Source organism: Plecotus auritus (assembly GCF_963455305.1).
Source record: "Plecotus auritus genome assembly, chromosome: 2".
In the NCBI taxonomy this organism is placed as follows: Eukaryota; Metazoa; Chordata; class Mammalia; order Chiroptera; family Vespertilionidae; genus Plecotus; species Plecotus auritus.
This window is the reverse complement of record NC_137771.1, coordinates 23,006,035-23,068,365: the sequence shown is the minus strand read 5'-3', so window position 1 is coordinate 23,068,365 and position 62,331 is coordinate 23,006,035. Positions and strand designations below refer to the sequence as shown.

Genomic DNA, 62,331 nt, shown 5'->3' with positions numbered 1-62,331 from the left:
CAGGACATGATCCCTTCACACATGTCCCCATGCTTCCTTCCAAGAGCAAAAAAGTGAAAAATATTTGGGAGTACTATTAACAGAACTAAATCCTGGTTAAAAATATTTTCTTCCTAAAACTCAAACTGACATTAAAGGAATAAAAGGGATACATACAAAAGGCAAAAAGAATGGAAAAGGAGATAATTAAAGAACTGAAGAGTTCACCACATTTTAGAAGACTGGAAACTTATGGAAGAGTGGTAACTTACATAAGGAGGAAAGTACTGTGTACCTGCAGAGGTGAAGTATCCCTAGAATGAAGTCAACCCACTCCATAGAACTCCAGAAAGGCTCAGGATGCAGAAGCATCAGGTATCTCAGATGGTATGTGGGGCATACAAATTGGTAGAAACTCTTAACTTATAACAGTTAGATTCCCCAGAACCTTCCCCAGCATCCATTGCAGCCAGCCAACTACCACCATGTTTCCCCTGCTCATAGTAATTCACTACCTGGGCACCTGTTGTTAGATTCTCAAACTCTAAAGACAGGGATGTTCTTTGCTTTGTTCTGTGGGAATGATTTAATAATCCATTTAAATTTTTAAAAATTTATTGATTTTAGAAAGAGAGAGGTAGGGGGAGGGAGAGAAAGATAGATTTGTTTTTCCACTTATTTATGCATTCGTTGGTTGATTCTTGTCTGTGCACTGACTACGGATTGAAGCCACAACCTTGGCATGTCGGGATGACACTCTAACCAACTGAGCTACCAGCCGGGGACAAATGTCACATTTTAAGTCTTTGTTATGGCAGTACTCCACTTCTAGATAACAATTCTATAAGTTATATATTGCTAAGTAACAAAGCACTCCAGAATTACTGGCTTAAAACAAGAACCATTTATTTATTCATTCTTCTACAATTTGGGCTTAGTTGGGCAATTCATGGACTCACTCATGAGGCTGGAGTCATCTAACAACCTGGAGGGTCTAAGATGGTTCCATTTGTATGAATGGGGCCTTGGTGCTGGACGTGGGGGCTACTCTCCGTATGTAATTTTTCATCACTCAGCAGTTTAACCCATTTAACCTTGACATGGTGGTGGGAATGTTTCACAAAAGTAAAAACAGAAGCTGCAAGGACTATTAAGCCTGTGCTTGGGAATTCACATGATATCACATCTGTCACATTCTAGTAGTTAAAATAATTAAAAGGCATCCGCATCGGGGGAAGTCAGAGAGAGGGCGGGGGGAGAGAAAAAAAAATAATTAAAAGGCCAACCCAGAAACAATGGGTAGAGGAATAGAACTTCTCATTGGATGGGTGGAGTTACAAAGAAATGACCATGTGTAATCCTCCACAGGTAATTGCAAAAATTCTAAAGCAAATAAAGGGGTGGGGCAAGAGCAGGTTTAGTGTGAGTACCTGAAATACTAGTAGAGTTTATTCTTGTATCATTATTTATTTATTTATCATTTTATTATCATTAACCTACTTTTGCCTACCCCAGTATAATATTTAATGATTTTATGTTGAAAACAATATAGCCTAAAAAAGATATAGGTGCAAATATCACCATTTCCATTTAACACATTACTAGAAGTTTAAACCAATGCAATAAGTTAAGAACATAAAAGTTACATTCTTGGAAAGGAAGGGATAAATTTGTTATTATTCTCTATATAGTTGGAAACTTTAAAAATTATAAAATATATGGATAAAAGTAATTATATATATGTGTGTGTATATATACATACTAGAGGCCTGGTGCACGAGTTCATACACGGGTGGGGTCCCTTGGCCTGGCCGGCGACTGCGGCGAATTGGGGTGGCCGGCCAGGGGGAGGGACAGCAGGAGGTTGGCTGGCCGTGGGAGGTTGGCTGTAGGAGTGCACTGACCACCAGGGGGATGCTCCTGCATTGAGCATCTGCCCCCTGGTGGTCAGTGGACATCATAGAGACTGGTTGTTTGGTTGACCGGTCTTATGGTCACTTAGGCTTTTATATATATACACTAGAGGCCGGGTGCACGAAATTCGTGCATGGGGGTGTGTGTCCCTCAGCCCAGCCTGCACCATCTCCAATCTGGGACTCCTCGAGGGATGTCCGACTGCCCGTTTAGGCCCGACCCCGGTGGGATCAGGCCTAAACGGGCAGTCAGACATCCCTCTCACAATCCAGGACTGCTGGCTCCCAACTGCTCGCCTGCCTGCCTTCCTGATTGCCCCTAACCGCTTCTGCCTGCCAGCCTGATCACCCCTAACCACTCCCCTGCCAGCCTGATTGATGCCTAACTGCTCCCCTGCCAGCCTGTTTTCCCCTAACTGCCCTCCCCTGCAGGCCTGGTCACCCCTAACTGCCCTCCCCTGCAGGCCTGGTCCTCCCCAACTGCCCTCCGCTGCAGACCTGGTCCCCCACAACTGCTCTCCCCTGCAGGCCTGGGTCCCCACCAACTGCCCTCCCCTGCAGGCCTGGTCACCCCTAACTGCCCTCCCCTGCAGGCCTGGGTCCCTCCCAACTGCTTTTCCCTGCAGGCCTGGTTGCCCCCAACTTCCCTCCTCTGCCGGCTTGATCGCCCCCAACTGCCCTCCCTTGCAGGCCTGGTCTCTCCCAACTGCCCTCCCTTGCTGGCCATCTTGTGGTGGCCATCTTGTGTCCACATGGGGGCAGGATCTTTGACCACGTGGGGGCAGCCATCTTGTGTGTTGGAGTGATGGTCAATCTGCATATTACTCTTTTATTAGATAGGATAGAGGCCTGGTGCATGGGTGGGGGCCAGCTGGTTTGCCCTGAAGAGTGTCCCAGATCAGGGTGGGGGTTCCCTTGGGGCGTGGGGTGGCCTGGGCGAGGCGCCTGTGGTGGTTTGCAGGCTGGCCACGCCCACTGGTGACCCAAGCGGAGGCCCTGGGATCTGGGGTTTATTTATCTTCTACAATTGAAACTTTGTAGCCTGGAGCAGAGCCAAGCCTTCTGCTTGCTGGATGGCAGCAGCCATTTCTATTGGGATTTATGTATCTTCTATCATTGAAACTTTGTAGCCTTAAGCGGAGGCCTGGGCTGGCCAGGGTGTGCGGAAAGCTTGGCTTCCTCCATCGCCGAGGGTAACCCTAGCCTCCTGCTGTTTCCAGCTCCGTGGCTGCCGCCATTTCTGTTTGGGTTTATGTATCTTCTATCATTGAAACTTTGTAGCCTTGAGTGGAGGCCTAGGCTGGCAAGGGCAGGCAGAAAGCTTGGCTTCCTCCATCGCTGGGGAAACCCAAGCCTCCCTCCTGCTCTCTGTGGCCGTAGCCATCTTGGTTGGGTTTATTTGCATATTCGCTCCTGATTGGCTTGTGGGCGTGGCTTGTGGGTGTAGCGGAGTGATGGTTAATTTGCATATTACTCTTTTATTAGAAAAGTTAGATATCTATAATAATAAAAGGGTAATATGCTAATTAGACCAGACATCATTCCGGATGTCCTTCCTAACGAAGCCAGGGCCAGAGAGAAGCCAGCCCGGGTCCTGGGTGCCTGCCTGCAGCTGGAGGAGGGAAGCAGCTGGGTCCCGGGTGTCTGCCGGCAGCCAGAGGAGGGAAGCAGCCCAGGAGACTGGGATTTTGACCGCTCGCTATGATGTGCGCTGACCACCAGGGGGGCGGCACGGAACATGGCGGGTGTTGGTAACATGTTGTGACCTCTTGCTGGCTCCCTGGTGGCAGGGGTGACGAGGATGGAGGTGCAGTGAGAATGCGGGGTGTCCGCTGAGCTCGCTCTCACTCGCCCTGCTACCCTTCCCCAGGACGCCAGGGCTCATGCACTGGGGAACACCATCCCCCCCACTCCCCTGCGCTCAGGTGCTGGGCACTCATGAGGAGCCCGTCCCACACCTGCCCAGCCTCTTCTGGGTGAGCCGGGCTGTAGCGGCTGGGACTGCAGGGGCTGGTTGGGCTCCTTGTGGGTTTGTGCAGGAGCCAGTTTGTGAGGCTGGCCAGGAGAGAGTGTGCTGCCTGCCAAACGTCCGTGTGGTGCTGCTGGGTGGCCCAGAGGCCCACGCTGTGCCCTGGCCTGCCCGTGGTGTCTGGCTGCGTTCACCGCAACTCTGCGTGGGGACTCTGGCGCTGTGACTCAGGCGTATGGGGGCGCGCGGGGGCCAGGGCACCCAGGTGCTGCCCAGGGGCCATAGGTTAGCTGGGACTTGCCCTTCCACGCCAGATGCTCGTGCTTTGATTGCTGGCCAGGCCTAGGGGCTGCACCCATGCACAAATATTGTGCACCGGGCCTCTAGTTTCCAAATAAAGCCACATTCTCAGGATTAGGACTGCAACATATCTTTTTGGAGGACATGATTCAACACAATGAATAACAAATGCTAATTCTCCAAAACACGTCTACAGCTTTAGTGCATACTAAACAAAATCCAAGCTGCTTCTAAAGTTTATAAGGAAAATTTTGTTGCATTTGGCAAGTTGATGCTAAAATTATATGAATATGCAAAGGACCAAGAAAAGACAAGATAATCTTGAAGGACATAATGGGAAGGAAAACGTTTTCTATCAGATAACAAGATTTAGTATAAAGCTGTCATAGAAATTGAGACAGTGTAATATTTCTGCAAAGAGAGACAAAAGGAATAGATTACACAGCCCTGAAACAAATCCACACCTTTCTAGACAACTAAACTATATGCAAAGGTGACAATACAAAGCAGTAGGGAAAAGACAGACTTTTTAAAAATAGCACTTAATGAGTTTAACATTCACATGGAAAAAATGAAATTTGACTTACCTCACACCATACACAAAACCCAACTTTAGGTTGTAGATCTAAATAAGAAAGACAAAGTAATAACAGTTCCAGAAATTAGTGAGAACCTTTGGTAGGAAAATGTTTTTGAACAGATACAAGAAGCACTGAGCATAAAGGTCTTTTATGTTCATCAAAAGACACCAATAGCCATGGCCTGTGTGCTCAGTGGTTGAAGTGTCAGTCTGAACACCGATACAAGGGCATGTACCTGGGTTGCAGGTTCAATCCCCAGTGGGGGGCATGTGTGGGCAGCAGGCAAGCAATTGATGAGCCTCTCTCACATCGATGTTTATCTCTCTCTCTCTCTCTCTCTCTCCCCCTTCTCCCTCCCTCCTTCCATTCTTTCTAAAAATCAATGGGAAAAAATATCCTCAGGTGAGGATTAACAACAACAACAAAAGATACCAATAATAGGCCCTGGCCAGGTAGTTCAGTTGGTTAGAGCATTGTTCAGATAAGGTTATAGGTTCCATGCCCAGTCAGGGTACAATGAATGCATAAATAAGTGAAACAATAAATTGATGTTTCTTTCTCTCTCCCTCTTTCTCTAAAAGCAATAAATAAAATTTAAAAAGACACAAATAATAAATTGGAAGTCTGTCCACTGAGTGGGAGAAGATAATTGCAATACATACGTATATTCAACAAAGGACTCATATCCAGAATACATATCCATAAGAAATTGGCAGATAATCCAATACAAAAATAGGTCTGGGACTTGAATAGGCACTTTATAAAAGAGGATATCCAGATATTAAAAACCATGAAAATGGCCCTAGCTGGTTTGGCTCAGTGGAGAGAGCGTTGGCCTGCAGACTGAAGGGTCCCAGGTTTGGTTCCAGTCAAGGGCACATACCGGGGTTGTGGGCTGGATCCCCAGTATGGGGCGTGCAGGAGGCAGCCAATCAAGGATTCTCTTTCATCACTGATGTCTTTATCTCTCTCTGAAATCAATAAAGATATATTTAAAAAACAACAACATGAAAATGGACTCAACCTCATTTGTAATCTGGGAAATCCAAATTAAAACCATAATCAAATACCACTATACTCTCACCAGAATGATTAAAATTAAAAAGATGTAATGGTACAGTAATAGTTATTGGCCAGGATGTGGGGCAACTGGAACTCTCATTCATGTTGGTGAAGTGCAAACTGAAACCACTACTTTCTTAAACTGTTTGAGCTCTGGACAGTGCAGCTAGGTTGGGCTTCTAGTGCACCAAAGGGTTGCTAGCAGGCTCGACCCGCTAGGGGGCGTGTGGGAGGCGACCCATCACATAGGTGTTTCTTTATCTCCCGCTCCCTTCCTCTCTCTCTAAAAAAAAAATCAATAAAAGATCTTTTAAGAAAATTGTTTAACATTATCCAGTTAAGTTATACAAATACATAACAAGCAATTTCGCTGCTAGGTATAAAATTACCATATGTGCCACAAAATACAGGAATATTCACGGTAACATTATTCCTTATGTTGGAAACACGTCAAATGTCCATCAATAGTAGGAGGTTAAATTATAGCATATTTCTAAAATGGAATACAACACAGCAGTTCAAATGAATGAACGAGACAGCCTCACAAATCATAGATGTATCTCCAAAAACAATGTTGAATTAAAAAATACCAAATATTGACTTTGTACAACTTAATTTCTTCATTTACATCTCCCAGATAAAAATTTGTACATCTTGGGGTTGTGGTGAGGACTGAGGAATGACGCATGTCAAGTGCTTAGGAAGCTCTTGGCTTAATATATATTAGCTCTTTTTTATTATTATGTTCTCCTAGGAGGCCCTTTCTGGAAATGAGCGTCAGAGAATGGTGCAGAGCACTTATTACGTCGTCTAACGCCCCTAACACTCTCCCCCCAGTACCTTCCTCTACCTTTTCACAATTGGGTCTCGGTCTCTTTAAGAAGACAACCATCCCTGAGGAAAGAGGAATGCTGGGAAGAGCCACTAAACTCAGGACTAGAGCATGATGGGAAAAGGGGGGGGGCCGAGACCAGGAAAGCACACGTCTGCTAGTCCGCCTGTGGGATTGCACTGGGTCACGCGGAAGAATTCCAGTAAGAGAAAATAATTCTCGTCCCGGCACGGGTTTCTTGGGTCCTATTACTGCTTCTCCGGCCGGTGCTCCCCGGCAGTAGAGGGGCGACCAGAAGGTTAGCGCGTCTGGTGGTGGCTGGAGGGACTGCGCGGGGAGGGATCACACCATGTGATGGGGCGGGAACCGAGCGGGGGCGGTGCCGGGCGGACTGTGCAGCTGACGCTGTACGGTTTTCGCCGCAGGGATTGACACGCTTTTGCGGGATGCGTTCGCTCCCACCGATTCAGCGTTTTAGAGTTTGTACTCGGTGACGCGCGTGGGAATTATTGGTGGGGACGAGAGTTTCGGAGCGAATACGATGCTCGAAGGAGAGATGAGCGTTCCTAGATTGGTCATATTGGGGCCAGGAGACCGAAGTTCTCACTTCTTGAGCACTGGCTTTTAAACCAGTTGCCCATTCCAAGCCTGGCTTGACTACCAGGGTAGAGACAACTCTATGGAGGTACCTTTTGCTTCAGGCTTACTACATCCTGTTTAGTACATTTACTACTAGGAGAAGGAAAGTCCGCTGAATGGTTAATAGAATTTTTTGTTTACAGGATGGGGAAGGGGAATCAGAGCTCAGAGAGTCTCATTCCTAGGCATCGCAACCATGGAGACCTTGAAAAGCGCAGGGGGTCCCCTTTAAGTAAGGAGTACCTATTCACTTGTGATAGCATCTTAGTCCAAGGAGTGGGGCCCTTATAGAGGCCTCCAGTAAAGGCTGAGTTAGAGGTGGGGGAGGGGATCTCAATGTGCCCCACTTTCAGAAATAAAAGCTGAGGTGGGTCTCCAAGTACTAATTCTCATGGAGTTAGGAACTATTTGAGTCATTTCCCTTGGTAACTTCTTCCCATGTCTTGGTCTGCAGGTCTAATTCCCTCTGTAACTTTCAAAATATAAAAGACCAGAGTGCTTGTCTTTAAAGATATTAGGGAAGTGGGAGAATAGAGTCAGTCATGACCCCAGAAAAGTTTGCTTTTCAAATGCTCAAATCTAAAGCCTTGTGTTCAACACAAAACTTTTAATATAAACATGAAAAAAAGAAAAAGATTAACCTGAGTACCAATCCTTTATGTTGTGTTTTAGGAGCTCAGCTATCTATTACCCAGAAGAAATATATTAGTTTATACTGGAGAATTCCTTTATATAAATAATTAGAATGAAAGAACCTTTGGATGGTGTATGTGGCAAAGCAATGGCACCACAGCAGGGACTTCCGGACACAATTAAAGAGGAACCTGACAATGTTCAAGTAAGCATTTCATTTCACTTAAATTGTTTTTTAAATTCCTTCTTTTCTATCTGGTGAATTCGAATTTTTAGTTAGGCAATTTCTAGCTTGTACATTAAAATGACACAAACTGATTTTTTCTCCTCATTGGATGAGTAAATCAGTTTTTCTGCTCTTTGAATGAAAAAAGATCTTGGTATCTATATGTTGTTTTGTTTTGTAAAAAGGAAGTAGTATGTGTTACCATTTTTCCATGCTTGGAGTACCTTTTAAAAAAATATATATATTTTATTGATTTCTTACAGAGAGAAAGGGAGAGGGATAGAGAGTTAGAAACATCAGTGAGAGAGAAACATCGATCAGCTGCCTCCTGCACACCCCCTACTGGGGATGTGCCTGCAACCAAGGTACATGCCCTTGACCAGAATCGAACCTGGGACCTTTCAGTCCGAAGGCCAACACTCTATCCACTGAACCAAACCGGTTAGGGCTGCAGTACCTTTTTAAATTTTTTACTTATTTTATTTTAAAATTTTCAGCCATCATCTACTGTTGGCTTGATCATCACTCTTTTTTTTTTTCTTTTAATACATTTTTTTTATTGATATCAGAGAGGAAGGGAGAGGGAAAGAGAAACATCAATGATAAGAGAGAATCATTGATTGGCTGCCTCCTGCACGCCCCGCTTCTGGGGACGGAGCCTGCAATCCAGGCATGTGCCCTTGATTGGAATCAAACCTGGGACCCTTCAGTCCGCAGGCCGATGCTCTATCCACTGAGCCAAACTGGCTAGGGCTGGAGTACCTTTTTAAAAAAAATTCTCTTGTATCTGACAGAAGTTTGCTTTTATTTATTCTCTAAGTATTGTGGTCTATTCTATGCTAGGGGATCCAGGAAGTAATCAAAGTCACCTTAGCCCCTTCCCTCATAGAGCTTATAGGTTAGTAGGGGAGACAGATATTACACAAGTAATTGCTCAAGTAACATATATAATTGTAAACTATGACAAGTGCTCTGGAAGAAAAGCATAAAATAGGGAATCTGACCTAGATTTGGTTGGGGGCAGAGGCTGACTAGGAAAGGCTGCCCAGAGGGAAGGATTTGTGAGCTGAAGTATGAAGAATGAATAGACGATGCAAAAGCATGGAGCGTGTTCCAGACAGAGGGATATAGGAAAACCCGGAGTTGGAAAGATGAATGGTTCTTTTGAAGAACTACAAGATATTCCAGAAATGAGGTTTGACTATAGAGTAAAAAGAATGATCCCTCTCCCTCCCCGCACCGGTGTGGCTCAGTGGTTGAGCAGTGACCCATGAACCAGGAGGTCACAGTTTGATACCTGGTCAGGACACACACCTGGGTTGCGGGCTCAATCCCCAGTAGGCCCAGGGGCCGTGCAGTGCAGTGATGACATTGTACTCTATAGATCTGATGACATTAGTCCCTTTAAAGACCGTCTTGTGTGATAAAGCATACACTTTTTAGTGTGACATCCAAACTATCCATATTTAGGCCTTTGTTTCCCTCTTCAGTATCATCACTCATCCTCATTTTTCTAATCTCTGCTCCTGCAAACTATTTGCATTTCACTCAAAGTATATTTTGTTGAGTTTTGTTTCCTTGACTGCACAGTTCATTTCTTCTGCCTGCGGTATCCTAAACTAGTTAGCTTGGCAAAAATTTTCTCCTCTTTTTTTCTTTTTTTCTCCCTCTTTTAAGATATAGTTTAACCATCACTTAGGGGTGAAATTAATCTTTTTTTTTCTATTGCATAGTGCTTTTTATTTTCTTGTATTTTATTTTTTTGTTAGTTCTCACCAGAAGATAATTTTTCCATTGACTTTTAGAGAGAGTGGAAGGGAGGGGGAGAGAGAGAGAGAAACATCCATGTGAGAGAGACATTTTGTCAATGTGAGAGAGGTATATGCCCTTAACTGGAATCAAACCTGCAACCCTTCAGTCCGTGGGCCAACACTCTAACCACTGAGTGAAACTGGCTAGGGCTATTTTATTTTATTTTTTAAAATCCTCACCTGAGGATATGCTTATTGATTTTAGAGAATGAAGAGAAGTGGGAGAGAGAGAAAGAGAAAGAGAGAAACATCAATGTGAGAGAGAATATGGATTGGTTGCCTTCCGTATGTACCCTGACTGGGGATTAAACCCACAACTTAGGTATGTGCCCTGACCAGGAATCGAACCCTCAACCTTTTGGTGTATGGGACAACACTCAAACCAACAGAGCCTCCTGGCCAGGGCAAGTATTCTTTTTAGTAAATTAAAGGAGGTGTATATAGGTACTTCTAACTTCTCTCTTTGTAAGTGTCAATAAAGAACTGTTGTTATTTAAGTACTAGAGGCCTGGTGCACAAAAATTTGTGCACTTGCGGGGGTCCCTCAGCCCGGCCTGCGCCTTCTCGCAGTCTGGGAGCCCTTGGGGGTTGTCCAACTGATGGCTTAGGCCCGCTCCCTGGGGCGGGGAGGGGACATCCTTAGTGCTGCCAAAAGGTGGGAGAGGCTCCCACCACTGTGCTTGCCAGCTGTCAGTCCAGCTTATGCCTGAGCGGTGCTCCTCCTATGGGAGCGCATTGACCACCAGGGGGCAGCTCTGGCCCCGCCTCCCATTGCCCCACCGGTTGCCGCCCCCGCCTCAATCGCCGTCCCCTTCCTCTACCCTCTGGTACCCACCTTGGCTGGCCTGCTGCTGCCCACTTGCCAGCCCCAACCCCCACTTGCTGGCTCCGACCCCCACTGCCCACTCATTTTGCCATTCAGTCGATTTGCATATTAGACTTTTATTATATAGGATAATAAAGAACATCCACTTAGGATTGAGTGGAGTTGGATTCATTCATTCAACAAATATTTATTAAATGCCATAATTATCCTATATAATACAAGCCTAATATGCTAAGTGTCCGGTTGTCTAGTCAGCTGTTCAGCCAATCTAAGCGTAATATGCTAGCCCTGGCCGGCTTGGCTCAGTGGATAGAGCGTCAGCCTGGGGACTGAAGGGTCATGGGTTTGATTCCAGTCAAGGGTATTTGCCTGGGTTGTGGGCTTGATCCCCAGTGGGGGGCATGCAGAAGGTAGCTGATCAATGATTCTCTCTCATCATTGATGTTTCTATCTCTCTTTCCCTCTTCCTTCCTCTCTGAAATCAATAAAAAATAAAAAAAAATTAAAAAAGCATAATATGCTAATGATATGCTAAGGTTGCTCAATTGCTTGCTATGACCACCAGGGGGCAGATGCTCTGACCAGTAGGTTAGCTTGCTGCTGGGGTCCGGCCGATCGGGATTTAGCAAGATGGGCTGGATATGCCCTGGAGCCCTCCTGTGGTCCCTCCCTGGCTGGCCAACCTCCTGCATCCCTCCCCAGCCCCGATCGTGCACTGGTGGGGTCCCTCGGCCTGGCCTGCGCCCTCTCTCAATCCGGGACCCTTCAATCGGGATGTTGGAGAGCTGGTTTTGGCCTCATCCCACAGGCCAGGCTGAGGGACATCACTGGTGCACGAATTTGTGCACCGGGCCTCTAGTGAAAATAATAATGATAGCTAATATTTTTATCATGCTTAACTTTTGGCTAACTGTAAGGCATCATGCTACATACTTTGTTGGTATTAAATCATTTATCCTCCATAATGGGCCTACGGGTTAGATAATATATTTTATAGATAAGAAAGTTGAAACTAAAGAAGATTAAATAACTTGTCTGAGCCAAGATCTCATCTGCCTACTGTCAGAACTCAGAGTCTCCTCTGTTGTGCTATGTTGACTGTGCTGGCCGTTGAGTGTATAGATGTGGAAAAACAAATATGGTCCCTGTCCATAGTGGACATGATCCTTTCAGTTAAGTGTGTGTGTGTGTATGTGTGCGTGCGTGCGCAGGGGAGAAGGAAGGGTGTTGGTTGGGCATTGTCCAGTGCACTGAAAGGTTGCCGATTCCATTCCTGTTCAGGGCACATGCCCAGGTTGTGGGCTCGATCTCTGGTAGGGGGGTGTGCATGAGGTAGCTGATGGATGTTTCACTCTCCCATTGATCTTTTTCTCCTTCTCTCTCCCTTCCTTTCTTTCTTTCTGAAAAAAAGAAAAAAAAAAGAATAAAGACAGTCTTTTACAAAGATAGGTATATGTATTTTTAAATGTTTGTTTCATGATTATATTTTATTTTTAATCATTTAAAAATATGTTAAGGGTAAATCTGATTTGGACTGTGATGATTTTATGCATAACGAGCAGAAACTCTTGTGTCCTTTCTGCTAATAGATATGACAGCATGTAAATGTCTTGGCTAAAATTACTAATTTTACGAACGCTAAATTATTCAGATTAATTTAATTTATTGTTCCCTTATAAACACAGCCTAAGAGAAGGGTAGTGCTCAGCATGGAAAAGCTGTGTATTACTCCTGTATATGAAGGCTACACTTGAAAAGTAGATATATAACCATTATGAAAGATTTTCCAGTTCTGAAAGATACTTTTTGTAAAGATTAACTCTATTTTAATAATTTGTAAATTTTGACTTTTGAGGTAGTTGTGAAGGTGATTACAATCCTATATAATAAAAGGCTAATATGCAAATCGAACTGTGGAATGACCAGTCGCTATGATGCGCACTGACCACTAGGGGGCAGGCGCTCAGCACAGGAGCTGCCCCTTGGTGGTCAGTGTGCTCCCACAGAGGGAGTGCTGCTCAGCCAGAAGCTGGGCTCATGGCTGGTGAGCAGAGCGGCAGTGGCGGGGAGCGGGCCTAAGCCATCAGACAGATATCCCCTGAGAGCTCCCAGACTGTGAGAGAGCACAGGCTGGCCTGAGGAACCCCTCCCCCGGCCAAATGCACGAATTTCGTGCACCGGGCCTCTAGTTAGAATATAGAAAAGATGAATATGACAGAATTAGGTTTTTCTTGTATTTCTAGTTTACTTAGATACTAAAACTATATTCATTTCTCTCTCTCTCTTTTTTTCTCCTTTAAGGAGTATGGACATGCCCCAAAGCCAAAAACTCAAAGTGAATTGAAAATTAATGCTGTGTTTTCAATCAGTGGAATTCCTCTTGGTAAGCAACAGAACGGCAAAAGTTAATTATAATGAATATTTGTTATATTCTGACTAGTAGAATTTGGGGAAAGCACCTCATATAAGTTTTTTCTTTCTGTAGACAAAGCAATGCTTTCACATTGAGTAGCTGGTCTTGACCAGCATTTTAAAAAATATATATATATTATTGATTTCAGAGAGGAAGGGAGAGGGAGAGAGAGATGGAAACACCGATGATGAGAGATAATTATTGATTGGCTACCCCTTTCATGCCCCACACTGGGGATCGAGCTCAAACCTGGGCATATGCCCTGACCAGGAATCAAACCATGACTTCCTGGTTCATGGGTCAATGTCCAGCCACTGAGCCAAACCAGCCGGGCTTGACCAGCATTTTATTTTATTTTATTTATTTATTTTAAATATATTTTATTGATTTTTTTACAGAGAGGAAGGGACAAGGATAGAGAGTTAGAAACATTGATGAGAGAGAAACATCGATCAGCTGCCTCCTGCACACCCCCCACTGGGGATGTGCCCGCAACCAAGGTACATGCCCCTGACCGCAATCGAACCTGGGACCTTTCAGTCTGCAGGCCGATGCTCTATCCACTGAGCAAAACCAGCTAGGGCTTGACCAGCATTTTAAAAGTGGAATGGAATAAGATTACTAGTATATCAGATAATACATATAGTAAGGAAACATTATTTCATGAAACTACTATGTCAGTTATTAAATTATATTCACACCTGCACATACACATGTATGTACATGTGTGCTGGGTTATAATGTGAAATGTGGTTTTTACTATGGGTCATGGTTTTAGAAAGCTTGAAATCCCCTGGAGTGCTAACTGCCTCATTTATATTGGAATTTAAGACTGAGGGAATTGTCCTAAAAATAGAGAATGTTATGTGTTTGTATTGATACTAAAACTTTTCTTTTTGTTTTTTGTTTTTAATAGCCCAACAATTGACCCCAGGCTTTCAGTTTCCTCTTGCATCAACTGGCCCAAATAGATTGCTTCCTTCAGTTCCAGCGATAGCTTTGCAGGCTGTTTGTTCTGGTTGTAAAAAAATGCTTTATAAGGGGCAAAATGCATATCATAAGACAGGATCTACTCAGCTCTTTTGCTCCACGCGGTGCATCGCCAGATATTCTTCACCTGTCTGCCTACCACCTCCTCCCAAGAAAACCTGCACAAACTGCTCGAAGTATAAAATTTTTAATTACATCTTTGTACCTTTCTAGTGTGTAGGCTCGGTGCATGGATTCGTGCATCGGTGGGGTCCCTCAGCCTGGCCTGTGCCCTCTTGCAATATGGGACCCTTCGGGGGATTTAGCAGTGCGCAAAGTGGCAGGCGGCTGGGGCCGGGTGCCGCGCTACTCCCGCTCATCTGGGCCCTCCTGCGCCTGCTGCTGCTACCACTGCTCCGTAGCACTGCCAGGGAGGTGGGAGAGGCTCCTGCCACCACCGCTGCACTTGCCAGCTGTGAGCCTGGCTTCTTGCTGAGTGGCACTCCCACTGTGGGAGCTCACTGACCATCAGGGGGCAGCTCCTGCATTGAGCATCTGCCCCCTGGTGGTCAGTGTGCGTCATAGCGACTGGTCTTTCAGTCGAGTGGTCATAACAGTTGCCTAAGCTTTTATATGTATAGATAGCTAGTTTATTTCAAACATGCTTTTGCTACTTTTAATCTCTTTAGCTCATTTCTGTGGAAATAACTTTTTAGCTATTGAGAATTAGCAGATTATCAAGTTTTTGTAACATTAAAGAAATGATTTGGTGTTAAAAGTATTGCCTAAACCAGTTTTTTTAATCTCAGTTTAAATTTTACTATGGAAAGAAATAACAATTTGTGGGAATTGTAGGATCATTCATATATCCTGTAATCAGACAACAGCTATTCAAAATTATGTATCTTGAATGTTATTGAAGTATAAGATAAAATAGTATCATTCACATTAAAATAGTATATGAAAATTATTTAATTCATTAAAAGGTTAAAAACTGTCAGTGGCCACAAATATGTGCTTATTTCTAAAAAAAATCCTAGTGAACTTTTGTTGAGGATCATTGTTGCTTCAAATAATGTATAGATTCAGAAAGAGAAAGGAAAGTCACATAAACTTCTTCTACCTTAGTACCTTTGAAGAATTTGGCATGTTTTGCCTATTTCTCTGGTAATATAATTCTAGGAATACAGTGTATTGTCAGTAGTCTCTAAGAGCAAGAAAAGTGAAGAGCTTGATTTTAGATCATGGCTCTATTATTTATTAACTGTACGACCTTGGGCTAGATATTTTCTTTCTTTTTTAAAAAAATTTAAATTCTTTATTGCTTAAGACATGAGTCTCCTTTTCCCCCCATTGATCTCTCCCCAGCCGCTCCCACCCCCCAGCACATGTCCTCACCCCCCTACTGTCTGTGTCCATAGGTTATGCTCATATGCATGCATACAAGTCCTTTGGTTGATCTCTTACCCCTTCACCACCCCCACCTTCCCTCATAGGTTGGACAGTCTATTTGATCTTTTTTTAAAAAAAAATATTTTATTGATTTCAGAGAGGGAGAGAGGGATAGAAACATAAATGATGAGAGAGAATCATTGATCGGCTGCCACCTGCATACCCCCTACTAGGGATTGAGCCTGCAACCTGGGCATGTGCCCTTGACCAAAATTGAACCTGGGACCCTTCAGTCCGCAGGCCGATGCTCTGTCCATGGAGCCAAACTGGTTAGGGCTCACTGTCGTATTTTTAACGGTAGGTGAGTTTTAGAAAATTAATCACACTGTTATTGTTGTTCTTTCTTTTTTTAAAATACATATTTTATTGATTTCAGAGAGGAAAGGAGAGGGAGAGAGATATAGAAACATCAATGATGAGAGAGAATCATCAATTGGCCGCCTCCTGCACACCCCACACTGGAGATCAAGCCTGCAACCTGAGCATGTGCCCTGATCGGGAATCGAACTGTGACCCTCTGGTTCATAGTTTGACGCTCAACCACTGAGCCATGCTGGCTGGGCCATTGTTGTTCTTTCATAATTTACCATGGAACAGTTCTGTATAATAAAGGTGTACAGGATGTATAAGGCAGGATAGTGGAATGATTAATTCCATGTACTGTAGAATCTGATTGCTGGGATTTGTATTCTGGCTTTACTGCTTCCCAGTTATGTGACTTTGACATTTTTGATTTAGTCTCCTCATCTATCAAATGGCAATTATAATAATACTTACATTATAGAGTTTTTGCAACAATTAAATTGGATAATTTGAGTAAAGAATAATGTTGGCACATAGTTATTATTCAATACACATTATTATAGTATATAATATTATTGCCATTATTTTTTCACTTTGTGACTGCACTAGTGTTTCTGATTAATGACTGTTTCCTTCAGTTTAGATGCTTGTCAGAAGAATGGCAATATTTAGCCTCTGTTTTTACTGCCAGTGCTTATTGCAGATGAACTCTTATAATAGAACAATTCAGTTATTTGTGTTCTTTTATCTTATTCTTGGTTCTGTCCTCTGATACCAAGCCTTCGTAATCCTTTTGTCATCTGTTTCTTTGCTCTCTTCAGTTATAGCTAAACTTTATATATCATGCTAATATTTTTTAACATCTTTTTTTTTAGAGAGGAAGGGAGAGGGATAAAGAGATAGAGACATTGATGAGTGAGAAACATCATCGATCGGCTGCCTCCTGCATGCCCCCTACTGGGGATTGAACCCGCAACCTGGGCAAGTGCCCTGACCGGGAATTGAACCAGTGGCCTCTTGGTTTGTGGGTTGATGCTCAACCACAGAGCAACACCGGTTGGGCCCTGGTAATATTATTATATTTATCTTCAGTAGTTCACTGTTTCCAAAATCTTGCATTTAACTTAATTTTTTGTAAATTATTTTTTTTATCTCATTCGTGTTTTTACCCTTGGCAGTTATTGGCTAGTAAGAAGACAAGTGTTTCATAGACTGGAGTTGTTTCATTGGCTCCAGTGGAAGAAACTTAGTTGGAGCTGTAAGCCTCACTATTTTTGTCATGGGAATCTGCCTGGATATATTTTAAATATATTTCTCTTTTACCCATCTATAAATTTGGTATTATGAACTCCATTTTATACAAGAGGAAATTAAGATAGTAATTGTCTTATTCATTGTTACTTAGCTGATAGTAACAGAACTAATCATTAAACCCAGGTTTCCAGATGCCTTATGCAGGGTCAGCCATTTTCTACTATATGATAGCTATCCTTAGTAAATGTAGTTATTTTAGCTCACAAAGAGGAAGAAATTACAATTTTGAAGAACACATTTCATTTTGCCTTTGTTATTTATTTTTAGAGACATTTTAAATCCAAAGAATGTGATCACAGCCCGATTTGGAAATTCCTCTCCTAGCAAAGATTTCTGCAGCCAATCATGCCTTTCTTCTTATGAACTAAAGAAAAAACCTGTTGTTACCATATATAACAATAGCATTTCAACTAAGTGCAGTATGTGTCAGAAGAATGCTGATGTAAGTTACATTTTACCTTTATTGGGATTCTGCTCAAAGATCATAGATTTTTAACTGGCTCTTATTTTGTATGTATATGTGTTTTTTTCTCCTAGATTCGATTTGAAGTTAAATATCAAAATGTGGTACATGGTCTTTGTAGTGATGCCTGTTTTTCAAAATTTCATTCTACCAACAACCTCACTATGAAATGTTGTGAGAACTGTGGGAGCTATTGCTATAGTAGTTCTGGTTCTTCCCAGTCCCAGAAGGTTTTTACTTCAACAAGTGTCACAGCATATAAGCAGGTATGAATATCAGCCTCTTGCATATAGTTGGGCTCTCCCCTCCTGAGATGGCTGTGCAGGGATGAAGTGCACAAGAAAATAGTGAGCTCTTGCTCTGGCCAGTGTGGCACAGTTGGTTGGGCATTGTCTCGTGCATCATGCGGTTGCTGGTTTGATTCTCTGTCATGGCGCATGTCCAGGTTGTAGGCTCAGTCCCCAGTAGGGGGTGTGCAGGAAGCAGTGGATCAATGTAAGGGTCTCACATCAATGTTTCTCTCTTCTCCCTTCCTCTCTAAAAATTAGTAAATTATTCTTTTTAAAAAATATATATTTTTATTGATTTCAGAGAGGGAGAGAGAGAGAAACATCAATGATGAGAGAGAATCATTGATTGGCTACCTCCTGCACACCCCCCATTGGGGATTGAGCCCGCAACACAGGCACGTGCCTGATTGGAATCAAACCCGGGACCCTTTGGTCTGCAGGCTGACGCTCTATCCACTGAGCCAAACCATCTAGGGCTTCTTCTTCTTCTTTTCTTTTTTTTAAAGAATGAAGATTAACAACAAAAAACAAAACAAAAAGAAAATATATTTTTTAATGTGTTTTGGAATGAATTATAATTATTTTGGCAACATTGCCTTATTAGAATACTTTAGCTGATTTTATATTTTTGAATAATGCATTCATTTGGTTACTTAAGTATATCAATTTGTGTCAGTTTAATTCTTGCTGAATAACTTGGGGTCTTTAAAAAGTTCCATTTTTACAAAAGGATGTTAAGTAATAATTGAAACATTTTTTAGTTAGCAAGTTTGATTTCTACTTAATTCCTCTAAGCAGTTGGTAATGGACATTCATCTTGTGAAAAGTATTACTTTTCTAGGAATTGCAGCTTTTGGCAATCTGGTTACTACTGTTACAGGAATAGAATCCATTTTATTTATATACTAGAGGCCTGGTGCATGAAATTTGTGCACTGGAGGGGGGTCCCCTCAGCCCGGCCTGCGCCCTCTCGCAGTTCAGGACCCCTCATTCCTTACTGCCTGCCTGCTTGCTGCTCCTTAGCACTGCCGCAGAGGCAGGAGAGGCTCCCGCCACCACCGCCACTGCACTCGCTAGCCATGAGCCTGGCTTCTGGCTGAGCGGTACTTTCCCTGTGGGAGTGCACTGACCACCAGGGGGCAGCTCCTGCGTTGAGCGTCTGCCCTCTGGTGGTCAGTCTGCATCATAGTGACTGGTTGTTCCACCAGTCATTCCACTGTTCGGTCGATTTGCATATTAGGCTTTTATTATATAGGATATATGATCCCAAAATCAGTTTCATTCTTACTTTTGTTACTGGTATTGTACTCTGTCTACTGCATAAATGATGTTCTTCTTTTAATTTGAAACTTCACAATTTATACATTCTTTCCATTTACTTACCCACATAATTTTTACTGAGAGACCTTATATTGTGTCAGTGACAGTAGTAGTGGTTAGGAGCCTGGGTTTTGGAGTTAGTGAAATAAGTTTAATCTCTTACTTTTCTGTTTACTAAGTTAATCTAATTAAAGATAATTTAAACTTTTTGTTAATTTTTTAAAGTATCTCACTGTGTTGTTTAAAGAATTCTATAATACAGTGTATATAAATTGCTTAGCATGGATTCTGATTCTTCAATAAGTAATACTATTGGTAACTTACATAAATGGTAGCCATTAATACTATTATTGTTTCTTTTTTAAAAATATATTTTATTGATTTTTTTTTTTTTTTTACAGAGAGGAAGGGAGAGGGATAGAGAGTTAGAAACATTGACGAGAGAGAAACATCCATCAGCTGCCTCCTGCACACTCCCTACTGGGGATATGCCCGCAACCAAGGTACATGCCCTTGACAGGAATCGAAACTGGGACCCTCAGTCTGCAGGCCGACACTCTATCCACTGAGCCAAACCAGTTAGGGCTGTTTTCTTTAAACATAGATAAACTTTCGGGCAAAGTTTATTATGAAACTTAGCTTGAAAACAAGCAGTGCTGCAGAATGACCTAATATACATTAAATATCATTTCTGCCCTAGCTGGTTTGGCTCAATGGATACGGCCTGCGGACTGAAGGGTCCCAGGTTCGATTTCAGACAAGGGCACATGCCTGGGTTGTGGGCTTGATCCCCAGTAGGGGTTGTGCAGGAGTCAGCTGATCAATGATTCTCTCTCATCATTGATGTTTCCATCTCTCCCTCTCCTTTCCTCTCTGAAATCAATAAAAATATATTTAAAAAAACCACACACAAAAAAACATTATTTCTATCTCCTCCTCCTAAAGAGTCTTACTAGTTAAGTAACCTTAAAGGTGGTAGATTCTCTCCTAGATTGATGTCTAAGATTGCATTGAAGATGAGCCTTTGGTTCATGCATTACCTGGTCTTCTCTGATCATGTGTGATGAGAAAAGTATGTTATGACTATCTAATTCATTACTTTTAATATGTTTTGTTGTTGCTAACCTATCTGACTAGTTATTAATTTTCTTCAATTTACATTTTATTATTATCTGAAAAAACTTACTTTTCCCACATCCCAACTTTCAGAGAAGTCTATGCTTGGTGTGGCCTCACTGTCACGCTCTAATATTTTAACCAAAGGCAGTGGTTGTAGGCAGCTTTTCTTTTTCTTAAACAGTATGTATATATGTACTGTATACTTAGGTGTGTGAATGTTATTTCTTTTCTTTTTTTTGGAATGTTATTTCTTAACAGAATGTATTTTCTTAACAGAATTCAGCCCAGACACCATATGCCTTGGGGAAATCATTGAGGCCCTCAGCTGAAATGATTGAGACTACCAATGACTCAGGAAAAACAGAGCTTTTCTGCTCTATTAATTGCTTATCTGCTTACAGAGTTAAGACAGTTACTTCTTCAGGTAATGTTTAAATTTGATAAATTTATAGATTTACTAGTAGTAACTATTGAAGAAGAATGTAACCACTTTTCTTTCATTTTGTTGGAAACTAAATTTGCCTGTATGGGTAAATAAAGATGCAATATTGGTTTAGTTTTAAAGAACTGATTTTTAAATGAACATAATTTTTCAACAGATTTCCTTGGTTGAGGTGTTTGTGTGTGTGTGTGTGTGTGTAGTTTCATGTGTGAAAAGAAAAAAAACCCCACATAAGTTCCAAGTTAGTTTTTGTGTAAATGGAACTTAATTGAGGAAGTTGTAGTTAGCTTTCCAGGTTATTATAAAGTTTCTTGATTTTTATTTTGTATATTATTATTTGTGTTTTTATTCTAAAACATTTTTTGGATTATTTGTTCATCTGTGTAACTTATTCATTGGTTTTTATTTTTTGCTACCAAGGTGTCCAGGTTTCGTGTCATAGTTGTAAAACCTCGGCAATCCCTCAGTATCACCTAGCTATGTCCAATGGAAGTATATACAGCTTCTGCAGCTCCAGTTGTGTTGTGGCTTTCCAGGTATGAGCTAAGATAGTATTTTACCCCTGCAATTCTCTTAGGCGTTGATCTATGGCAAAATGTTAACTGCTGAAGGTCCATATTTATAAAAGATTAAATTTTAGTTAGAAAAAAATTCTGTTCAACTATGGAAGCTAGGATATGGTTTTGGATACATGATATGGTGATGTGTTCATGTATTCCTTCCTCTCATCCTGGGCCAGATGCATAATGACTCCTGGCATGAACTTGTGAGCCTTCACTTGTCACATTTTGTCTTCACTCTCAGAGAAAGTAGAGTTTAGAGATCCTGCAGGGTGGGAAGATGCCTGATGCAATGGCCCTGGCACTAGAAAGACGATATCACTGGTAGCCCCTGTGCTTTTCTTTCTTTCTTTCTTTTTTAATGTTTTTATTGATTTCAGAGAGGAAGGGAGAGGAAGAGAGAGAGAAACATCAATGATGATAGAGAATCATTGGTCAGCTGCCTCCTGCACACCCCCTACTGGGGATCAAGCCTGCAACCCAGGCATGTGCCCTGACCAGGAATCGAACTGTGACCTCCTGGTTCATAGGTCAATGCTCAACCATTAAGCCATGCCAATCTGGCATCACTGTGCTCTTAATAGCCATCAGAGGCTGGTTGGTGATGAGAGGCCTGCTTTAATTTATTAGAGTCATATATACTAGAGGTCTTTGTCTGGAAAGCCTGTATTTCTTAGTTCTTCTCTTCTGGAAGTATGCCATTTAAACTCTTTCTGTGTACTACTTTATAAATTTTAAAGAAATTTATTAAAATGAGAATGAAAATTACCAAGTTTTGTTACTTCTTAATTGTTAAAGTCTTTGCCTTATTTGTGTTCATTCAGGATGTATTTGACAAGCCAAAAGGAACAAACTCTTCAGCAGTGCCCCTGTCTCAGGGCCAAATATGCCCGCCTTCTGGGTCAACAGTGTCAGCAAGGGGAGTTAACATCACCTCTGCGGTTTCCCCCAGCACCAACAGTGGCTCTGCTGCAGCCAGTCTCCCTTCTCTTGCTGCACAATTCCAGCAAATTGCTTCAATCCAAGCAGTTGTTAAACTCAAGTGTCAGCACTGTAACCATCTGTTTGCCAAAAAACCAGAACTTCTTTTCTACAAGGTAAAGAGAGATCATAAGAGAGATTGAATTTAAACTTACCCAAGAAGCATTTTTGTCTCTTCATCTGTGAATTCATTTAATTTGCTTTGAAATGAGAAGGAAAAATATTTCTTAAAGATAAAGCAACTGCTTAATTAGGTCTTATTAACTGTTCTTTCTTTACAGGGTAAAATGTTTCTGTTTTGTGGCAAGACTTGCTCTGAGGACTACAAAAAGAAAAATAAAGTTATAGCAATGTGTGACTACTGCAAACTACAGAAAATTATAAAGGAGACTGTACGATTTTCAGGGGTTGATAAGCCATTCTGTAGTGAAGGTAAAGGAAAAAGTTCAGTTTTATCCACAGATCATGTGGTTGTTGTGAAGTATTCATTATGGGCTGGGCTATTCATCCACAATCAATTTTCAAGTAATTTTTGTTTTATCAGGTATAATTTGAAGCTTTTTAATTGAATTTATATTTAACTCATTTAAAAAATCTTTTTATTTTTTCTGTTCTGCTTGTTCATTTTGATTTTTAGATTCAATTGTTGATAGATATGTATTTATTGCCATTTTATTGTTCATATTTTTATCTTTTTTTCCCTTTTTCTTCAAGAAGACCCTTTAACATTTCTTTTTAAAAATATATATATATTTTTTATTGATTTCAGAGAGGAAGGGAGAGGGAGAGATAGAAACATCAATGGTGAGAGAGAATCATTGATCGGCTGCCTCCTGCATGCCCCACACTGGGGACCGAGCCCGCAACCCAGGCATGTGCCCTTGACTGGAATAGAACTTAGGTCCCTTCAGGTCCGCAGGCCGACGCTCTATCTACTGAGCCAAACCAGCTATGGCTAACATTTCATGTAATATTGGTTTGGTGGTGATAAACTCCTTTAGCTTTTTCTTTTTTTCTAAGGTTTATTTATTTTTTTAAATATATTTTTATTGCCAAAACCGGTTTGGCTCAGTGGATAGAGCGTCAGCCTGCGGACTGAAAGGTCCCGGGTTCGATTCTGGTCAAGGGCATGTACCTTGGTTGCGGGCACATCCCCAGTGGGAGGTGTGCAGGAGGCAGCTGATTGATGTTTCTCATCGATGTTTCTAGCTCTCTACCCCTCTCCCTTCCTCTCTGTGAAATATCAATAAAATATATTTAAAAAGTATATATATTTTTATTGATTTCAGAGAGGAAGGGAGAGGGAGAGAGAGATAGAAACATCAATGATGAGAGAGAATCATTGATCAATTGCCTGCTGCACGCCGCACACTGGGGATCGAGCCCACAACCTGGGCATGTGTCCTGACTGGGAAGCAAACCGTGACCTCCTGGTTCATAGGTTGATGCTCAACCACTGAGCTATACCGGCCGTCCAAACTCCTTTAGCTTTTTCTTGTCTGGGAAGCTCTTTATTTGTCCTTTGATTCTAAGTGATAGCTTCGCTGGGTAGAGTATTCTTGGTTATAGGTCCTTGCTTTTCATCACTTTGAATATTTTTTGCCACTCCCTTCTGGCCTGCAAAGTTTCTGTTGAGAAATCAGCTGACAAAAGTTGATCTTTTTATTTATTTATTTATTTATTTATTTATTTATTTATTTATTTATATTTTCTCTGTATTGTTGAAAGTATTACAGATGTCCCCTTTCCTTGTTTCCCCGCCCCCCCAACAACAACCCCCTCTACCTGCCCACAAAAGTCTCTCTTTTAAAATGTTACAATAACCTCGGCAAAGAAAAACTTCTGAAATATTATTAGATCAGTGGTATTAGATCTTTTCATAAGTTTAGGTATGACTTTAGAGATCTTTCCTTGCACCCATTTGTGAAGCAGGTACTTAAGCAATTATGGCTTCTTGGCTTAAACTGTTGTTTCTGAATATAGATGGCCTTATATTTAGAGTATATGTAAAAGGTGATATAAATTTGTTTTATGAATATAGAGATTATCCTTTAACCTAGAGGCAAATAATTGTGTCCAATATTTAGAAATTAACAATGTGGGCATCTAAGGCACTAGAAACTCACTTTACTTCCTTCAAGTTAATGTAAATTTGATGTTTCTTCCTTTCATCCTTTCTGGTTCTCAGTTTGCAAATACCTCTCTGCCCGTGACTTTGGAGAACGATGGGGAAACTACTGTAGGATGTGCAGTTATTGCTCCCAGACATCCCCTAATTTGGTAGAAAACAGATTGGAGGGCAAGTTAGAAGAGTTTTGTTGTGAAGATTGCATGTCAAAATTTACAGTTCTGTTTTATCAGGTAATTATACCTCTTTGGCTTCCTGAAGTTTATAAAAATTATTTTCTGTTTAAATATGTTCAGAATATATGAATAAAGTTTTGTGTTTAGAACTGGATAAAATAAACTATGGGCTCCTAAAGCAAAATTTAATTGATTATAAACTTGAAATCTTTGGGGTAAAGAGTACAGAATTTCTGGAGAATTTGTTGTTATTTGAGGATATGTTCCTTTTAAATTTTGCTTTCTTATAAGGCACATTGACCTTCTTATAACTGAATTAGAACTTTACGTAGGTAAGTTGCCTTATGCCTTTCTCATACAGAAAGTTCCTCTGAGAAATTTGAAGTCAGGCCTTGTTCTCATTTCATAGATCAAATGACTATGACTGACCTCCTTACCCACTTCCTTTTAAAAAAATTACTTTTTTTGTAAGGTTAACAATGAAAGCTGGAATTAATTGAACCACTAATACATGTCCAGTATTTCATAAGTGTTCATTTAATCCTCACCAGAATCCCAAGAGGTAGGTATGTTATTGCCAGTGTATAAATAAGGAAAAGAAGTAAGTAACAAGAATCTGGTAGATGACAATTAGACAGCATCTATACCACTCAAGTGAAATCACCTGTTTACTTGTTTCCCGAGCCCTCAAAATACAATTTTATTGAGGGGAAGTATGTCTTTTTCATAATTATATGCCCAGGACCTATCTCAGTGCTCAAGACAAAGGATACCTCATTAGATATTAAATGAATCAAAGTCTTTATGACTCCAAAGTCCATATTCTTCCTACTGCAATATGTTGCCCCTTAACCTCTTAAAAATAGAATCTATCTTTAGATTTCTCATTGCTAATTTTGAAAACAGATGAACTTCTATATTCTCTCAATTGAGGGTATCTATATGAAATAAGAATATATGTTTTTAACCACAATATATATATTTTATTTATTTTTATAATATTTTTTACTGATTTCAGAAAAGAAGTGACAGGGAGGGAGAGATAGAAACATCAATGATGAGAGAGAATCATTGATCAGCTGCCTCCTGCATGCCCCATACTGAGGATAGAGCCAGCAACTTGGGCATGTGCCCTGACCAGGAATCGAACCATTGCGTCCTGGTTCATAGGTCGATGCTCAACTGCTGAGCCACGCCAGCTGGGCTATTTTTTTTTTAAATAAATTTTTATTGTTGAGATTATTACAGTTGTTCCTCCTTTTTCCCCCCATAGCTCCCCTCCACCCGGTTTCCACCCCACCTTCTGCCCTTACCCTCCCCTCCCCCCACTGTCCTCATCCATAGGTGTACGATTTTTGTCCAGTCTCTTCCTGCACCCTCGACACTCCCTTCCCCCTGAGAATTGTAAGTCCACTCCCTTTATATGCCCCTGATTCGATTATATTCACCAGTTTATTCTGTTCATCAGGTTTTTTATTCACTTGATTTTTAGATTCACTTGTTGATAGATATGTATTTGTTGTTCATAATTTTTAACTTTACCTTTTTCTTCTTCCTCTTCTTAAAGAATACCCTTCAGCATTTCATATAATACTGGTTTGGCAGTGGTGAACTCCTTTAGCTTTTTCTTATCTGTGAAACTCTTTGACCTTCAATTCTTACTGATAGCTTTGCTGGGTAGCGTAATCTTGGTCGTAGGTTCTTGATATTCATCACTTTGAATATTTCTTGCCGCTCCGTCTGGCCTGCATAGTTTCTGTTGAGAAATCAGCTGACAATCGTATGGGTACTCCCTTGTAGGTGACTAACTGTTTTTCTCTTGCTGCTTTTAATATTCTCTCTTTGTCTTTTGCTCTTGGCATTTTAATTATGATGTGTCTTGGTGTGGTCCTCTTTGGATTCCTTTTGTTTGGGGTTCTCTGCGCTTCCTGGACTTGTAAGTCTGTTTCTTTCACCAGGTGGGGGAAGTTTTCAGTCATTATTTCTTCAAATAGGTTTTCAATATCTTGTTCTCTCTTTACTTCTGGCACCCCAATAATTCGGATGTTGGTATGCTTGAAGTTGTCCCAGAGGCTCCTTACACTATCTTCATATTGTTGGATTCTTTTTTCTTTTTGCTTTTCCGGTTGGGTGTTTTTTGCTTCTTTGTATTTCAAATCTTTGACATGATTCTTGCGATCCTCTAGTCTGCTGTTGGATCTCTGTATATTATTTTTTATTTCAGTCAGTGTATGCTTAATTTCTAGTTGGTCCTTTTTCATATCCTTGAGGGTCTCACTAAATTTATTGGCGATTTCTAGAAAATTCTTGAAAAACCTTATAACTGTGGTTTTGAACTCTATATCCAGTAGTTTGTTTTCCTCCATTTCTTTCATTTGTGACCTATTTCTTTGTCTCTGCATTTTGGTTGCTTCCCTGAGTTGATAGAGTGGCATTGTGTGCTAGGTGTCCTATAGGGCTCAGTGGCTCAGCCTCCCCAATCACCTGAGGTGGACACTCTTGGTGCACCCCTTTGTGGGCTGTGTGCACAGTCTTATTGTAGTTAAGCCTTGATTGCTGTTGGTATCACTGGGAGGAATTGGCCTCCAGGCCAACTGGCTGTGAGAATCAGCTGTGTCTACAATGGGAGAACTTCTGTGCTGGAGACACCCTTATGAGGCAAGACTTGCTTCAGTGGGGCTTTGGTGCTCACTGAGTCTGCTCCCTGAGTGTGTCCCTTATGGATCTGAGGAGTTGCAATCTGGATGGTCCCACTCTGACCACTGGGTACACTGGCTCTTGGATCTCTAAGGAGGTGCTAAATTAGCCTCTGCCTGAGGCCACACAGCAGGAGCTACGGAGAGATCTGCAGATTCCTCTTCTTTGTTTGGGGTTTGGAGGTGCCTAGATGAGGCCGAGCTCTGCACTTTACTTTCGCACCTCCTCTGAGTCTCATTGTGCTTTTCTCTTTCCTTCTAGTTGTAGAATTTCCACTCAGCCAGCCTTCCTGTGGTTCTGGATGATGTCCGTTTTGTCTTTTAGTTGTAGTTTTGAAGTGGTTGTGCAAGGCAGCAATTTCAGTTGTTTACCTATGCTGCCATCTTGGTTTCTCCAGCTGGGCTATTTTTAATTTTATTTTTACATTTAATATTATTTTGTATTAGTTTCTGATGTATAGCATAGTGCTTAGACAACCATAAACTTTACAAAAGTGTTCCCTGATATCTCAAGTATCCTCTGGGCACCATACCTAGTTATTATAATATAGAGGCCCATTGCATGATATTCATGCAAGAATAGGCCTTTCTTCCCCTGGCTTCACTCCCAGCCGCCCAGGGCCGCCTGGGAGCTGGCACGTCCCCGCTCCCCGGCCGCCCTGGAGCCGGCAAGTCCCCGCTCCCCAGCCGCCCGGAGCCGGCAAGTCCTCGCTTCTGTCTGGAGCACCACTCCAGTAGCTCCCTCCACCGCTCCCCTTCCCCTCACAGCAGGCTTCACGCAGCTGCATGCCTGCATATGCAAATTAACCTCCATCTTTGTTGGGTTAATTTGCATGCTCACTCTGATTGGCTGTCGGTGTAGTGGAGTGATGGTTAATTTGCATGTTTCTCTTTTATTTTTTATTTATTTTTATTTTTTAAAAATATATTTTATTGATTTTTTACAGAGAGGAAGGGAGAGGAAGAGAGAGTTAGAAACATTGTTGAGAGAGAAACATCGATCAGCTGCCTCCTGCACACCCCCTACTGGGGATGTGCCCACAACCAAGGTACATGCCTTTGACCAGAATCGAACCTGGGACCTTTGAGTCCACAGGCCGATGCTGTATCCAGTGAGCCAAATCAGTTAGGGCTGCATGTTTCTCTTTTATTAGGTAAGACTAGAAGCCCAGAGCGTGAAATCGCGTGGCCCTGCCCACCCGCATGTGCCTCACCATACTTGCAGACCCCCTCACCTGCGCGTGCCCCACCCACCTGCCCGCTGCCCTGTTGTGTTTGCAGCCCCACCCACCCGCTTGTGCCCCGCCCGCCACGCCACTGCCACAGGACCCCAGGCCCACTGTGCTGCTGCCGTGAGACCCCAGAGTCCCTCCTGCTGCTGCCGCGGGACCTCAGACCCGCCGCTCTGACCCCACGAGACCCAGAGTCCCTCCCTCTGCTGCCGCCACGGGACCCATCAATGCACCTCCTGGTGACTGGTTGTTTGGTCATTCCAGTGTTCCGGCGTTCCAGCCACAGGCTTTTTATAATATACATTATTGATTATATTCCCTATGCTGTACTTTACATTCCCATGACTATTTTGTAACTACCATTTTGAACTTCTTAATCCCTTTCCCTTTTTTACTCTTTCCCTCCATTCCCCTCCCCTCTGGCTACCATCAATCTGTTCTATCTATGCATCAGTTTGTTCTATCAATTTTGTTTGTTTATTCTGTTCTCTAAATTCCACATATAAGTGAAATCATATGGTATTTGTCTTTCTCTGAATGACTTATTTCACTTAGCATAATATTCTCTAGGTCCATCCATGCTGTCACAAATGGTAAGATTTTGTTCTTTTTTTTTTTTTTTATATATATTTTATTGATTTTTTTACAGAGAGGAAGGAAGATGGATAGAGAGTTAGAAACATCGACGAGAGAGAAACATCGATCAGCTGCCTCCTGCACACCTCCTACTGGGGATGTGCTCGCAACCAAGCTACATGCCCCTGACCGGAATCGAACCTGGGACCCTTCAGTCCGCAGGCTGACGCTCTATCCACTGAGCCAAACCGGTTTTGGCAGATTTTGTTCTTTTTTATGGCTGAGTAATACTATTCTGTTGTCTATATGTACTACAGCTTTTTTATCCAGTTGTCTATTGATGGGTACTTGGGTTGCTTTCATATCTTGGCTATTGTAAATAATGCTGCAATGAAGATAGGGGTGCACATATTCTTTTGAATTAGTATTTTGGGTTTCTTTGGATAAATGCCCAGAAGTGGAATCTCTGGGTCATAAGGCAGTTCTGTTTTTAATTTTTTGAGGAACCTCTATACTGTTTGCCATAGTGGCTGCACTGGTCTGCATTTCCACCAACAGTGCACAAGGGTTCTCTTTTCTCCACATCCTCACCAATACTTGTTATTTTTTTAATTTATTGATGATAGCCATTCTGACATGTTTAAGGTGATACTTCATTGTGGTTTTTAAAAAATATTTTTTTTATTGATTTTAGAGAGGGAAAGAGAAATGGAAACATCAGTGATGAGAGAGAATCATCAGTTGGCTGCCTCCTGCATGCCCCCTACGGGATCAAGCCCACAACCCCAGCATGTGCCCTGACAGGGAATCGAACTATAACCTCCTGGTTCATAAGTTGACAACCACTGAGCCATGATGACCGGGCCTCATTGTGGTTGTAATTTGCATTTCTTTGATGATTAATAACATTGACATCTTATATGCCTACTAGAGGCCCGGTGCGTGAAATTCGTGCACTTGGGGGGGTCCCTCGGCCCAGATTGCAAGAGGGCACAGGCCAGGCTGAGGGACCCCACCGGTGAACGATCTGGACTGGGAGAGATGTGGGAAGTTGGCCAGCTAGGGAGGGACTGTGGGAGGGCTCCAGGGCATGTCCGGCCTGTCTCACTCAGTCCTGATTGGCCAGATCCCAGCAGCAAGCTAACCTACCAGTCAGAGTGTCTGCTCCCTGGTGGTTAGTGCACGTCATAGTGACTGGTTGACTGGTTGACCGGTTGACTGCCTGCCCCCTGGTTGTCAGTGCACGTCATAGCGAGCGCTTGAGTGGCCTTAGCATATATTACGCTTTGATTGGTTGAATGGCCAGCCAGATGACTAGACATTTAGCATATTAGGCTTTTATTATATAGGACTAGGGGCCCAGTGCACAAATTCATGCACTTTGAAAGGAATGGTGGGCCGTGAGGCTGCAGTGGGCACAGGGACGGGTCTCGGCCCATCCTCTGCGACCCTGCCCAGCCACTCCTGCACGGCTCCCGGTCCCTTGTCAGCTGGCAGCCCCGCTCCCGCTGCCGTTGCTCCCACGTGCTGATGGTGCTGGCTCTGCTTGCACCTGCTGACGGCATGGAGCGAATGGGGCCGGTGCCAGCAGCTGGTGCAAGTGGTGGCTCCGGCACCAGCAGCAGGTGCGAGAGGTAGCTGCCAGCCCCGATTGCTCCTCAGGGGCAGGGGGAGGTGGAGAAGCCCTCAGGGGCGATTGGGGCTGGCAGCCGCTGCTCGCACTTACTGACGGTGCCGAGTGATTGGGGATGGCACTGGGGCCGGCAGTGGGTGCAAGCAAAGGCTCCTGTGCTGGCAGCGGGTGCAAGCACTGGGCGGGACCATGGCGCGCGGGAGGAAAGAATTTTCAGTAACCACCAGAGGCTCACCTGGATGACAGCGACCAGCTTCCCGCCCTGGTCTGGCACCCCCTGCTCACCTGCTCCACCATCCCACTGTGGCCGATGCCCACCATGTTCTGTGCTCTGCTGCCTGTTGCCAATGCGCATGACCATGTTCCACGTGCACTCCCTGGTGGTCAGCGCAAGTCATAGCGACTGGATGTTCAGTTGTTTGGTTGTTCCACCGTTCAGTCGATTTGCATATTAGGGTTTTATATATATAGATAGGCCATCTGTATGTCCTCTTTGGAGAAGTGTCTACTTAGGTCCCCTGCCCATATTTTAATTGGGTTGTTTTTTTGGTGTTGAGTTTGAGGTTGTTTTTTTTATTGATTTCAGAGAGGAAGGGAAAGGAAGAGAGAGATAGAAACATCAATGATGAGAGAGAATCATTGGTTGGTTGCCTCCTGCTCACTCTCTACTGGGGATTGAGCCCGCAACCTGGGCAGGTGCCCTTGACCAGAATCGAACCCTCCAGTCCACAGGCTGACGCTCTATCCACTGAGCCAAACCAGCTAGGGCGACTTGTTTGAGTTCTTTATAAATTGTGGATATTAACTCTGTATTGGATGTATCATTGGAGAATAACCACAACATTTTAAGGTAGAAGTCTCATATTTTGTGATCTTAACTGACTGATATATCATGTTTTCATAATGTCTTCTGATTTTATAATAATTTTATCTTTTCATTATTTTATAGTTTTAAGCATGTCCTGTTTTTTTTTTTTTTTCTCAGATGGCCAAGTGTGATGCTTGTAAACGACAGGGTAAGCTAAGTGAGTCCATAAAATGGCGAGGAAACATCAAACATTTCTGTAATCTATTTTGTGTCTTGGCGTTCTGTCATCATCAAATTACAAATGACCCTGTTTCACAAAGAAAAGGTAAAATTAAACTTGGCTAATGGGATTTTTATGTCAATGCTAGGATAATACTATCAGTATACACAATTGTAAGTAATATAATAAGAACAAAATTTTACTGGATTCAGATAGCCTGAATTTCCTTAAATTTTCCTGTAAGAATCCTTAAGGATTGCCTTTGAGGGAAATTAATCCTGATACTTTTTGCTCTCATAATCAAACACACCAAGAATAATAAATGTAGAAGCACTAATTTTATAGGAAAATTAGATTTGATTGCTTTTTATTGCATTTATCTGTACATAAATAACTTACACTAAGAGATATATGCTATTCAGTTAATAAACTAGAAATAAAAGGAAATTGGGGCAAACAAAGGGAAAGACTATAAATATGTTAATATAGTTGCTGTGTCTGGCCTAAGACTTTATCAAGTGCTTGCTTGTAGCTAAGGAAAAAAGAACAACACATTAATTATATAAAAAAATAAAATAGATCACTTCTTCATGGGTAGCCAAGTTCTTCTTGGCTAAGAATAAAATAATTTTGCAAGTAGGACAGCTAATGTGGTCAAAATATCCAGATGAATAGGTAGTTACATAGCATGTTTTTAAAATAGTTCCCTGAAGTAGGACTTCTCTTAGATTAAAAACATTTGATATTATGTTCTCTGATCAAAGCCTGGAGTGCTGTTGAATTGACAGAATCCATGTGCTTTGACTCCTTACAGTGTGGCTCTTGTCTACCTTTGTAGTCTTATTAGTCATCACCTTAATCCAGATATGCCTTGTGCTAATCTTTTGTGTTATAGCATCCATTCCCTGAGATTAGTCAGGTGGGTGGTAGAATTTTCGTTCTATGATGTGGGTTAACAAAACCAGTGTTTTTATATGGATGGACAGCTACGTCACCAACTTATTTATAAAAATTGTCATGTTAAATTTTTATTTGAAGCAATATAGATGTAGGAGTTTTAATACTCTCTAATAGAGAAGCCCAGCTAACCCTGAAGCAAATACCTATATTTTAAAGTCTCTTGAAAAAGTTCAGTATAGTGTTATTTTATGTATCTTTGAATTATGTCAGGCAGAAAATAGTGCAAAGTAAAAAATATTTAAATTCCCACTGTTAAATATAATTTGAAGCTTATAATTTTAGAGAATCAGCCTTTCTTTAAGTCCTAATGAACACTAATCTGACCAGAATCACCCAACCCAACATTATACAGAGTTAGATATTTGCATTGCATCTTGAAAATTAAGTTGTTAAACAGGGTTTTTGTGTGTGACCCTTTTGTTTATACTATGTCTTACCTTTTTGTTTTAATCAGTAAATATTGCTAAGGCACCAACTGCTTCAATGGCGTTCCCTTCTGCAAGGACAAATACAACACCAGTTATAACCAATGTGGTGTCATTAGCAAAAGTATCTCCTGCCCAGCCCACAGGGAACACTAACAGTGTTTTAAAAGGTATGACTTGGTGTAAAGGCATTTGTTCAAACTGTGGGAATCATTGTTGTCTAGTGTGCATAGCTGTTATTGGTAATATTTACATTTATATGAGGAAACATAACTCCTCTGTCTTGGAGTGAAGAGGGTAGCAAGCAGGGTGGAGTGGATAGGGAAGAAAGTGGGCATGCATAGTTTATTTTTTTAATAACCCAAATTATTATTATTTTATTGATTTCAGAGAAGGGAGAGGGAGAGAGAGAAAGATCAATGATGAGAGAGAATCATTGATTGGCTGCCTCCTGCACGCCCCCCACTGGGGATTGAGCCTGCAACTGGGCATGCGCCCTTGACTGGAATTGAACCTGGGACCCTTCAGTCTGGAGGCTGATGCTCTATCCACTGAACCAAACCGGCTAGGGCAATAACCCAAATTATTTTAATATAGCTGCCTTTACCAAAAGATATTCTAATACAATAGGTGGGATTGTGGCCCAGGAATCCTCACCTTAACCAAGGACCCTAGGTGATACTGAGGCCAAGTTTTCTTGGTCTGTTTTTGAGAAATTCTGATCTAGACTCTAGATCACCTTAGTGAGAGGAAAGTAACTTCTTGGTTTTAGTGTTTACGTTTGTATATTCTGGGAATAATAAAGCATGTTTTCATTTTATAACAGGTGCAGTTACTAAAGAGACAGCAAAGATCATTGAAGATGTAAGTTTTATTGTTAGTATTTGCCTGATAATGCCACTTTATTTTCATTTTGGATATAACCTTCTAATATATTTCTATAGTATATATCTGAGTACATTTCTATTTGCAGGTTAATCTTTAAAAAATTAGAGTAATATATTGTGCATTAACTTTTGTTTTCAAATCTTAAAATTACATTATTAATGAGAATGGATTCCTAATTTATTATTTGTGTCTGGTTCTTTAATTTCTTTAGATACTTGTTAACTTCATCTGGTTGCTTATTTTTCTCTTTTGCTACATTCAAGTAATTTTAGATGAGAAAGTCTCTTGAAAAAGTTGAGTATTATGTCATTTTATGTGTCTTTGAATTATGTCAGGCAGAAAATAGTGCAAAGTAAAAATATTTAAATTCCCACTTTCTCAAATTTGAAATATTGTAAAACTTCCCAAAATTAAAACAGTTTTTGAAGAAATGCATAATTGTAGTTGGCAAGCTGAAAGGATTATAGACTATGTCATTATTGTCCTGTATCAGCATCACTTTAGCAGGAAAAGAAAATTCCCATCATTCTTTATCAATATCACATGAACCTTAGACCTTAGGTTAATGTATTGGTGACTCTTGTGCTACTCTCTTAACATTTGCTCTTGATATAGTAAGAAATAATTTTTTATATCAAATAACAATGTCATTCAGATGCATTATTTGGTGGGGCTACTGCTAAAAATTATGCCCAGAATTTAATAAATTTGGAACAGAAGTTAAATGTGACAAAATTGTGTGAAGAAGGCCAGACTACTGTTGTGATATCTCATTCTAGTAACTTAGGAGAGTGCATCCTGCAGAATATTCGAGATAATGCTCAAGAAAACAAAGCATCATTAAAGCAGGTGCCCCCTTTAGTTCACAAACTAGGCAAGGATAATGGAATAAGTGGATAAATTCCTGGCAACATGACTATAAGATCAAGGCTGACAAAAGCGCTCCGAAGGCCAAGCTATCGTCTGTGCTAATGCATGAAGTATTTTGATGATTTGAAAGGAGGTGACAATGAGACAAAAAGGTTTACTATAAGTCATAACTGGCTTTCCAATTTTAAAGCCCGCCAAGGTATTAAGAATATAAACATGAGCAGGCAAGCTATATCTGCTAACTCCAAAGCTATCAAAACATTTCAGCTTTACTGTAATTTAAAGAGGCTTTAACTTGGAAGACAACATGCTAATAAAGAATCTGTGAAAGTGGAAAAGAAGGTAAATTTGTGCAAGGTTGATGAAGGGGATGTTGAAATTTTGCTTGGGTTGTTCCCCATGAATTAATAGAAAAAGAATTTCTAGAATTAGAAAAATAAAAGTCTCGTGGATTTGGATCTCTGATGGAGCGCAGAGACTGTAGAATTGGGGTGGGCGGCGAGTGAGTGACCATGTTTCAGCAATAGTTGCTATTTTTGAAAAGATGATCCAAATGTGAATTGCTGTTCCAGGGTGGCAAGGCAAAAGATAGACAGCGTGTCTGCATATCAAGAAAACTACAATGAAAGGTGTGGGGGGAGGTAGAAGAAGGTATAGGGGGGATAATCTGGATGGAAGGAGACTTGATGGGGCAGTGAACACACCATACAGTATACACATGATGTTTTATAGCATGGTATACCTGAAACCTATATAATTTTATTAACCAGTGTCACACCAATCCTATATAATAAAATCCTAATATGCAAATTTACTGAATGGCCAACGACCGGTCGCTATGATGTGCACTGACCACCAGGGGGCAGATGCTCAATGCAGGAGCTGCCCCCTGGTGGTCAGTGCGCTCCCACAGGGAGAGCGCCGCTCAGCCAGAAGCTCACGGCTAGCGAGTGCAGCGTCAGTGGTGGGAGCCTTTCCCGCCTCTGCTGCAGGCGGGCGGTAAGGAGTGAGGGGTTCCGGACTGCAAGAGCCCTGGACCGTGAGAGGGATATCTGACTATTGGCTTAGGCCCAATCCCCTGGAAAATACAAACCATATTAGATTTATTTTTTAGCAGAAGTCTTTCAGGGAATCAGACCAGCCTTCACTACAATGTAGAGAGATAGCTTGTCCTACTTTGAAACCTCTTAACTCTCCCATTATTTGTGTTGTTGGGAGATGATAATGATAACTTCTAGTTAATTACTTTCAGGCATGATACTGCATTAGAACTGTCATTAAGTTAACTTTGCAGTTGTATATTATACTAGAGGCCCCGTGCATGAAAAGTCATGCACTTGGGGGGGTGGGGGGGTCCCTCAGCCCGGCCTGCGCCTTCTCATAGTCCGGGAGTCCTCAGGGGATGTCCTACTGACGACTTCGGCCTGCTCCCAGAGCAGGCCTAAGCCACAGTTTGGCCTCCCTCTGCGGGAGGCGACCAGGTGGGCTGATCAGGGGAGGGCACCGGCCGGCAAGTGGCCATCCCCGCCCTCCCCCCATCGCCCCTCTGCTGCAGCTGGTTGCCACTGCCCGCCTCCCCCCCCCACTCCGCCCCATCGCCGTTCCCTTCCTCTGCTCGCTGGCACACGTCTTGGCTGGCCTGGCACCACCTGCTCACCAGCCCCAGCCCCCACTGACCGGTCGTTCTGCCGTTCAGTCGATTTGCATATCCAGCTTTTATTATATAGGATACTGTACATGAAATTATGTTTTGAAATCACATAATAAATCACTGTTATAGAATTAATTTTATTATTAACTACACTAGAGGCCTGGTGCACGAATTCGTTCACGGGTGGGGTCCCTTGGCCTGGCCGCCCTGATTGGGGCTGGCCGGCCGGGGGGAGGGACTGCGGGAGGTTGGCCGGCTGTAGGAGGTTGGCTGTGGGAGCACACTGACCATCAGGGGGCAGCTCCTGCATTGAGCGTCTGCCCCCTGGTGGTCAGTGCGCGTCATAGTGACCGGTCGACCGGTTGTAACAGTCACTTAGGCTTTTCTATATATAGATCATTATATAAAGTATCTTATATTAATAAGCATTATTAATATGTATTATGAAAATATTGTATATTGATTGAAAATTTGTGTACTCTGAGAATGCATTCCTCCTCTATATGTATGGGACAATTAGTTTTGAATTGTGTTAGTTTTGAATTATTCAGGATTTTCAGAAACATTCCTTATATGCAACTGCCATATACAGGGTGGGGCAAAAGTAGGTTTACAATTGTTTGTATGGGAAATAATACAATAATTAATTAGTAATACAAGAATAAACTGTATTTTGTTACAACTGTAAGCTTACTTTTGCCCACACTATATATGTTTTCCCTATGTGGAGTCCTTCTATAATTCACTTTAACCAGTCATTTAAACTGTGCTACAGAATAGCTCTAATATTTTCAGTTTAGTCTTAAAAAGTATAATAATAATAAATAGTGTAGTACTCTGATTTTTTAAATAAAATGACAGTTTTAGAATTTTTTCTTTGTTCCACTGGGACTTTAGTGTGAATTTCTTTCAAGTTATTTAAGTGGTCTTAAATTTGGGGTAACAGTTAGGTACAGAAACATACAAAGAAGAAAGTCTGCAAAGGTCAGCAAACTTTTTGTATAAAGGTCTAGATCAGCCGTGGGCAAACTACGGCCCGCGGGCCGGATCCGGCCCGTTCGGCTGTTCTATCCGGCCTGCGGAGCTGAAAGAGCGGAGGGTTCTCTTGCTCTCCCCTCCGCTCCTTTACTTTGAATTTATATTAGTTCACACAAACACTCCATCCATGCTTTTGTTCCGGCCCTCCGGTCCAGTTTAAGAACCCATTGTGGCCCTCGAGTCAAAAAGTTTGCCCACCCCTGGTCTAGATAGTAAATATTTTAAACTTTGCAGGTCATATGGTCTGTGTTTCAACTCTTCACCTCTGCCATTGCAGCACAGTAAGAGGCTGTGTTCTAATACACTTTTATTTACAAAAACAGTGGTGGGCTGGACTTGGCCCAGAGCCATACTTCACCATCCAGAATTAACCATTGTTAGATTTGGCTTATTTGCTCAGTTTTTTTTCTCTCAACCTTTTATTTATTTTGTGCATGGGTAGGGTCCCTAGGCCTGGCCAGTGATCAGGGCCAAATGGGGCCTTCCCGCTGCCAGCCGGGGCCTTCCTTCCCCCGGCTGCCGGCTGCCGGCTGCCAGCTGGGGTCTTCCTTCCCTAGGCTGCTTACTGCCAGTTGGGGCCTTCCTTTGTTCCGTGCCACCCCCTGGTGGTCAGCGCATGTCATAGCAAGCGGTCAAACTCCCAGTTGATCAAATTCCCGGTCAGTCGAACTCCTGAGGGAATAACTTGCATATTAGCCTTTTATTATATAGGATTTTTTAAATGATCACTTTTCATATTTCTAGATGTAACTGCTATTAGGAGTTTGGTGTGTGTCCTTTCAGACCATTTGTAGTCTTTCACATTCATATATGCAAATCCATAGAAAATATTTAACATTGTTTTTCAAGTACCCATGTGAGACCTAATAGATTTGGTACATTCCTATTGACTGTTATTTGGTATTATACTGTATGTAGGAACCACATTTTTTTTTGTTCACTGCCCTATTGATGAACATTAGGTTGCTTCCATTTTTTCACTATTAAAAATCTCTGCTATAGTGAACATCCTTATGGATGTCTCCTTGTGCACACGTGCAGGTTTTGTCTAGTGTAGATACGGAAAAGTTGAATTTTGGGGTCAAAGCAATATTTGTAGTTTTAGTTTTTTAATTGCCCTGCAGAGAGGCCGTTCCAATTTTTATTCCCACCAGCAGTTTATGATTGTACTCATTTTCCACAGCCTATCATTTAATGTTGTCAGATGTAAACTTTTTTTTGCCTATCTGTTTAGTAATATCTTATTGTTGTCTTCTTTTTCCTGTCACTGATTACTAATGAGTTTGCTTTAATTTCTGTTTTTGAACATTTGAATTTTCTTTAAATTTTCTGTTTTTAATTTTTTCCATTTTTGTATTGAATTGTGTCTTTCTTATTGTTTTATACGATTTCTTTTTTTTTAACCCTCACTTGAGGATATTTTTTCCATTGATTTTTAGAGAGAGTGGAAGGGAGAGGGAGAGACAGAGAGAAACACTGATGTGAGAGAGATGCATTGATTGGTTGCCTCCCACATGCCACCCACCAGGGCTGGGAGCCTACAACTGAGGTACATGCCCTTGACTCGAATTGAACCCTTCAGTCCGTAGGCCGACGCTCTACCCCCTTAGCCAAACTGGCTAGGGCAATAGGATTTTTTAATATATTTTGGATTTTCCCCCCTTCCAACTCATCATTTTAATCAACACAAAAATATGCAGTAATGCTTCTTGAAAAAAATCCTTCTTTAACACCATGGCCCTCTAGCCACTGTCCCATTTCTCTGCTCTCCATTTTGGAAAAACTCCTCTTAAAGGTGGGCCTCTACTTGCTGCCTCCATTTTTTTAAAATGTGATCTTTCCTTAGCTCACTCTAATCAGGCTTTAGTCTGCACCTCTTCACTGAAACTGCTCGTCAAGGTCGCTATCACTTTTTATTTTGCCAAATCCAATGTCAATTTTCAGTTCTCATTTTCCTCATCTTTTCTGTAACATTTGATACAATTGATCTTTCCTGCACGCCCCCTACTGGTGATCGAGCCCGCAATCTGGGCATGTGCCCTTGACCGGTATCAAACCTGGGACCCTTCAGTGTGAAGGCTGGTGCTCCATCCACGGAGCCAGACCAGCTAGGGCTTTTTTTTTTTTTTTTCCCTTTCTTCTTGAAATACCTTCTTCAATTTCCAGGCCATCATACTCGTACCTTTTCTTAACCTACATTGCTTCCTAGGTAACTCATACAGTCCTGTGGTTTTATTTTATTTTATTTTTTATTAAATATATTTTTATTGATTTCAGAGAGAAAGGGAGAGGGAGATAGAAACATCAATGATGAGAGAGAATCATTGATTGGTTGCCTCCTGCACGTCCCCCACGGGGGATCGAGCCCACAACCCAGGTACGTGCCCTTGACCAGAATTGAACCTAGGACCTTTTCAGTCCGCAGGCTGACGCTCTATCTGCTGAGCCAAACCAGCCAGGGCAGTCCTGTGGTTTTAAATAGCACCCAGGTGGTGGCTGATTCCCAGTTTTATTTCTTTTGCCCTAATCTCTGAGTTCCAGATTCATGTATCCAACCGCCTACTTGCCATTTAGATGATTAATTCCACTTAGATGGTTAATAGGTATCTCAATCAATATGTCTAAAACAGGACCCTTTTATTCCTTCCAGACGTCTTCTCCAGTGTTCTTGTTACCTCCTTAGTTTGAGCCACCATCATCTTTCTTCTGGATTATTGCAATGGCCTCCTACCTGTTTTCCTGCTTCCCTTTTTCCCCGTTGCGTTTTTTCTTCATATTGTTGCCAAAATGATCTTAAAACAAAATCATATTGTGTGACTTCACTGCTTAAACACCTTCAATGAAATTCTGAAAAAGAAGAGGGAAGAGCTAGTTTAAAAATTATGGGAAAGTTGCAAATTTTATAAAGCTCTACATAGTTGAAACAACTGATACTGAAGCCGTGAACAGATGGACAAGCTCAACAGAAAGGATGTCCAGAAATAGATCTAAATATATATGAGATTTTAGAAATAATAAAATTGGCATTTTAGATTAGTGGAAGAAATCTAGATTATTCAATAAATAGTATTGTGAGAACTGAGTAAACATGGAAAAAAAGTGCAGTTGGATTTCTACTGCACAAGTTAAATCAAAATGAAGACCATGGGTAAAGCCTGAAATGCACCCCTCTCCAATCTCACACTTAGTCATGTGGCCTGGCAATTGGAATCCCCTGCACCAGCATACAAAGTGGCAGTGTTGGGGCTGTAGTTAAATAATGTTATATCCATACAGTGGAATACCATGCAGTTAAAAAAGAATGAGGCAGCTCTATATGTACAGACATAGAGCAGTCTTACATATAAGTGAAAAAGACAAAACAGTATAGCATGCTGCCATTTCTGTTAAAAACAGACAAAACGCATGCCTGTACATGTATATAGAATATCTCTGGAAGGCAGCCAATAAATAGATAATAGTGGTGCCTCTATGGAGAACTCAGTAACTGAGGGAGAATTTTTTTAAAAAAATATATTTTATTGATTTTTTTTTTACAGAGAGGAAGGGAGAGGAATAGAGAAATAGAGAGTTAGAAACATCGATGAGAAACATCAATCACCTGCCTTCTGCACGCCCCCCTCACCCCACTGAGGATGTGCCCGCAACCAAGGTACATGCCCTTGACCGGAATCGAACCTGGGACCCTTCAGTCCGCAGGCCGACGCTCTATCCACTGAGCCAAACCGGTCAGGGCTGAGAGAGAATTTTAAGAGGGAGAATTACAGTTTTATTGTTTACTATTTGAATTTTTGGAATTTATGTCACATGTTACGTTACCCATTCAAAAGTAGGCATAGAATTTTTTTTATAAGACAAAGGAAAACTGAGCAAAGGATATGGATAGAAAGTTCACAGATGAGGAAATACAAATAATGATTAACCATGAAAAATACCTAATGATACTACTATTAATTTTTCACTTATTGAGAAATTGCAAAAAGTCTGATAATGTGTTGACTAGAGCAGCGATTTTCAATCGTTGTGTTGTGGCACACTGGTGTGCTGCAAGAATTCTTAAAACATGCAATACTGGACTATTTAGCCAGGGACACCAATCTCTTTTCCCTTAGAATTGTCAAATAAGAGAATGACAACAGTAAACACAGCAATAGCCACCGGTGTGAATGAATCAAAATTATACCAATTTCTTTGTCATATGGGCAAAAATATATTTTTTGGTGTGCTGCAGAATTTTAGTAATTAGTTTATGTGTGTCATGAGATGAAAAAGTGGGAAACAGTGCTAGGAAACAGGCTCACATACATTGCTGAAGGTCATTTAATTATTTTTATATTTTTTAATTGATTTCAGAGAGGGAGAGAGAGAGAGAAATAGAAACATAAATGATGAGAGAATCATTGGTCAGCTGCCTCTTGCATGCCCCCAACTGGGGATCGAGCCCACAATTCAGGCATGTGCCTTGACTGGGAATCGAACCAATGATCTCTTGGTGCACGGGATAACACTCAATCTACTGACCGGTCAGAGGAAGGTCATTTAATTTGATATGACTTCTATGGAAAGCAACTTGGCAATACCATCATAATTAAAGTCTGTCACATACAGATTTTAATATACTTTTGACCCACCAAACAGCACTTGTAAGACCTTTTTATGTAGATACTAGAGGCCCAGTGCACAAAATTCGTGCACTGGGGTGGGGAAGGGGCCTCAAACCAGCCTGTGCCTTCTTGCAGTCCAGCACCCCTCAGGGGATGTCTGCCTGCCGGCTTAGGCCCACTCTCCGCAGTAGTTGGACATCCCTCTTGCAGTCCAGGACCCCTCACTCCTTACCGCCCACCTGCTCGTTGCACCTTACTGCTCAGCTTGCTGCTTAGCGCTGCTGCCGCTGCACTCGCCAGCTGTGAGCCTGGCTTCTGGCTGAGTGGTGCTTTCCCTGTGGGAGCGCACTGACCACCAGGGGGCAGCTCCTGCATTGAGTGTCTGCCCCCTGGTGGTCAGTGCGTGTCATAGTGACAGGTCTTTCTGCTAATGGTTCTGCCGTTCGGTCGATTTGCATATTAGGCTTTTATTATATAGGATAGTAGCACATGTAAAATTAATTTATGTGTAAGGATATTTATTGCAGCATTGTTTATAACAGCAAAAGATTTGTAATATTTAAATGTTCAGAAGCAGATGACCTAGCCAGTTTAGCTCAGTGGATAGAGCTTTGGCCCGAAGCCTGAAGGGTCCTGTGTTTAATTCCATCAATGTTTTTCCCCTTCCCATTCTCTCTAAAAATTAGGGGAAAGCCCTAGCTGGTTTGGCTCAATAGATAGAGCATCAGCCTGAGGACTGAAGGGTCCCAGGTTCGATTCCGGCCAAGGGCACATGCCTGGGTTGCAGGCTCAATCCCCAGTAGGGGGCATGCAGGAGGCAGCCAATCAATGATTCTCTCTCATCTTTGATGTTTCTATCTCTCTCTCCCTCTCCCTTCCTCTCTAAAATCAGTAAAATATATTTAAAAAAATCAGTGGAAAAATATCCTTGGGTGAGGATCAACAACAACAAAAAAAGTTCAGCCGAGACACTTCACATTCCCTGAGGTACATTCAGTGTATAAAGCCCCTAGGAGGCAGCTTTATACAAAGTTATGTAAATATACCTCCAAGATAGCTTGCTAAGTGACAATGCAGAACCTTACTAATAATATGATCATTTGTAGTCAGAAGCAACTTATTTAATTACATAAACTAGCGATTTTCAACCTTTCTCATCTCATGACACACATAAACTAATTACTAAAATTCTGCAGCACACCAAAAAATACATTTTTTGCCCATCTGACAAAAAATAATAGGTATAATTTTGATTGAATGATTGATTCATTCATTCATATTGTGTTGGCTGTTGTCATTTTTTAATTAAACCTAAGGTAGAAGAGGTCAGTGCCCCTGACTAGTCAGGTATTGCATGTTTTAAAAATTCTTGCAACACACCAGTATGCCATGGCACACCATTGAAAATCATTGACATAGCCCAGCTGGCGTGGCTCAGTGATTGAGTGTCAGCCTATGAACCAGGAGGTCACGGTTCGATTCCCGGTCAGGGCACATGCCCGTGTTGTGGGGCGTGCAGGAGGCAGCTGATCAATGATTCTCTCTCATCATTGATGTTTCTATCTCTCCTCCCTTCTCTGAAATCAATAAAATATATATATATATTTTAAATATATTTTATTGATTTTTTTTACAGAGAGGAAGAGAGAGGGATAGAGAGTTAGAAACATCGATGAGAGAGAAACATCAATCAGCTGCCTCCTGCACACCCCACACAGGGGATGTGCCCGCAACCAAGGTACATGCCCTTGACCGGAATCGAACCTGGGACCTTCAGTCCACAGGTCGACGCTCTATCCACCGAGCCAAACCGGTTTCGGCTAAAATATATTTTTATTTATTTTATTTTATTATTATTTTAAATAAATTTTTATTGTTCAGATTATTACAGTTGTTCCTCTTTTTCCCCCCATAGCTCCCCTCGACCCGGTTCCCACCCCACCCCATGCTCTTACCCCCTCCACACTGTCCTCGTCCATAGGTGTATGATTTTTGTCCAGTCTCTTCCCGCACCCCCGACACTCCCTTCCCCCGAGAATTGTAAGTCCACTCCCTTTCTATGCCCCTGATTCGATTATATCATCAGTCCATTCTATTCATCAGATTTTTTATTCACTTGATTTTTAGATTCACTTGTTGATAGATAGGTATTTGTTGTCACTTTGTTGTTCATAATTTTTATCTTTACCTTTTTCTTCATCTTCCTCTTCTTAAAGAATACCCTTCAGCATTTCATATAATACTGGTTTGGCGGTGATGAACTCCTTTAGCTTTTTCTTATCTGTGAAACTCTTTATCTGACCTTCAATTCTTACTGATAGCTTTGCTGGGTAGCGTAATCTTGGTTGTAGGTTCTTGCTATTCATCACTTTGAATATTTCTTGCCACTCCCTTCTGGCCTGCATAGTTTCTGTTGAGAAGTCAGCTGACAGTTGTATGGGTACTCCCTTGTAGGTAACTAACTGTTTTTCTCTTGCTGCTTTTAATATTCTCTCTTTGTCTTTTGCCCTTGGCATTTTAATTATGATGTCTCTTGGTGTGGTCCTCTTTGGATTCCTCTTGTTTGGGGTTCTCTGCGCTTCCTGGACTTGTAAGTCTATTTCTTTCACCAGGTAGGGGAAGTTTTCTGTCGTTATTTCTTCAAATAGGTTTTCAATATCTTGTTCTCTCTTTACTTCTGGCACCCCAATAATTCGGATATTGATACGCTTAAAGTTGTCCCAGACGCTCCTTACACTATCTTCATATTGTTGGATTCTTTTTTCTTTTTTCTTTTCCGGTTGGGTGTTTTTTGCTTCTTTGTATTTCAAATGTTTGACTTGATTCTTGGGATCCTTTAGCCTGCTGTTAGATCTCTGTATATTATTCTTTATTTCAGTCAGTGTATGCTTAATTTCTAATTGGTCCTTTTTCATATCCTTAAGGGTCTCACTATATTTCTTGGAGGTTTCTAGAAGAATCTTGAGTAACCTTATAACTGTGGTTTTGAACTCTATATCCAGTAGTTTGCTTTCCTCCATTTCTTTCATTTGTGACCTATTTCTTTGTCTCCGCATTTTGGCAGCTTCCCTGTGTTGATAGAATGGCTTTGTGTGCTAGGTGTCCTGTAGGGCCCAGTGGCTGAGCCTCCCTAATTACCTGAGGTGGACACTCTTGGTGCACCCCTTTGTGGGCTGTGTGTACAGTCTTGTTGTAGTTAAGCCTTGATTGCTGTTAGTATCACTGGGAGGAATTGACCTCCAGGCCAGTTGGCTGTGAGAATCAGTTGTGTCTACAATGGGAGAACTTCTGTGCTGGAGACAGCCTTATGGGGCAGGACTTGCTTCAGTGGGGCTTTGGCACTCACTGAGTCTGCCCCGAGTGTGTCTCTTATGGATGTGAAGAGTTGTAATCTGGATAGTCTCACTCTGACCACTGGGTACCCTGGCTCTTGGATCTCCAAGGAGGTGCAAAGTCAGCCACTGCTCCAGGCCACCTAGTGGGAGCTACAGAGAGATCTGTAGATTCCTCTTCTTTGTTTGGGGTTTGGAGGTGCCCAGATGAGGCCCAGCTATGAAGCAATGCAAGCTGCTGTGGAGCCTTGGGCCTTCTTTTGGAAGCTCTGGGGCTCTCTGACCCAGCTGCAGTTTGTTAGGTTTTAGATTGCAAAAGGCCAGGCCATTCATATGCAAAAGCCTCTGTGCACAGCTTGGGTGGGGTTGTAAATTGGGTGGGGCGGGGTCTCAGGGAATCACCAGGCAGAGCGAACAGCAATGGCTGCCCATCAGCCCTGCCCCGAAGAGGCCCTCGGGTCTCTGTGTCCTGCGGCACCATGCAGGAACAATGATTGCTGCAAGCACCTCTGAGAGAAAGCTGCCCTCGCGTTCCGGCCGGATGCCAGACAGTTTAGTTTCTCTCCATATGAGTCTGGGTCCCCCAAGTCTCGCCTGGAACTGGAGTTCAGAGCAGTCAGGAGCTTGTATCTCCCTCCCGATTGAAAAAGACAACAGCATACCCAGTTGCCAGCCCGTTTCACGCGCACCTCTGTACCGCCACACTTCCACATCTCCGCACCTCCTCCTGGACTCAATGCGCTTTTCTCTTTCCTTCTAGTTGTAGAATTTCCACTCAGCCAGCCTTCCCATGGTTCTGGATGATATTCGTTTTGTCTTTTAGTTGTAGTTTTGATGTGGTTGTGCGCAGCAGCAAGTTCAGGTGTTTACCTATGCCGCCATCTTGGTTGGGTCCAATAAAATATATTTTAAAAAAAATCATTGACATAGGCCATCTTTGGAAGAATGTATATGAAATTGAGAAGAGTGGTTTTATTCAAGGTAGAGTCTGGCTAGATGGCAGAAAAGCACAGAAAACTTTTTATGTATACACTTTTATACCCTTTGTATTATTATATAACTCAAAATTATTGAATATATTATCTATTTTAAAAATTTAAAACACAGTCCTTCCAGACCCTATACAGTTTGGCTTCTGCCTACCTCTCCAAATGTATCATTCTCACCCCTGCTTACTTATTCAGCCTTGTTCTTGTTGATATTCTTAAAGCAGGCCAAGCTCTTTCCCACTTCACAGATTTGCACCTACCATTCCTCTGCCTGGAATCTGCTGACCTCAGGCCTTTGCATGGCTTGCTCTTTTGAATATTCAGAAGGTCTCTGCTCAAATGTTTACTCCTTCCTCCACACCATCATTCTCCACTCTCTTACCCTACTTTATTTCTTTCATAGCACTTATCATTCCCTAAAATTATACATTATATATTTGTTTTACTTGTTTATCGTCTGTGCCTCCCTCTAGAATGTAAGTTACATGAGAGTAGGACTTTGTCTTGTTTTTTGCTGTATCCCCTGGGCTTAGAACAGTGCCTGGCTTATACTGAACATTCAGTAAATATTAACTGAATGAAAAAACATGTTTTAAATACATTCTCCCACTCTGTTGCTTATTCTTTAGTTTTTTTTAGAAATCCTTATCCAAGGATGTATTTTTATTGATTTGAAAGAGGAAGGGAGAGGGAGGGAAGGAGGGAGAGAGAGAGAGAGAGGGAGAAGGAGAGGGAGAGAGAGAGAGAGAGAGAGAGAGAGAGACAGACAGACAGACAGACAGACAGAGACAGACAGAGACAGACAGAGACAGACAGAGACAGAGACATCCATCGGTTGCCTCCAGCACGCACCCAAACCAGGGATGGAACCTGCATCCTGGGTATGTGCCCTGACCGGGAATTGCACCTGAAACCTTTCAGTATGCAGGATGACATTTCAACCAGTTGAGCCACACCATCCAGAGTTCAACTTTGTTTTATAAAGACTTTGGTTTGCAAAAAAAAATTCAAATATGTCCATCTTTTCTGCTTTGTTTTTAACTCTTATGTTTTATTTAAGAATACTTGTTTCTTGTTCTGTTCATTTAAAAGTTCTCCAGTTAATATTTTTCATTTTGAGGTTGTTGATTGATATGGAATATATTTTTGCATATAGTCTGACATCGGCTCTAATTTTTCTAAATAGTTGTCCTAATTAGCAAAGATTGCTTTCATTGTTTTGATTATACTTACTATGGGTAGAATATTTTCAGTAAATGGAACTGATTAGAAGAATTAGGAATTAGTGTATATTTTCCATAGTGACTTCTTTATTACAGTCACTCAGAGGAATTATATTTCTCTTGATATATGCCACCTTTCAATTGATAGCAATTATTGTTAGTGATGAGATACTAAAAAAAATCTCTCTTTGGTTTCTTAATTTGTTTTTAACTAGGGAAATATACAGACAGATGCCATGAAACTTCTTTATTCCCAGTCTGCCCGGCTTTTAAAGAACAAAGCATTATTGTGCAAGCCCGCCACACAGACCAAGGCCATCTCTTGCAAACCACATACACAAAACAAGGAATGTCAGACAGGTATGTGTCCTGTGCTTTCCACATGAGGAAAGTTTGTCCTCTGTTGTTGTTTTTTTAAAGAAAGGAAAAGAAAGTCATTGACAATACTTAAATATGAAAACATTAATCTTTTGAACATCTAATTTATTTCTCTTATAATTATTGTCATTTATACTAATAACTACTCAGTTGAATCCATATGCACACAAAGCATTACGTGTAGAGTAGACAAACATCTGTTTTTCAGATATATAGATAAGCTATCACAATTACTAAATACACATTTTTTAAAAGCATTAGTGATTTAATCTTAGTTCTTTTTTATTTAAACACTATAAGTTGATTTGTCAGTTACTAAAGGTATGACTGTATGTCTGAGGTATTGTTGATAAGGAAAATTATTTGAATTCATACTTGAAAAGGTTGTAAACTGTTGCTCCAATCCATGTTATAGCTTTTAACCCCACCTACCCTTATATTTTCAGTTACTTTCATAGCTCTGCTCAAAGCATTTTTTAATTAAAAAAATTTTTTTTATTGATTTTTTATTTTATTTTGTTTTGTGTTTTAAATATATTTTTATTGATTTCAGAGAGAAGGGAGAAGGAGAGAGATATAGAAACATTAGTGATGAGAGAGAATCATTGATCAGCCGCCTCCTGCATGCCCCACATTGGGGATCAAGCCTGCAACCTGGGCATGTGCCCTTGACCGTAATCAAACCCGGGACTTTTCAGTCCACAGGCTGACACTCTATCCACTGAGCCAAACCAGATAGGGCTTGATTTTTTCTTTTTAGAGAGAGAGGAAAGAAGGGGCGGGGGGAGAGAGAGAGAGGAAGAAAGAAAGAAACAAACATTGATATGAGAACTAGACATCAGTTGGCTGCCTCCTGCATACCCCCTACATGGGATCAAGCCCGCAACCTGGGCATGTGCCCCAACTGGGAACTGAACTGGCAACTTCCTGGTGCATGGGACGACGCCTAACCAACTGAGCCACACTAGCCAGGGCTGATTTTTGTTCTTAATTTTACTTCATCGAATATACTGTATTTAAAAGCTTACTCTATCAAAAAATAATCATGAGCTAGGCCAGTGAAGTTCAGTTGGTTGGGTGTCATCCCAGGAACCAGGAGGTCACAGTTTGATTCTCAGTCAGGACACAAGTCTGGGTTGCTGGCTCTATCCCCACTATAGGACATGTAGGAAGCAGCTGATCGATGTTTCTCTCTCATTCATGTTTCTCTCTCTTCCTCTCCCTTCTCTCTGAAATCAATAAAAAAATTTAAAAAGTAATCATGAGTTTTTATGAAGGATGCCTTTCTTTTGGTAGAAGTCAAGGAGAATCTCATTTTCCTTCCTCAGTAAGTTTGATTGCTTTATATTCCCATTAAAATGATACACTCTTTGTGTACATGAATTAAAATTATATGCAGATTCACATGTGGAAGGTAGTAAAGGATCTGTGGACATCTAAATGTGTAGGTATGTGTGCTTATGCATTAAAAATTTTTCTATGTTAAATATTGGATTGTTTCCTATATACTCTTATAAACTACATTTTTATTTGAATTGCATCAGAAACCAGAAACCATTCCATATGAATATAAATTTAAATATACATTGAGATTCTTGAAAGATGTGCATAGATTCCAGTGTATATAACATACCCATTCCTCTAAGATTGGGCAATTAGATTACTTCATTTTTTAATATTATAAAAAATGTTGAGTTTAGCTGTATAAATGGATCTTTGTACACTTGTCTAATTTTATTCTTAGGATAAATTCTAAGTAGTGGAGTTATAGTTTCAAAAACTATCATAGACTTTTTTTTGCCACCCCTCACCTGAGGATATTTTTTCCATTGATTTTTAGAGAGAGTGGAAAGGAGGGAGAGAGGGAAAGAGAAACATTGATGTGATAGAGACACATTGATTGGTTACCTGCCTCCTACTCATACCCCAGTGCGCCAGGAATTGAGCCTGCAACCCAGGTATGTGCCCCTGACTGGGGCCAATGCTCTAACCACTGAGAAGTACCAGCCAGGGCAAAAGCTATCATATATTTTTTTTAAATTTCTTTATTGATTAAGGTATTACATATTTGTCCTCATCCCCCCATTACCTTCCCAAAGTTTTTTTTTTTTTATATATATGTTGCAAAATTGCCCTTCAGAAAAGCACATCAATTTATGCTCCAACTTTCAGTGTTTTGAGATCATTAATTTCTCTGCACCCTCACTAACATTGAGTATTAAAACTACTAATTAACCCTTTCCCCCCCAACTTTAATTTGGAAAAATTTAAAAATTCAGGAAGTTTGAAAATATAGCACAACAAACACCAATATACCCTTCATCTAGATTTACCAAATGTTAACTTTTTGCAACATTTCTTTTCTCTTTTTTCCCCCTGAGTTTTTAAAAAGTGAAGTAATTTATTGTTAATATGATGTATTCTGTGGACTTCAACCCTAATTCCAGTTATCTATTGAATAGACAGAATTTCTTGTTCATGTAGCACAGCTTACAGTTTTATTTTAGTTAGTGACCAAGTTTTGGACAAAGGAGAAATTCTGTTTTCAATGGCATCATGGAAGTATTATGGTTTGTGTTTAAGCTTTAGTATATTCCCTTGATAAGTAGTAAAAAAAGTGTAAACTTTAAATATGTATGAGGAAAACATCAATAACATAGCTTATTCTTGAAAATAACAGAAATTCAAATATTTCATTCAGATTTACCTATGCCTAATGGGAAGAATGATGTGGAACTTGATTCTCCACCTGCAAAGAAAAAAAAAATAGATTTTTTCCAGACTTACGATGTAGAATATTTAAAAGTTGGTTTTATTATCTATCATGGATCAAAAGAAAGTTCACCAAGGCCTCAGTGTGTCATTTGTGGAGAAATCTTATCTGCTGAACACATGAAGCCAGCAGATCTTTCTCATCACTTAAAGACAAAACATTCAGAATTGGAAAACAAACCAGTAGATTTTTTTGAACAAAAATCTCTTGAAATGGAATGTCAAAATAGTTCTTTTAAAAAGTGTTTACTAGTTGAAAAGTCACTCGTGAAAGCTTCTTATTTAATTGCTTTCCAAATTGCTTCCAGCAAGAAGCCATTCTCCATTGCTGAAGAGTTAATTAAACCACACTTAGTAGAAATGTGTTCAGAAGTTTGGGGTTCAAGTGCTGGAGACAAAATGAAAACCATTCCTCTTTCTAATAATATGATCGGACACAGGATTGATGAACTGTCTGCTGATGTTGAAGAACAGCTGATTCAAAAAGTCAGAGAGTCAAAGTGGTTTGCCCTTCAGATAGATGAGTCTTCAGAAATCTCAAATACCACCCTTCTTTTGTGCTATATTCGTTTCATTGATAATGATTGTAGTGATATAAAAGAAGAATTATTATGTTGTATTGAAATGCCTTCTAAAATAACTGGTGTTGAACTATTTGAACTAATAAATAAATATATTCATAGTAAATCTCTGAATTGGAAATATTGTGTTGGTCTCTGTACAGATGGAGCTGCAAGCATGACTGGCAGGTATTCTGTTTTAAGGGAAAAAATTCATGAAGTTGCCATGAATACACTGGCATTTACACATTGTTTTATTCACCGTGAACATTTAGCAGCAGAAAAGTTGTCTCCGTGCTTACATAAAATTCTTTTGCAGTCAGCACAAATTTTAAGTTTTATAAAGAGCAATGCCTTGAATTCACGGATGTTAACAATTTTGTGTGAAGAGATGGGTTCTGAGCATGTGAATTTACCACTTCCTGCTGAAGTACGATGGATATCGAGAGGGAGAATTTTAACAAGATTATTTGAATTACGACATGAAATTGAAATTTTCTTAAATCAGCAGCATTCCAATTTGGCCAAGTATTTTCTTGATGAGGAATGGGTGGCAAGGCTCGCCTATTTATCAGATATTTTTTCACTTATAAATGAACTAAATTTAAGTCTCCAAGGAAGTATGACTACACTCTTCAATTTGTATAATAAAATGGATGTACTTAAAGAAAAGCTAAAAATGTGGTTGAAGCGCACACAAGAGAATGATTATGACATGTTTCCTTCATTTTCCGAATTCTCAAACTCATCCAGCTTAAATATGAGAAGCATTTCAAGCACTGTTTTTGAGCACCTGGAAGGACTTTATCAAATGTTCAGTGACTGTTATCCACCAGAAGAAGACTTGCGCCTGGGAAATTTGTGGATAATTAATCCTTTCATGTATCATCGAAATAATAATCTCAAGGACTTGGAAGAAGAAAAACTAGCACAGTTATCTTCAGATTTAGAATTAAAATCAGTATTTAAATCAATGTCTGTAACTCAGTTTTGGATAAAAGCAAAGACAGGTTATCCAGAACTCCATGAAAGGGCAATGAAATTTTTATTGCCTTTTTCAACTATTTACTTATGTGATGCTACATTTTCAGCTTTGACTGAGTCAAAACAAAGAAATCTGTTGGTTTCTGGTCCTGCCCTAAGACTTGCAGTCACATCTTTAATTCCAAGGATAGAAAAATTAGTAAAGGAGAAAGAATAGTAAATGTGTATATTGCTTATCAAATTCTATAACTTTGTGTTAATTTTTGTATGGAATAAGTATCCTAAATATAATTTCTTAATGTGCTTATGTGTGTTCAGTGATTAAATGTTTGAATAATTTTACTTTTTGTTGAGGAATTTAATCATTACACATTTATACATAATTGTATATCATTTTATTGACTGATCAAATAATTTGGATTAATGACAAAGATGTAGGTAGTGAAAGGTCCAATTTATGTAATAAATAGCACACCTGGATGTTGGAACTACTTGGCATTTAGAAGCACGTGGGACGTGTTAGTCTTCAGCTAGCCTGTCTCCTACTATAGCAGGTTGTGGTAGGTAGAAAAAAAAGATCCAAGCAACTTGATGAACAGGAAATGAAAGCAGCAGGAGAGTTTGAGACCCCTGTAGAGGGGGGGGGGGGGGCTCTCTGGCCCACTAGACCAGGGTTTGGCAAACCTTTTTCATAAAGGGCCAGATAGTGATTTTTTGTTCGTTTTGTTAATCCTCACCCAAGGATATTTTTTCCATTGCTTTTCAGAGAGAGAGTGGAAAGGAGGGAGGGAGGAAGGGAGAAATGGGGAAAAAGAGAGAAGCATTGATGTGAGAGAGACACATAGATTGGTTGCCTCCCACACTCTTCCTGATGGTGTGTGTGTGTTGGGGCAGGGGGGAGGGGGGTGCTGGGAGAGAACCCGCAACCCAGGTACATGCCCTTGACTGGGAATTGAACCCTCGACCCTTTAGTGCTTGGGCCTATGCTTTAACCAATTAGCCACATGGCCCGGGCTAAATAGTGAATATTTTAGGCTTTGCAGGCCATAGGTGGCAACTGCAGTACTCAATCGGCAGTTACAGCACAAATGCAACTGTAGACAGTACACAGACAAATGAATGTGGCTGTGTTTCAATAAAACTATGAATATTGAAATATGAATCCATATAATTTTCCTTTCATGAAGCTGCCTTTAAAATTTTTATCATTAAAAAATCTGTATATATAAAAACCTAAACCTAAGCAGCCGTTTGACGGTTCAACCGGTAGCTATGACGTACACTGACCACCAGGGGGCAGACGCTCAACACACAGGCATGGAAACATGGAACAGACTTTTGAATCTCAGAGGGAAGGAGGGAGGGGGGAGGGCGAGAAGAGATTAACCAAAGATCTTATATGCATACTACAGGCCTGGTGCACGGATTCGTGCACTGGTGGGGTCCCTTGGCCTGGCCTGCAGGGACCTGGCCGAAACTGGCAGTCCGACATCCTCTGAGGGGTCCCGGATTGCCAGAGGGTGCAGGCCAGGCTGAGGGACCCCACCAGTTCATGGCACCGGGCCTCTAGTGTAAACAAATAAACATTGTTAGTTGGTGGAGGAGGAGGGAGTAAAAAAATACATCCCATACAACTGACTGAATTTGGCCCAGTTTGCCCATCCCAGTCTAGACAGATTTCCAGGTAAAAATCAGATGTGCCAGGAGTGGCCTGTAGGGATTTGTTCTGTGAAAACCTCTCCTCACAGCTGTAAGTATTAATAGCGAACTGCATCAGATGTTAGACTTTGGTCCTTGAGTTCGACTAAGAAAAGAATTCAGAGCCCGGGAGCTCAAATACAAGTGCAAGTTTGTTTAGGAAGTCACAGGAGTAGAAGAGAGCTGTGGAAGAAGTGAGCCAACTAGCTGCGTGGTATCTGGAAGCAAGTTATGGAGGCAAAACAAGGGCCCTGGAGCGTAGCAGAAAGACAGACAAAAGACGCCTAGAGGATGCAGAAGGGGGGAAAGGCGTGTGTGTGTGTTAGAGAGAGAGAGAGAGAGAGATGGGGGGAGAGGGAGAAAGGCGAGAGAAGAGAGAGAATATGAGCACCAGCATGTGCTGGGTCTTCCCTCTTAATGGCTTTTATCTCGTGGTCTCGGGAGGATCTCAATAGCGTATTCATCAGGTTTTCCTGGTGTGGCTCCTCAGGGTTGTGGTCTCACTGATCGATTGGGGCCAAGGCAGGGAGGGGATCATTAGTTATTGCAGCTGGTCCTGATGTCAGCTATGGTGTTGCCTGCCTGGCCTTGCTGCTTTTCTGGGCCTGGAGCTGAAACACAACTGAGGCCTAGATGTTATTTATCTATAGTTTGACCAAAACTCTGTCTCTGTGGTCAACATACCTGAGGCTTTGTTGATAGGATTATTTTATGTGGTTCAGAACCTCATTGTTCCGAGGCCTTAATGCTGAAGGGAGTGGTCATGCCAGGGAGTCAAATGAGGCTATTCTCCAGCCCCCCTTGTTCTCCTCTAAGGAGATGTACCACGGGATTAGCGACATGCCAGGGGAGGCAAGGTCAGGGGAGGGTCTGAACTGCACAGCCAGTGATATGAAAGGTCAGGGGTCTAAACTGCATGACCCGAGACATGCTAGGGGAGGTAAGGTCACCCTGGGGGTGAGGTCCCGCCCTGTAATACTTGAGTTCCCAGGTTAGCCTGTTGCTGGGCACCCAGGACTTTCCACCCTGGTGACCTTCTGTACCTGGCCTGTTTCTACTCTGCTCCTGCCTAACTGCCCAGGATATCACAAGTATCTGAATTTTCAAACACCTTTTACATTTTGATTTCAGCTGAGAGAAATTAGAAGATATGTTTCAAGCAAAGATACAAAAGAGCAATTCATTTTATAATGACTCGTTATTGATTTATTATTAATTTCATAAATTACTTCGCAAATAACTTTTTGAGCTCATACATGTGCCAGGCATTGTGCTAGGCCTATTACAGACTCCGGGGGACGGGTGCAGCATTATCCCTACTTACAGAAGCAGATACTGCGGCGGCGCACCGAGGTTAGGTGACATCTCAGATCTCTAAGCTAGGGCGGCACAGGCAGGAACGAGGCCCTGGTCTTTTGCATCCTAACTGCTCTCCTGCAAGCCACTTCCAGATACCATGTTTAACTCCACTCTGTTCGTGTTGACTGGGAGACACATTTTCCCTAAATTCAATCGGGCTCATATAGTCAGTTAGGAGCAAGTGGGCTTGAGACAAACGCCAGGTCCGTCGGCCCTACGGCCCCCCACCCCCCCAACCCGGTACTGGGACAAAAGAGAGTGGCAACACTCCTGAAAGAGGAGGAAAGGGAAGCCCTAGCGCGTCCTCCCGCCGCCCGGGGCGGGAGGAAGTTAATCCGAGGCAGGGGCGGGTTTTGGGCCGGGCCGGACTGGGGCGCGTGAGCCCGCCCTCCCGAAGGACCTGCGCGGCCATGGCGCTGCTGGTCGCCGCTCTGCGAGTTCTGCTGGGCGGCTTCTTCACGCTCACGGGGGCGGCCAAGCTCTCCGAGCAGATCTCGGCTTCTGCGTCGCAGCAGATGGTGAGCGGCGTGGCGTGGGCAGCGGGTGGGTGGGCCCCGGGCCCCAGCAGTTACCCCGGTGCGCCCCGCCCCCGTTTGCCCGCACCCTTGCCCCGCCGACCGCCTGACTTCGGGCCAGAGGGCGCTAGAGCCTGGGGAAGAGCATCTGAACCTTGTCTTGGACGGTGACGCCCTCCGGGGAGTTTCCATAGACGGGAGGGTCGGGAAGGCCCTTTCCAGCTGAGCATTGGTGGCCCAGGCGAATCTAGAGCCGCAGGAGGAATGCTCCGGATCCTGGGGGAGAAAAACGGGGTGGAAAAGAAACAGCTCCTTCCTTGCTTGAGTTCTTGGGAGCTTCGTGAGGCAGGGTTTATTAATCCCCATTTGGCAGGGTAGGAAACCCGCCCTGAAGGTGAAGTGTAAAGGTTACACTCTCTTTTTTTTTTTTTTTTTAAATACTTTATTAATTTTTTTTACAGAGAGGAAGGGAGAGGGCTAGAGAGTTATAAACATGGATGAGAGAGAAACATCAATCAGCTGCCTCCTGCACACCCCCTACTGGGGATGTGCCTGCAACCAAGTTACATGCCCTTGACCGGAATCGAACCTGAGACCCTTGAGTCCGCAGGCCTACGCACTATCCACTGAGCCAAACCAGTTAGGCCCTAACTGTTAGGGCAAGGTTATACTCTCTTAACTTAGAATCCAGAGAGCCCTTTTCTGGAGGATGAAGCCTGGGAGGGAGGCCTAGAAGACGCCCTTAGGCCTTCTGTCTAGTTCTAGACTGGGGAAAGCTTTCATGTTCTCATGCTCACCAATCCCCCAAGCCTTCCAAACAGCCAGACTTGGAGACCCTGCAAGCTCCCTCTCCCAGGTCTGGGTTCTCCCCTTCTTTCCTGTCTTAAGGTGGTGGGTTTGGGCAAGTTCATCCCTAGAGCCAGATAGCTTAGTGTGTCCTTGCATCACTGAGTAGGAGAAGGTAGCGCTGAGGTGGGGGAGCAGGAAAAGGTAGCCAACCTGAGGATCAGGATGAAGTCATGTGGCCCAGGACGGAGCCTGATTCAGCAAGATGAGTCACTTTGAGCCCCTTCAACTCCCCTTGTTTCTATTGCAGTGGGATCCAGGCACCAGCATATGATGTAGAAAGTGGAATCTGTTTAATGAGCAACAATCTGCCCTTCCATCCTCTCTCCCAACTCCAAATAGTCGCTGCACAGTACCTGAAGAGAAGCCAGGCCAGGCATAAAGAGACGTTGTGGCGTTCCCAAGGCCTTGGCACAAATGAGAAGGCCCAAGACTTGCTTCCTTTTCCTTGAATTTGGGGCTGGGGAGAGTCCAGTGAGAAACTCAGTCCATCTCTGCATCACCATCCAGCCCTTCTCCCTGGAGCATGAAGCCTGTTTACTGATTCCAAAGCTCAGCCCCCCAGGGAGGCTCTCTCCTTTCCAGCTGACCTCAGCCCTGCACCTGGTCTAGAGTAGTCACTCCTTTGTTGGGGGTAGTTGACGTAGGCACCAAATGCCCCGTACAGTGGCTAGGAAGTGGATCCTTGGTGAGTGGCTGACAGGCCTTCCCTGCCACCCTTAGAAAGCCCTGTTCGAGCAGTTCGCTGAGGTGTTCCCGTTGAAGGTGTTCGGCTACCAGCCAGATCCCATGAGCTACCAAGTGACCGTAGGTTGGCTGGAACTGCTGGCTGGGTTGCTGCTGGCCCTGGGCCCACCGAAGCTGCAAGAGATCAGTAACTTCCTCTTGATCGTGCTCATGATGGGTAAGGGGTGTCCCCCTGGGCAGGGGGAAGGAGGAATTCTTGGGGAGGATGATGGGAAGGCCTGGCTGTTCCTCTGTTCCCCGTTACTATTGCCCCCCCCCCTTTTTTCTCTGGAACCAGGAGCACTTCCTGCTGTATTACAGTTTCCATGGTCTTCAGACTAGGGCAGGTGCTTTTCAAACTTAATCTACTGTAACACTATTCATGTCAACTAGACCTTCTACCTCATCATTTCTATTGGCTGTGTGATATTCCATCATGAGGATGTATTATAATGTAACCTAAAAGTCCCGACTGCTCTCCACCATCCCACCCCTGAGATGAGAGGATAGAGTAGCAGTTGCCACTTGACTTATGTGTCTGGCAGTTGGGAACCAAGAAGCTGAGCCCCCTGAACAGAAAAGCAGAGAATTTGCCTGGGGCTAGAAGTCCTGGAGGGACCCCCTCATAGCAGCTCTGCTCACAGGGACTGCTGATGTACAAAGACAGCTGCTGCTTCTACACCCCCAGGTCTCGTGTCACCATCGCTGCCACCACTACCATCCTGCCCCCAGGCTTTCTTTCCATCTCAGGAGCTTCCCTCATTTTCAGATCTTTCTTTCACTTCCAACACCAACCCCTGGGCCTCCTTCCCTCCAGTAGGATTAAGAAAGGAGTTGGAGCAGGAAGAATTTGTTCCAAAATGCCTATCTAGCCACCTTCCTGCCCTATTTGGCTGGATTGTTCCTGTTTCTTTCTTTCTTTCTTTTTTAATAAATCTTTATTGTTCAGATTATTACAAGTGTTCCTCTTTTCTTCCCCCATAGCTCCCCTCCACCTGATTCCCCACCCCACCAGTGGCCTTACCCCCCGCCACTGTCTTCATCCATAGGTGTAAGATTTTTGTCCATTCTCTTCCTGCACCCCTCACACCCTCTTCCCCCCGAGAATTGTCAGTCCACTCCCTTTCTATGTCCCTGATTCTATTATATTCATCAGTCCATTCTGTTCATCCGATTTTTTATTCACTTGATTTTTAGATTCACTTGTTGGTAGGTATGTATTTGTTGTCATTTTGTTGTTCATAATTTTTATCTTTACCTTTTTCTTCTTCTTCCTCTTCTTAAAGAATACCCTTCAGCATTTCATATAATCCTGGTTTGGTGGTGATGAACTCCTTTAGCTTTTTCTTGTCTGTGGAGCTCTTTATCTGACCTTCAATTCTGAATGATAGCTTTGCTGGGTAGAGTAATCTTGGTTGTAGGTTCTTGCTATTCATCACTTTGAATATTTCTTGCCACTCCCTTCTGGCCTGCATAGTTTCTGTTGAGAAGTCAGCTGACAGTCATATGGGTGCTCCCTTGTAGGTAACTAACTGTTTTTCTCTTGCTGCTTTCAAGATTCTCTCTTTGTCTTTTGCCCTTGGCATTTTAATTATGATGTGTCTTGGTGTGGTCCTCTTTGGATTCCTCTTGTATGGGGTTCTCTGTGCTTCCTGGACTTGTAAGTCTATTTCTTTCACCAGGTAGGGAAAGTTTTCTGTCATTATTTCTTCTAATAGTTTTCAATATTTTGCTCTCTCTCTTCTTCTGGCACCCCAATAATTCTGATGTTGGTACGCTTAAAGTTGTCCCAGACGCTCCTTACACTATCTTCATATTTTTGGATTCTTTTTTCTTTTTGTTTTTCTGGTTGGGTGTTTTTTATTTCCTCATTTCAGATCTTTGGTTTGATTCTTGGGGTCCTTTGATCTACAGTTGAATTTCTGTATATTCTTTATTTCAGACAGTGTATGCTTAATTTCTGACTGGTCTTTTTCCATTTTTTTGGCATTCTCATTAAGGTCCTTGAAGGTCTCACTAAGCTCCTCGGAGGTCTCATCAAGTTTCTCGGCGGTTTTTAGAAGATTCTTGAGTAACCTTATAAATGTGGTTTTGAACTCTATGTCCAGTAGTTTGCTTTCCTCCATTTCTTTCATTCGTGACATGTTTCTTTGTCTCCGCATTTTGCTGCTTCCCTGTGTTGATGGAGTGGTTTTCTGTGGTAGGTGACAAGTGGTTCAGCCTATCACCTGAGGTGGACACTCTTGGTGCACCCCTTTGTGGGCTGAGTGCAGAGTCTTTTTTTTTTTTTTTTTAAACATATTTTATTGATATTTCACAGAGAGGAAGGGAGAGGGATAGAGAGCTAGAAACATCGATGAGAGAGAAACATCGATCAGCTGCCTCCTGCACACCCCCCACTGGGGATGTGCCCGCAACCAATGTACATGCCCTTGACCGGAACCGAACCCGGGACCCCTCAGTCCGCAGGCCGACGCTCTATCCACTGAGCCAAACCGGTTTCGGCTGAGTACAGAGTCTTGATGTAGTTAAGCCTTGATTGCTGTTGGTACACTGGGAGGAATTGACCTCCAGGCCAATTGGCTGTGAGGACCTGCTGTGTCTATAATTGAAGAACTGCTGTGCTGGAGACATGCTTATGGGGCAGGACTTGCTTCAGTGGGGCTTTGGTGCTCACTGAGTCTGCCTTTTGAATGTGTTACTTATGGATGTGAGTAGTTGAAATCTGGTGTCTCACACTGACCACTAGATACGCTAGCTTTTGGATCTCCAGTGGGGTGCAGGTCAGCTACTGTCTGAGGCCACCCAGCAGGAGCTACAACGAGAACTACAGTTTTCTCCTCTTTGCTTGGGGTTTGGGAGTTTTGGAGCTATCTGACCAGAGCTGCAGTTTGTTAGGTTAAGCTGAGATCTGGCAGGCCATTTATATGCAAAAGCCGCTGCGTGGAGCTTGGGTGGGTTTGTAGATTGTGCGTGGCGGGGTCTCAGAGAGTCACTAGGCTAGGGCGTGGCAAACAGCGATGGCTGCCAGTCAGCTGTCCCTGCGTCCTGCGCTCCAGTGCAGCAAACAATGATTGCTGTGTGCACCTCTGCAAGAAAGCCACCCTCACTTTCCGACCTGATGGCAGACAGTCCAGCTTCTCCCTGTAGGAGTTTGGGTCCCCAGCATCTCCCCAGAAACAGGAGTTCAGAGTAATCGGGAGCTTGTCTCCCTTCGGGTTGAAAAAAGCAGCGCACCCAGTCGCCCGCCGCCAGCCCGATTCGCACAACTCTGTACCTCAGCTTTTTAGCGCTTGTGCACCTTTCAATGCTGTTTGCTCTTTCCTTCTAGTTGTAGAACTTCCACTCAGCCAGCTTTCCCGTGGTTCTGGGTGATAGACGTTTTGTCTTTTAGTTGTAGTTTTGAAATTGTTGTGTGAGGCAGCAGTTTAGGTGTTTACCTATGCCGCCATCTTGGTTTTTTTCTCCTGTTTCTTTCTTGCTCTCAGAAAGGGGTGTTCCATTAATTTAAAAAACTTCTGATTCCTGGTCCTGCTTTCTCTGGGAGGCCATGGAGACAAGTGCACCTAGTTTAGGATGTGTGCCTGGGGGGTGCTTAAGGGGAGGACTTGAGCTGGTCAGCCTAGGCTGGAGAGCCCTGAGCTCCTGGATCTCTTGGGTGCCCCAGGGAGCCTCAGAGACCTGACTTTCCATTCTAGGGTCCATCTTCACATTGGTGTCTCTAAAGGAGTCACTGAACACCTGCATCCCGGCTGTCGTCTGCCTGGCGCTCCTGGTGCTGCTGGATATCTGCAAGTTCTTAGTCAGAACTGAGAAGGTGGTCAGACCCACAAGGAAGAAGATGCCAAGTTCAGCCAAGGGATCCTGAGAGTAGAGTACCTCTTGCCTCTCGGTGCCATGTCACTGTCACAGCAGGAACACAGAGGGACACAGAGTCAACCACCTTGTTACCAATACAATACGCCCAGGGTCAAAGTATGGCCATCGTTGAAATAGACATCTTGTCTATCTGGGCCTACTTTCTCTCTTGGACATCTACTGCTCTTTTTGATATTTACTAGCATTCCTCTTGTCACGTGAAAATAAGCAGAAAAGAAATTTAACCCACAATGTTAATGCCCCAAAATAACTATTTTCTATTCCATTGTTTAACTGTACTTTTCTATGCTTCTATACAGATTTTAAAAAATGAGCATGAGACCATATATACTATTTTATTACTGGCTTTTTAAAGCTAATACACCATGCCTGTTTTACCTTGTTGTTAATGGCTGTGTAGTGTGCCATTGTGAGGTTGTACTGTAAAGTATTTACTCAGGCCCCCACGCAGGAACATGTGGATTGTTCCCAATTTTTTGCTATTGTAAACCTCACAGTGAATCACCTTTGCATACCTATTTTCTTTCCCTAGAAGTGTCAGTGCTGGTTCAACAGGCATGCACGTTTGTAAGGCTTTTATCACTTACACATTGAGTGTGGCAGAGTACAAGTGCCTGCTTCTGCGTGTGCCCTTCTGAGCCACACGAAGTGTTCCCTTCTATATTTTTTACCTTGGGCACTTTAGCTCTGCGAAACTAACAAAGGACCTGAAACTGCCAGCCTCTGGTGGTGAGGTGGGGCACTCAGTGCAGTGCTCCTAGGAGCCTA

General features: G+C 42.3%; 2 protein-coding genes across 8 annotated transcripts; both read left to right on the top strand.

Moving 5' to 3' along the window:
• Nucleotides 1-6,742: 6,742 nt before the first annotated feature.
• On the top strand, nt 6,743-52,882 carry ZMYM6 (zinc finger MYM-type containing 6). 7 transcript variants are annotated; one of them, XM_080657792.1, is made up of 16 exons: nt 6,743-6,934; nt 7,948-8,113; nt 13,073-13,154; nt 14,101-14,350; nt 17,490-17,664; nt 17,760-17,951; nt 20,691-20,838; nt 21,277-21,392; nt 22,241-22,513; nt 22,679-22,829; nt 24,586-24,758; nt 31,824-31,971; nt 33,281-33,421; nt 34,078-34,115; nt 48,062-48,206; nt 50,926-52,882. In XM_080657792.1, exons 2-16 carry the CDS (start codon nt 8,021-8,023, stop codon nt 52,755-52,757), a joined length of 3,957 nt encoding a protein of 1,318 aa, XP_080513918.1. In that variant the 5' UTR covers nt 6,743-6,934; nt 7,948-8,020; the 3' UTR covers nt 52,758-52,882. The 7 variants fall into 7 exon arrangements, with proteins under 7 accessions (XP_080513918.1, XP_080513917.1, XP_080513921.1 ...); XM_080657791.1 differs by having other exon boundaries at nt 6,750-6,838; XM_080657795.1 differs by having other exon boundaries at nt 6,755-6,838; nt 51,305-52,882.
• A 3,086-nt stretch (nt 52,883-55,968) lies between these two features.
• TMEM35B (transmembrane protein 35B) lies at nt 55,969-61,949 on the top strand. The gene is made up of 3 exons (XM_080657947.1): nt 55,969-56,115; nt 57,682-57,862; nt 61,383-61,949. The coding sequence occupies exons 1-3, from the start codon at nt 56,008-56,010 to the stop codon at nt 61,550-61,552; spliced, it is 459 nt and encodes a 152-aa protein (XP_080514073.1). The 5' UTR covers nt 55,969-56,007; the 3' UTR covers nt 61,553-61,949.
• The last annotated feature ends 382 nt before the right edge of the window (nt 61,950-62,331 follow it).

Excerpts from the sequence above, each read along its gene's own strand:
- ZMYM6 (XM_080657792.1), top strand. The coding sequence starts at position 8,021 with ATGAAAGAACCTTTGGATGGTGTATGTGGCAAAGCAATGGCACCACAG. Across the intron at positions 14,351-17,489 it reads ACCTGCACAAACTGCTCGAA|AGACATTTTAAATCCAAAGA; the intron begins GTATAAAATTTT and ends ATTTATTTTTAG. Across the intron at positions 24,759-31,823 it reads TTACAGTTCTGTTTTATCAG|ATGGCCAAGTGTGATGCTTG; the intron begins GTAATTATACCT and ends TTTTTTTCTCAG.
- TMEM35B (XM_080657947.1), top strand. The coding sequence starts at position 56,008 with ATGGCGCTGCTGGTCGCCGCTCTGCGAGTTCTGCTGGGCGGCTTCTTC. Across the intron at positions 56,116-57,681 it reads CTTCTGCGTCGCAGCAGATG|AAAGCCCTGTTCGAGCAGTT; the intron begins GTGAGCGGCGTG and ends TGCCACCCTTAG. Across the intron at positions 57,863-61,382 it reads CTTGATCGTGCTCATGATGG|GGTCCATCTTCACATTGGTG; the intron begins GTAAGGGGTGTC and ends TTTCCATTCTAG.